Source organism: Triturus cristatus, chromosome 5_2 (genome assembly GCF_964204655.1).
Source record: "Triturus cristatus chromosome 5_2, aTriCri1.1, whole genome shotgun sequence".
In the NCBI taxonomy this organism is placed as follows: domain Eukaryota; kingdom Metazoa; phylum Chordata; class Amphibia; order Caudata; family Salamandridae; genus Triturus; species Triturus cristatus.
This window is the reverse complement of record NC_140588.1, coordinates 534,866,710-534,938,798: the sequence shown is the minus strand read 5'-3', so window position 1 is coordinate 534,938,798 and position 72,089 is coordinate 534,866,710.

Below are 72,089 nucleotides of genomic sequence, written 5' to 3'. Positions count from 1 at the left end.
TGGGGTGCTCAATAATCACCCTATAAGAATGTGGTTTTGTGGTGATGTGATGCTGGAAGAGATCAGCAAGATTACTGTGATGTCATCAGGAGTGTTGACAAGTATCATGCCCTGAGTGTTCTGTCAGTTGCAGTTACTACTTGTGCCTTGGCTGTGCCAGCTGGGACGGCTCTCTGTGCCCTTACAATAAATACTTCTTATGGAAATCTACTGCTGCGTCTACTCTACTCCATTTCAGTGGCGACAGAAAACGGGATGCCACTCTTCCAACTCCTGGCCACCTACTGTCCATTGCCTGCAACTCAACTGTCTGCAACTTCACTGTGAGTCAAGTACCCGTTGCCTGCAGCTCAACTGTGAGTAATTTTCTTTTTCTTCCCACTGCCTTCCAAGGCACACCTGTGTACAGGTACAGAGAGCCGTGCCCGTTGTTTTTTTTTTATTTAAACAAGTGATTGCACCGCTCTAAGCTCTAGCGGCCTGCTTTCTGCTCGTTTGTTTTTAAAAAAAAGGAAACTGAGACTTTGTGACTTTGCCAAGATTGTGCTCTGTTCCGTCTGCCTGTGCTGGTCCTGAACTTTCTGCCTGTGTGTTTTTGCAAAAACCGGGACTTTGGTTCACTGCGCAGAGCTAACGGCAAGGAACCTGTCAAGGCACGCATTCACCCGAGTTGACTTTGAAAGCCTGCCTCGCGCGCACCTTCACGAGCTGTCTTTGTTTTATCAACTCGGGCATCTACTCGTACACCCTCGGGCCCCAGTACAGGCCACCAGCATTCTGTTGCTTGGCAACCAACTCTCTTCACTGAGTCCTAAGTAACACTGACACGCACAGCACAGTACTTATATTTGCGTAAAATCGTCCTCCGGGCAAAAAAAAATAAAAAATACTACCTAAACTCCCATTCACCATATGCAAAGCATTCACTCTGTGTCACTCTCAGGGACCACTCACAATCAGTTGTGTATTGGCACAAGGATCTGTCGTAGATGGATTGATAGCTTGACTTTTATTAAAACGCTTTTTTAAAAAAAGAATATTTGTCTCAAAAACAATTAAATAAAAGACCTCTTAGTCAAGAGAGATCACAATACAACATTTCTATTACATTCAATATTTAAAAACAATATGTTACCAACATACCACAGTTTATACACGAGAGTTATTATATAGAACAAAAATAGATAATAAGATTTGTCATTGGTAGCCACAATCAAGACAAAAAGTTAGACCACCTCTATTGTGTATTTTTATAGGTCATCAATGTCTACTGTCATTTCATATACAAACACATTTGTGGCTATTTTGAGAGCGGCGATGCATTTCGAAGGACTAATCAAATAATGCCTTCTTTATCAAGACTGTGATTTTTTCAACTCCCGTTCTTTTGAATTTAAAGCGAGGGGACTTCCCTTCGACTAAAATAGTGTCTTCAATGCTGTAGGTCTCAGTGGTTTCGTTTTTAAACTGAGGATACCCAACTCTCAATTCTTGATGTATAGGACACCAACACCCGATCTCTACCGGCCACCTGGCCTTGGTAAAATCGCTCACGACTTATGTTTCACTCTTATTATTGAAAATAGAGTTCCTGTATTTCTTTGAGTTTACTTTAACTCTTTATCCTGTGCGTATTCTTTGGCTGCTGTCCTTGTATCCACTATTTATGACGAGCCACCATTGATTTGTTATTCCACTTTTAATTTAGAATGCGCAGTGTTCAAGCACTCTTTATTTTAAAACCAAAAGCCGACGGCGTCTCTGTGCGTCCGTCCCGGTCTCTTCCTTTCATCTTTTCCTTCCATCTACGACAGACCCTTGTGCAAATACACAACTGATTGTGAGTGGTCCCTGAGAGTGACACAGAGTGAATGCTTTGCATATGGTGAATGGGAGTTTAGGTAGTATTTTTTTTTTTTGCCCGGAGGACAATTTTATATAATTTTTGTGTACAAACTGTTGTAACGGAAGATACAGAGTCCATCTGTACATGTAAGTTACTTCTTTATTAGTAGCTAGGTTTCAGCATAGGTGGTCAGGATGGTAGGAGAAGATAGATAATACAAAGATAGCCCCACCAGGAGAAAGCTCCTTACAGCTCAGCCTGAGTAGACCAACTGACAATCTCACCCAGAGAGGCACCCAGGCATTCTATGATGTCATGCAACATTCTAACAGAGCAGTACAGTGGAGAATAGCTGACAAGTAATTTACTACACATCCTCTTTCCTTAGGGAACAACAGAAGTAAAAGTAAAGACAAATAAGATACCCCAATAAATCTTTAGCAAGAAGGTGCAACAATGAGGTGCACATATCCACAGGTGTATTACATGAGGTATCATGAATTCCACTGGCATGAACAGAAATGTGTTAAGATGTTAAACATTAAAATCACAAACAACATTACTACACGCCCCATCCCCCTCCCTTAGGGAAAACACAGCAGTTTAGATAAAAACACTGCAACAAAGAAGGGCGGTCACCCACACAACCTCCCCATTCTCGGGTACACCACAGGGTAGACACCCTGTTAAACAACAGTGGGTGTAAAACACAGACCCTTGGAAGAAAACAACATCCCCAACAAAGAGATACCATAGTGGCTAAACACTCTAGATAACAAGAAGAGTGCCACCACAACAACGAATATACTCCAGAGAGGAAACACTCTGTAAAGAAACACGAGGTCCCTTGGTAGAAGGCATGCTGACACTTAAAGAGGTCAAAACACTAACGAAAAAAACTTCCCACTCAAAGTTGTACAAGCGTGAAACCCTTGACCACGAATTCCACGCAGGTAGACTTCGACCGCAGCATGGTGTCCACATGAAAGGAAGACCCAAGATGACATTAGGAACCACCCAAAAACTTCACCAAAGAACATGACAGGGTACTAACCCATGAAAATAAAAAAAAAACTCCCCTAGATAGGGTACACCATAGGGTACACGCACCCAAGAAAACTGCAAACTACAATAGAGGCGTTGACTACCCCTACAACCTCCCCAAAGGGATGTGTACACTACGAGTTAAACACTTTACAAAACAACACGACTTCCCCTATGTAAGGTACTGACATGAGGCATTGACTAACCACAAACACAACTTCCCCTAACTAGTTTAAACCTATAAGGGTACACCACAGAGTACTAACCCTGGAAAAATAACACAACCTCCCCTAGGTTGGGTACACCAAAGGGTACACACCCTAGAAACAACACAACCTCCACTAGAAATAGAGAACAATGCAGGGTAATAACTCTGAAAAGAAAAAAAAAACACAACAAAAACTACCACCTCCCCTAAATAGGGCACACCATAGGGTACTAACCCTGGAAAACTGAAAATTAAATTGGAAGCATTGACAACCCCCACAACCTCCCATAAGCGGGTACACTATATGTACGAAGACTAAAAAGGGACACACACCGTCCAAAGGTACACTACACCTGTGAAGTGTACGTAATGCTCACTGTCTCACACCACACTGGGAAGAGAAAAAACAAACAAAACTGAATTGGAGCACAGACTGTTCTCTGAACCTCCCCATGGCTGGGTACAGCACCCCCAAAACCTCCCCATAAACGAGTACACACTGCACTAGTAAACGTTACAACTGTTAAGGATCCTAAAAACAAAAAAATGACAACAAACCCACACACTAATATAGGACATGCACTACGATGACTAGTAATGAAATGAAAGAGAAAGTCAAAAAAGTCTGGTGAGCGATCTCTCACCCGAAGTCCTCTCACGAAGATCGGTAGTTGTTCGCATCAAACACAGTGTAGCGCAGTGACTCTCTCATGGATAATGTTCAGTGACCTTCCCAAGACATAACGTCCAGTTGCTGTGGTTTGTGAAGTAAGAGTTACTTTCAGCGCAATCAGCACAACAAAACGAGATCGCAGGCAGAAAGAAGACCGCAAAGTACTGTGACGACGAACTCCAGCAATTCACAGGACTCGTAGTTACGACGATGAAGTGAGGCACAATGACGGAAGGGTAACCATGACAACCTTCAAGATGGCGGTGACAACGTAATCGCGTGAGGACGTGGATGACGCTCAAACATCTGACAACACGGAACAAGGAAGAACGTAGAACGCTGTATCTGCGAGGCTCCGCTGTCACCACCGAAAATTCGATGATGTCACCAGAGCAAGACGAGGGATCGCAGGCAACGGACCTCCTCACGAAATAACCGCCACTACCAGGGACTGCCTCAGGTACGCCGACGAGTTGCTCTCTTTTCATTTTTTCTGCGCGCTGGTTCGGCAGTTTGCTCCAACCTAATCCCTCTAGCACCACACTTGCGTGTGCGCACCCAAAATACATACACAGTCTCTGCCAGCAAATATGTCCAAGTGCTCACCAAAGGTGCCGTTCCTCAAGTCACCAATCGGCAGTTCCTCCAGAGAAGCTCCAAAGACGATTTAGTGAAGTCAGACTCCGCAAAAGTACTCAGAGCGAAACACACCCACACCCACAAAGAGTGTCGTCTGATGTAGCTCGCACATGAGTACACTGCCAACGTAACCGTTTGGAACCACATTCACCAGTCTTTGAAGCACGCTGTTTGAGCACACTGCAAGGCCCTGTTGGAAGCCAATTGTAGCTCAAAAATAAATCGGTGGTTCAGTGCTGTGCCTGTTGTGCCTCATAGAGAGTGGCTGAAGTCTTTCAGAAGACAGCAGTGAACTTTAGAAACTAACGCCCAGGCTGCAGGCTGTCCAGGTGGTACAGGACACTGGTGGGGCTGGCCAGGGCGTGACCTCTGAATTTCAATTGACGTCTTGAAAATTATTAAAGTCTTGATTTCCTCTTGCTTTAGTTCCTTGGTTCCTCAGTAGTCTTAACTCCTTGATGCACACATCAGTTTTTCAGATTGTCGCCAAAATTGTTGTAAAGGAGGATACAGAGTCCATCTGTTCATGTAAGTTACTTCTTTATTAGTAGCTAGGTTCCAGCATAGGTGGTCAGGATGGTAGGAGAAGATAGATGATACAAAGATAGCCCCACCAGGAGCAAGCTCCTTACAGCTCAGCCTGAGTAGACCAACTGACAATCTCACCCAGAGAGGCTCTCAGGCATTCTATGATGTCACGCAACATTCTAACATAGCAGTACAGTGGAGAATAGCTGACAAGTAATTTACTACACAAACCCTAGTCCTTGGGGTACCAAGGGTTCCTCTCTTTGTTTATATATTCTTATATTTGCGTCCCAGCTCCACATCGGTTGTTTTTGCGCCCGTTCCTGTGGTGGTCTACATCTAGCAGAGAGGACAGAGAGGGTGTTGCTCTGTGATTCCAGAGCGCACTTTATTCGGATGTCCCGCCTTCAAAATGTTTTGAAATAGACGGGAACAGCATTTGTCATAGCGTGACGGAGATCTTCAGACTCCTTTTGTCACGCTGACACGCACAGCAATAATCATTGCATGTCAGTGCCATTCAGCGTTACTTCAACAGTTCATGAAGTCAAGAAATTACGGATGTCCCGCCTCTTTCTGTTAATCTTGGATTGGCTGAACTGAACTGTCCAACAATAATTTAAACAAAACGGCAATTAAGCGATAGTCTAGTTTAGAGCTTTCCAAACTCTGTGTCGAGACACAGTACTGCGCCTGCCATGTGTGGGTGTGTCGTGCGATGATGCATAGCTGCCAAGATTTCAGATTGCCATGTGTGACGTTTTCATAATTTCAGGGTTATGATGAGTGGCATTTCAATGAGTATGAGAACTTTTCTCCCGAGGAAAATGAATATAAGGGATTCACTGTCTATAATTACTTGGACCTCGGCTCCGGCAGCAGAAAAATCCAGAGTTAGTCCGGAGCGGTGGTCGCTGGCTGAGGCAGCAACTCTGTTCTGCAAGGGCTGGCTGCGGCAGGCAATCTGAGCTCACGCAAGACCCGGCAAATCGGGTTCCAAATTCCGCCCAGCCCTCCACAGATGGTGATTAGACTCCTGTGAGTTTCCGTATCACGATCAGGTCTCCCCCTTCTGGAGTCAGTCGGCTCTCAGTCAGTTCGGGCTGAATAAGGCGCGGGCAGGGGTAAAATAGGCTGAGCTACAGCACTGTCTGCGACGGCACGAAGGGGGGGGGGGGGTTGGGGGGGGTGAAGAGCTGCCTGGGGCAGCGGGCGAGCGGTGCCATGATCATTGAATTTGCGGCGCTGTCCGCAAATCAAACCAACTCAGAGCCACGCCTTTTTCAAAACTCCCTGGTGTCCCCGCTCCAAAGCAGTATGTGACGTCCCCCACAGTGCCCGATCATAACGCCAGACTGCAAACTGTCAGCGGGATAAAATGCAGTTTATTTATTTAGTCTGTGACACACCAGATGGCAACAGTAAGCCATGTAACATGCGGCTATACATTTAATATATCACCTGTTAAGTTTAAAGATAGTTAGCTTGAAAATGTGCTTTTTAAATAGGGAAAAGTTTACTGAAAATTGTTAGTGAAATACTGCACTATGCCCTTTGGTTGCCTACAGCAAAATGAAGAGAACAAGATTTAAAATTTTAAGTTAAAGGTGTAGAATTAAAAAAAAAAAAAATACAGCTTTGCGTTATGGGAGCTATTGTTTATGATGCTGTCCTCAAGGCGCCGATAATAATTTTGAGGTTGTGTTAAACCCTCCACCCCCCTCACCCTCCCTAGGTGGTTCGGGCTCGCTCGCTACACTGCATTACCGTGTCGCGAAATAATACATGTCTACAAAGTGTGTCACCAACATGAAACGTTTGGAAAGCTGTGGTCTAGTTGATGTTTTTCCTTGCCTCAGTGTTAGCTTTGGCTGCCATCTAGTGGCCAAAGTCAAGAGTAACATTTCATGAAGAATTGCTCTTGTGTGTTATTTCTGTATTACACACACGCTTTTTTTTTACCGTTTATTCCAGACAAGGCATTTTGAAGAAGTAGTCTATTGGTACAAAACCGAGCATTAATGAACTTTGAATCATCTTTCCTCGGTTTCTTCTTGTGTGCCTCTAGTTCTTCTTCCTGTCTCTTCTTTTCTCACTCTTCTTTACCATTTTTTCTTTTTCTTTAACTACTTTTATTCCACAGGTACTCTTTTTTAAAACACATTTTATTGAGTTTTTAGAGTTTAACAATCCTTTAATTAATTAACAATATCGGTATTCCACAGGTACTCCAACGACATGCAAAGCGTCACTCCGCCAGCGCCTTTTCTACAAGTACCCGGCGGTCCACCATTAGAATGGAAATTATGGGTTAGATCATTTATGGCATACTTAGGCGCAATTGATGGCCAAAGGTACAGACCTGAGAGGAAAAAGAATCTCATGTATTATCATCTGGGGGTCGAAGGTCAAAATGTATTTGACCATTTACCTCCATATGATCCTCCTGATGGTGAAGATCCCGACGAGTTTGAAATAGCTGTGGCACTATTAGACAAGTACTTTACCAAAACAAAGAACATTGTAGTGCACAGATACAAGTTCTTCACAAGGATGCAGAAACACGATGAAAGTATAGATACTTTTATCACAGCTTTAAAAATTTAAAGATTTTAGCCTCAAAAGGTGAGTTTGAGAACTTCACATCTCAACTCGTGAGAGATCAACTTGTTGCACGATGCTACTGTAAAAAGATTCAAGAGAGACTACTTACCTGCAAAGATCCTACATTGGATAAAGCAATTGATGCTGCCAAGAGTATCGAAAGTTCGATGGAGGATGCAAAGCAACTTGAACTGCTCTATCCAATATTACCATTTCTGGTGCTGTCTCTGCCAAGCCTCCTACTGCCAAAACCCCTTTTGTCACACGTGAAAATATCAGAAGACCAAGCATGCCTAGAAGTGGAAGAAATTTCACACAAAGTCCAGTCCCAGAATCTACTGTTATAGGTGTGGCTCATCCTTACATGTCTCATCTTTTAAAAATTGTCCCGCCATTAACCAACAATTTGGCCAGTGCGGCAAAATGGGCCATTTTGCCAAAATCTGCATGAGTGGCAGAAGAAGAAATGTAAGATGTGTTATTAATGAAAGTGACAATTTCTACGATGAAGATGTCACTTGTCAGGAATATGTTGTAGTAGTTAGAAACTACAATGAAAAGCAAAATCTACTACATATTCTTGATCCTGAGGTTTATGTCACTATTGAAAAGAATCAAATTCAACTTCTAGTAGATACAGGAGCACGCATTACTATTGTGTCGTAAGATAAGTATCTTAGATTTTGGTCTGAAAAGAGCTTATTACCTCCGGATATTCTCACTGTAGCCTTTAAAGGTAGTAGAATTGAATTGTTGGGCTATATCTGGGCTGCTATTGGTATTCTAGGGGAAACCATCAAAGGTAAAGTGTATGTTGCAAGACGTGGGATCAATGTTCTTGGTCTTCTTCATCAAGCTGAATTTGGATTGACTATCAAACCTGGTCTAGCTAATCCTGTTTTCATTGATAGACAACCTAGTCAAATGTTTTTTGTTTTTTTTAAACCTTTATTATTTTTTTGCAAAATAAACATAAGACCCATGTCCATCGATATGGCAATTGCAATACCAAATGGTGATCAGAAATCATACAGCACAGTTCCAAAAAAGCAGCAGATAAGTTATATCCCGTGACATCTCGTTATCTGTCTGCACCACCCACCACTCCATAACCAACCCCACCACCTGGAACCGCTTGCAATAATGCCCCGGGGATACCAAACGGGCGCTCTCCTCATTGCCTCAGCCTGCAACTCCCATATCCTTTAACCACTACTAGGCTCATCCCTGAGTAGCTATACATCAGAGCTGGTTTCTCTCGATTTTTGGTACACAACTTCGGTGGATGTGTCGCCCCCATCTTTAGTCACTATATATGTTTTATACAGCGCTCAAAAGTTCTTAGGTCTACTACATGGAGGGAGAAGGTCACTATAATTTTCTGTTTGAGTGCTACAGTACAGCATGATGTTCGCCCACTGAACTATCATAGGGGTCGGCCCTCTCGACCAGCAAGTCGCCACCCTGCGTTTGGCTAGCAGCAATCCCATGTCAACCGACCTGCACACCCCCTTAGGTATTTGTTTAGAATAGCCCAACAAAGCCAGTGCAGGCTATCCCCGGGCAAGTCCATGCCAGGTGTAAGAAATCAGCCAGCTGTTCACTGCAACGTTCTCAACTCGCCCCATCTCTGAGGCCATATCTGCTCAATCTCTCTGGAGTATAGTAGACCCTATTTAGATATTTACAGTGGATCAGACAATGCCTACCGTTTAGGGAAATACGCTTCGTGCTGTTGCGGCAGTACATCCATATAGAGTCATCTATGTCTCTGTCTAAATCTCTCTGCCATGCTAAACAGGCTTTAGTGAAGTAGTTCTCCCTATAGGACATGGTCAAATTATATATTTTAGACACTATTCGTGTGGGCGAATCAGTTTTAATGACATAGGACAAGGCGACCATCTCCGGCGGTTCCATCAAGGCGCCCCCCAAGATATGTAACAACGCTTTTCGTGTTCTGTGGAATTGGAATTCAGTAAGAAGGGTGGTTGCGGCGTCCCCAAGTCCTCCCAGCTTCTTGCTGTGCCTCCTTCAAACAAGTTCCCTATGGCCCGGACTCCTATGGAGTTGAGCGCTCGCGTAACTCCCCCATCTTTACACGGGGGCAACCAGTGGCACCAGTCCAGCAGAGTAAGCGTGGAATACAAAATAGCTCCCACTTGTAACTTGATGGTGTAGAGCATGTGTTGTTGCATCGACTGAGTCTAATATCCCCGTTTTACGGTCCGCAGGTGCAAACAGCAAAGCAGGTAATGGGAGAGGAGAGGCCACAACTTTCTCTATACGTAAGTGGGGTGTATCCGGCGAGCCATGCATCCAGTGGTAAGAATGCACACTTTGTGCTGCCCTGTAATATAAGTCCAAATCAAGCGCCCCCAGCCCCCCCATATGGTACAGTAGTGTGAGTATTTGCCATCTGACCCGTGCCTGTTTGCCAGCCCAAGCCAATTTAACCATCAATGCGTTGAGCCGCCTAAAGAATGAGCTTGGAAGCACCAACTGGATATTAGAAAACAGGAACAAAAAAACGGGGCAGTATCATCATTTTCATAATAGAAACTCTGCCCATCAGGGACAGTGGTAGTCGGATCCAGCCTTCCACCTTATCTTCTAATTTGTTAATCGCTACTCCGTAGTTTACCCTGAATGCCACTTCAGAGTCCGTGTGAACCTGAGTACCTAGGTATCTCACCGATTCTGTTGACCACTGCAACGGGTAGTCTGGTTCGAACCGAGTCGTGGCCGGAGTAAGGGGAAATATGATAGACTTCGGCCAGTTTACACAGAGTCCAGACACAGCGCCAAAGCGCACCACTTCTCACAGAACAGGGGAGAGGTTACGCACCAGATCTCAGATGTATAGGAGCGTATCGTCAGCATAGGTAGAGACGATCAGTTCGTAACCCGGGAATCGTATATACCCTTATATTTATGGTATTCTCGTAGTGCACAGGCTAAAGGTTCTGCCACGATAGCATACAATATCGGAGACAGCGGGCAGCCCTGGCGTGTGCCTCTAGTAATATGTATAGCATCTGTCACTACATTACCGATTTTGATCCTGGCTGTGGGTGCACTGTACAATACTCCTATAAGCTGTAGAAAGACTTCCCCCAAGCCCATCCTTGTCAATACCTGTCGCATAAAGTGCCATTCGAAGGCTTTCTCCATGTCGAGAAATACAGCCACTGTTTGAATCTTCGGCTTAATGTGCTGCACTGCATCAAACACTGTTCGCAAATTATACGTTAGGTTTCGACCTGGAACAAAACCCGCCTGTTTCGGGGCAACCAGAATCGGGGTCAATGGGACTAACCTGTTTGCCTGAATTTTCGCAAACATTTTCGTGTCGACATTAAGCAGGGAAAGCGGACAATAGGATGCGCATTCATCAGGGGGCTTGCCCGGCTTCAAGATAGGGACAATAATCGCCTCTCTCATCGAGGGCGGCATAGTGCCTGTCACACACAACTCATCAAAGAGAGTGGCTAAATGCGGTAGCAGCAGGTCCAAGAACGCCGTGGAAAAAGTTACTGTTAGGCCATCTATTCCTGGTGCGCTACCCGATTTCATGCTCGATGATGCCATAGTAATTTCTTCTCTCTCCAGGGGTCGCCTCAGGAATTCACGATGTGTGTTTGTTAGCCATAGCAGTTTTATATGATTAAGTAGTCCAAGCTTTCTGTCTCGGTACCCCCGCTACGAGTAGAGTAGAGCTATGAATAATATTGTCGAAATCTCCTTGCAAAGGCGGCTTCTTCAGTTAGCATGTCCCCCTCTGCTGTCTTGATCTCTGCTACTACAGTTTTTTCCTGCTGTTTTTTGAGTAATTGAGCCAGTACCTCACCCGGTCGTTCACCCTCTCCGTAGGAGCGAGCGGTGGTGTGTTTACCTAGGTGCTTTATTTCGGCATCCACGGCGTCATGATATTCTTCTAACTGAGTTTTGAACTCCTGTACTACATCGTCGTCAGCACTAATCTGGAGACGGTCTTCTAGGTTAGCTAGTGTCTTCTCCAGATCCGTTGCCTACGTATCGCCGTAAGGACCCCAGAGTGCTTAGTCATGGTTACTCCGTGGATATAGACTTTGAACGCCTCCCAAACCATCTGAAAGCTGTCCACCGATCCCATGTTTGTGGCAAAGAACGTTTCTATCGCTTCTGCCAGTTCTTCTTTAAAAACCGCGTCCAGCAAAGAGTAAGGTGGGAACCTCCAAGTAAAGTGGGGGATAATCTTCCGGGTTGTGTCTAGTTCCAACAGTATTGGGGAATGGTCCGAGAGTGTACAGGGAAGCACCTCACAGGCCCAGGTTCGTTCATGTAACTGCCTGGTTGCTTGCCAATAGTCTATTCGGGTATGCAAATCATGATACGCTGAGTAATGTGTGTATCCCCCTTTTTCTTGGTACCTCTGACGCCATACATCGCACAAGTCTAACTGAACCATAGCATCCATCACAGTTCGGGCAGCCGTCGTGATGTGTCTCTCCGGCCCCCCGATCTATCCTTCTGTGGGTCCATGACTAAATTGAGGCCCCCACCCCAAAGCTGTTGCCCCTCCCCGCAAATACAGACCTTTTCTGTCAATGCATCGTAAAATTTGGGATTATCAAAATTTGGGCCGTATATATTAACTATAAGTAGGTCCATCCCCTTACTCCTACACCAAGATATCACAAATCGTCCGTCCTTGTCTGTGTCTAATGGTTCGAGTTTGAGAGTGGCCCTAGAGTTCACCGATGTAAGCACTCCCCGCGCATGTATGTTAAAATCTGCTGCATGTATGTTTCCTTGCAATCCCCTACTGCGAAGCATGGGGCTATTAAGGGGGAGGTGTGTCTCTTGCAGTAGTGCAATGTCAATGTCATGTCTCGTCAAGTAGGATAGGACCATAGGAAGCTTCCTGTGGTCATTAAGACCCCTCACATTCCATTTGAGTGCTCGAAGCCTACCATTAGTCTCAGAACTATTGGACCTACTGCGGGCTGTCATCTAGACGTGTGTTGTCTGTCTTGCTGTGCCTGCCGTTGGAACATACAAATTGTGCAATCACCATGCTTGAAAATGCACTGAACAGGAAAATAGTCATGCTTTCTGAGTCTCCATCCCCTCCCACCCCCCACCCACACCAACTGCGCCTCAGCAAAATACCATAAAACATTCCCCTTTGACCATCTGAAAGTTCAGCAATTTAAAACAACTTAACAGTAAACCAAGGGAACACCCCCTCCCCCTCTGCGTAATTCCCCAGGTGTGTGATTCACTCGTGGGCGGATGTAGCTCGCCTAGCAGGGTAGTGCGTCCAAACCCGACTAGGTATCCTCTCCGCTAACCATCAAACAAATTTAGTGCATCTGCAAAAAGAACATCCCTGCCCCCCACAACCGTATATCTATTAATTCAAAAAGCATCGTAACAGAACTCCCACCAAGAGCTGACCCCTCCGCGGCTAACACCATGGCACAATCAATCCCGTGAGGCTCTCCAATTGTCTGTATTACATTCAATCATGCTCATTCCACGCGACCCCATGAATTCTCATGTATGGCCCCCCCTGACCTCCCCATAAGCAGCATTCTTATCTGTAATTAGAATAGAAGAAAGTTCAGTCCTGTTCGTCTAGTCATCCGCCTTCCGCTCCCTCCAAGGAACCTCGCTCCGAGCTGCAACGCTTTTTTTTAGACCATTCCTTCAGGGCTTTCTGTAGGACATTTGGATCAGTGAAGATTCATGATTGGCCCTGCCGATTGACACGGAGTCTAGCCGGGTACAGCATGGCATAGTCTATGTTTTGATCTCGTAGTTGCCGCTTCAGTGGAGCAAGCTGTCTGCGCGCCTCTTGTACTCGTATCGTAAAGTCTGGGTATAAAGAGATATTGGATCCCTCATACTGTAAAGTCTGTTTTTGCCTGGCTACCTTCAACGCTGAATCTCTGTCACGATAATTCAGCAACTTCACAAGTATCGGCCTTGGGAGAGCACCAGGGACTGGGCGAGGGCCCAGGGAGTGGTGTGCTCTCTCTACCACGAATATGGGAAAAAACGTTTCACTTACAAGTAGAGTTACTAGTAATTTCTCAACAAATTTTTCCATGTTGCCGGTCTGGTTCGATTCTGGAAGGCCCGTGATCCTTAAGTTGTTGCGGCGGTAACGCGCTTGATGGTCCTCGGTCTTATCCTGTAAAACTTGCATCACCCTTCCCAGTTGCTTGTGGTCAGTGTCCATCGTTGTTTGTGCTTCCTCTACCTCTGCGACCTGGCGCTCCGTCATATCCAAACTTTCTGCATTATTGTCCATTCTCTCAGACAGTCTGTCCATCCGGTATGAGAGGGAGTCCATTTTAGTGCCCAAAACAGAGAGGCTGCTCTGCTAGCCTTTTTCCATTGCCGCCAGCATAGTGCGGATGTCACCATCTGCCTCCTCTTGGGGCAGTTCCTGCGCGTTATCCCCATCTTCAGTAGCATTATCCCCATCTTCAGTAGCATTATCCCGCGCCTTAGTTTTCCTTTGATCAAATGTAAGTTTAGGCTGCGTCTTATCCACTCTGCCCATCACGGCCGATCAACAGCAATAAGCTGGATCTAAATACACCAATCTCCCAGGCAGTTAGCCACTGTCACGCTAATCTCTCCTAGGTATAGTCGGTGTTTCCACTTATGGTTTCAGTACTGCCCAGTTACCAAAGCAAGACCGTAGTGTAGCGGATACGCAGATGTGCCCCCTCGCAGTGTTGCCGCTGCAGGTCACCAAGCCAAAGACATAATTCAAGTATCTTACTCCCTTCAGCCACACTAGTAACTAGACTAGTCTCCATATGCCTGGGGTAGAGCCTCTGCGAGTCTCTGCCGCTAGTGGCACCTTCCTGCAGCTTAATCGGGGGATACTGCTTCCCTCGGTCTCTTCTTGCACGGGGCACGCAGCAGGGAAAACAGCGCAGTTCATAGTGAATGACTCCTACCAGGAGGCACAACGAAATACGGCACCAGCCCGCAGTGCTCCACACAAGATGGCGCTGAAGCCTTTCGGGCTCTCCCTTAAACTCTGTTCAGGTAATGGGTCCCATCCAAATGATCACTCCCCTGCACTTGCCACTGTCGTCTGCAGGAGCAGGGCAATTCACAGTGCACCACGCTCTTCCAAGGCCCCTAGACAGAGATTGCTCTAGTTTGCCACAGGAACCACGCCACACGGCAGGGAGGCCCTCATACCTTCAGGTTTCAAGATGGTCGGCCCCTCCTGCCGCACCTTCACAATGTACGGAGGCCCGTCTTTCAACTCTCTGCATCCAGGAAACTCGCGCAGTTTTCACTCCCGAGCAGAGCGCCCAAGGGGAACGCAGCAGACGAGTTGCGCGTCACGTCCTTGCCCCCCGGGGTGCCTCCATCCACACCGGCTCCCGGTGGTAGCTCTTAGCCGCTCCGCCGCTCAGGGCACCAGGGCCTCCCATGCGCTTCCGGCACCACAAGCCACAGGCTGTCCCAGTCACTCAGCTACTCAGGGGGCAGGGCACACCGCAGTCGCCGCCAGCACCAGCCAAACACACGGCTTCCATTCTTACACCAGAATCGTCGGAGACAGTTCACCCGCAGGGTCTCGGGCCGCCTCACCCCCATCACGCCAGCCTGGGGATGGCAGCCGCATGCAGGGCCGTTACAGGCAGAGCCAGCCCACTCGATAGTCTAGCAGAGTTCGGGGACCGGAGTCAGCTGCTTTCACTCCCAAGCCCTTCCGAACCTAGGATCTGCTCCAGTCAAGTCATATCAATCGTGCAGATGCCGGATTCTTGAAGGATTATGTGAAGCCGACGCGGAGCTGTCTGTTCAAGCGGCCATCTTTGTTGCGAGCAAACTCCGCCCCCCCAGACAACCTAGTCAAAGTTCCACTCCCACACTTATGACACTAATTCTCTGTCCGCCATTCAAATGATCAGTAATTGGGAATGCAAGTTCAGCAAAATTTTTGAGGACCGTCTTGGTAAGATCACCAATTTTCAACACTCAATTAGAGTTAAGGAAAATGCTATCCCAGTCAAACATAGATTACGTAATGTTCCCTTAAGCATCAGAGGTGCTCTATCCAAACATTTACAAACATTGTGTGATCAAGGTATTATTGAAAAAGTTGAGTCTACTCTATGGCTTTCTCCCATTGTTTTGGCCAAGAAAAGGTCTGGGGATTTGAGGATGTGAGTCGACTTGAGAAGCCTCAATGAAGCCATCTGGGTCAATGGTTTTCCCCTCCCGCACATTGAGGAGCTCATCGCTAAAGTAGGGTCATCTTCATGGTTTACCAAGCTGGACCGTAAAGCAGCCTATCACCAAGTCGAGTTGCATCCTCAGTCCCGACACCTTACAGCTTTTAGTAACCCTGATGGTGTTTTTCAGTTTTGATGTCTCCCTTTTGGTCTGGCCTCTGCGGCCGCTGTTTTTCAGACTTATGACTGAAATGTTTAATCAAAACCCTCATGTAGTGGTCTTCCAAGTCTACATTCCTATTTTCACAAAAACTGAAGCGGAACATGATTCAGTGATTGATCATATCTTCAGTGTGTTAGAAAGCAGAGGAGTGACGCTACAGAAAAGCAACTGCACCTTCAAAGTAAAAGAGATTGAATACTTAGGTCATATCATCTTGGAACATGGTATAAAACCTAGACCAGGCTTAGTCAAGAGTATTGTTGAGGCGCCCGCTCCTCAAAACAAGGAACAACTCATGTCCTTCCTTGGTCTTCGGGAGTTTTATGCCAAGTTTATGAAGGATTTTGCCAAAACCACAGTATTGTATTCCGCTTTAGGTGTCCGTATATAGGTTTTCATGATACATGTCCTTATATAGGCACAATTCGCATTGCCCTTATATAGGCATAAGATACCAGTCCTTATTTAGGCATTAGCCATGCTATCCAAATATAGGCATGGTCACCTACATCCGTCCACCCCAACATCACAACGAGTTCTTAGAAACCAGACCCTTAAGCTCTTGGGAGTTCCCCTAGCACAGGATTATTGATTTCTCCAAGAACTCATTTATTATGCATGAACCGCTATTCCTTAAGGGCTCATTCTTAACGTCTTCCTCTGCCCGACTTTACATCAATGCTAACATTCCAAGGCACCTACCGGGTATAAATATACCTTCCCTTGCCCAAACAAGTCAGTGAAGACCTCGACTTTAGAGGAGCCCGTGTCCCGGCCTAACGCACTGACAAGAGACGCTGTCATCCCTGCTCGCAAAGAATCCAGCTTCCAGTGTTCTGACTCCCTTCGCGGGGTGTTAGAGTTCGAGACCCAGAAAGAGATTCCCACCTCTCTCATTCTCAAGGTATGGAGCTGACTAGAACCTAGAGGGACTCTTGGCATACCAGACCTGGCATACTAAACTTAGCATACCATACTATAGCATACCATACTATAGAACACATCACCTACTTCTTACCTTGTACTACACTTAGGTTAGGTACACTGGGGTAGAACTAGTTAGAGAAGCATCTTATGAGTACTCGCATTTTTAGCTCGTGTTATTTATATATTTGAATATATGTGTCGTATCTAAAAGATAATGCTAGCGCAGTATTATTTCTTTCTACTGCTTACGCTGTACATAATATATCTTGCATACTGTCTTGTGATTGTAACAGCTCATATCTCTTACATGAGAGACAAGACCGTTCAATAAATCCTTTTATTGAAACACCCGTCTATTCTTTCTGTGTAACTCTGAAGAAACTAAGCATGCAGGATTAGCTGAGTGAAACTGTTATCTGTTGTTTCCACGATTCTGAGAGTGTTCCGATTCTAAAGGGAAACAAAGTTGTCATGTTTATGCGGTTGCTAGAAACAAATCCCTTCTTGTTTACAAGGAGTTTCTAGTGGCCTCTGAGTTAGCTGGTACAAATTAATTAAGTTTAATATACTCGATAGGGGCATACTGACCTCAGCCCTATGCCAAATCTATAGGGTATATTATTCCAATGCGCAGAGCCTATTAAGGAAATAGGAACCACACTACATAAGAATGTTTCAGAACACTACTTAAGAAAGGGGCTACTTACAAATGGTCAGAGGAGTGTGAGAAAGGTTTTCAATCCATCAAAGACCATATTGTTAAAGCTCCAGCTCTACAAGCCTTTGTCAAAGGTAGGCAAACTGTTGTCACAGTTGATGCTTGTGAGTATGGTCTAGGAGCTGTGCTATCGCAATATGTTGAGGGAAAGGAGCACACAGTGGGATTTGCCTCCAGGACTCTTCGTCCTGTTGAACGGAAGTACTCCGTCATTGAAAAAAAGCTGCTGGCTTGTGTCTGGAGTATCGAGAAATTCAAGCCATACTTGTGGGGTAGATGTTTTATTCTCAAGACCGACCATCAACCCTTGGTTAACATTCTGTCTGGGAAAAATATTAAACGAACCACTGCTTGCTTCGCCAGGTTGTCTACCAAACTACTTGAGTACACTTTCAGTGTAGAATACATTTCTGGGGGAAGGAATAGCAGAGCAGATTGCCTATCCCCATTTCTGATACAGATGAGCAAGACTGGGAGACTAAAGTAGAAGAGTGTTTTGTGGCAAATGTTAATCAGGACTGCTTGTCTTTTGTAGAAGATGACTGGATAACTGAAGTTGATAAGGATGTTGTGCTCAGAGAAGTTGCTTTACTGATCAAGAAAGCTTGGCCCAGGGAGAAGTGTCCTTCCTCTGATCTTCAGATGTTTTGGAAAGTCAGTAATGAGCTTTCGGTTGAGGGTAGAAAAGTAGTCAGAGGTGACAAACTGTTGCCTACCATGTGCTACCGAGAGAAAATTATTTTAGCCGCTCATTCAGGTCACCTTGGTGCTACCATTACTAAAAGAAATGATAGGTCTGATTTTTGGTGGCCTATGATGGACACCCAGGTTTATGAGTTGGTCAAACAATGTGCACGATCCAATGCTAGTGACAAAGTTCTTGTCTTAGCGGGTATTGTTGAATCCCATGTACCTCCTCCTGGTAGAGCCTGGCAGAAGTTAGGCATGGACTTTCTTGGACCTTTCCATGTTCTTCCTGCTAATTCAAGATATTTGTTGGTTCTGATTGGTCATCTGTTTGGGTGGGTTGAGGTTGAACCTATCAGTGTCCCCAATTCCAAGAGTGTCATTGACTGTTTGAATAGGATTTTTCTCAGGGAAGGTTATCCTGAGGAAATTCTTACAGACAACGGTGTCCAATTTGTCTCGCACAAGATGAATTCCTTTCTACGAGCTTGCGGTATTAAACACACCAGAACCCCTCTTTATCACCCACAAAGCAACGGCAAAACTGAGAGATTCAACAGAGTTGTTGTGGAGTGTATTCAAGCAGCTTTCAGATCCAAGTTTTGTATTTTTCAAGCTGTGAAAGATCTGCTTTGGTCATACCGCACATCGCCTCCTGTTGCCACCATTTTCAGTCTATTCGAACTTATGAGAGGAAGAAAAGCTTCTTCACAGGTCTATCCCTTTTAGATGGTAAAGTCTTTCCATCATGGTGGTGACATGAGGAGCATGTGGGAGTCTGCCAACAAAAAATCATTTGAAACGTGTTAAAAACATTGAGCCTACTGTCCAGAAAGAAATCCACAAGATTCGTGTGGGAGATTGGGTTAGAGTAAAAAACCCTGTCTCAGTAAGAATAGGTCTTTCTAAATTTCTAGATTCTCAGCAAGTTGTAGATATTCACAAGAATGCTGTGAAATTGGCCAATGGAAATTGGTGGAGCACCTCACGTGTGGCTAAGGCCCCTTGTTTTTCTCCCAGAAATGTGAAGTCTGACAAAAATGTTTGGGGGGGAATGATGTCAGGAAGAGCTCAAGGGTCCATACCAGGCCAACCAATTTATGAGATTATGTATAAATTTTGATGTCTGTTAATTATATTAATCTTTGGTTTTCTTTCCCCTTTTTTCCTTCTTGTATCTTTTTCCCTTTCTCATGGTTTCAGTATCGTTTTGTTAAAAGGGGGAGGTGTGGTGATGTGATGCTGGAAGAGATCAGCAAGATTACTATGATGTCATCAAGTGTGTTGACAAGTATCATGCCCTGAGTGTTCTGTCTCCTTCAACCACACCACCGAACCACACTGGACCGACCACAGATGCGTCCACTTCACCTTCAGAAAACCCACCACACACCACCGCACCCAACAGCTACCACGCCGCTTCTGGGGCAAGGTCACCGAGGACCAACTGACTACCGCCCTCGTCCTGAGACCATCCACCGACCCCACCAACCCAGACACCGCCGCGACCAACCTCACACAGTGGATCAACGACTGCGCCAACACCCTCGCCCCCCTCAAGACCTCTACAACCAACCACACCAACAAGAAAGCCGCCTGGTTCACCGAGGACCTCCAGATCTCCAAGCACACCTGTCGGAAGCTGGAGAAGAAATGGCTCCACGACTGAACACCAGACAACCACACAGCCCTCAAGAGCGCCACCCGCAGACACCACCAACTCATCAGGACCGCCAAGAAGACCGCCTTCAAGGACCGCCTAGACAACAACGCACACAACACCAAAAAGCTCTTCAGCATCGTGAAAGAACTCTCCAACCCCAGCTCCAACACCAACGACATCCCGCCATCTCAAGACCTGTGCGACTCCCTGGCCACCTTCTTCCACCGCAAGATCACCGACATCCACAACAGCTTCAACTCCGACCCCCCCGCACCCACCACCGAGTCCACCACCCCTGCGACTACCACTCGCACCAGTCGCCTGACCGTCTGGTCCAGCGTCAGCGACGAAGACACAATCAAAACCATGAACTCCATCCACTCCGGATCCCCATCGGACCCCTGCCCTCACCACGTCTTCAACAAAGCCAGCGCAACCATAGCGCCCCACCTCCGGAAAACAATCAACTGTTTCGAGACAGCAACCTTCCCAGAAAGCTGGAAGCACGCCGAGATCAACGCCCTTCTGAAGAAGCCCAAGGCGGACCCCAAGGACCTCAAGAACTTCCAGCCCATCTCCCTGCTCCCTTTCCCGGCAAAAGTGACCGAGAAGATTGTCACCAAACGGCTGACCCGCTACCTCGAAGTTAACAACATTCTGGACCCTTCCCAATCCGGTTTTCGCAGCAACCACAGCACCGAGACTGCCCTCATCGCCGCCACTGACGACATCCGGACCCTGATGGACAAAGGAGAAACAGCCGCCCTCATCCTCCTGGACCTATCAGCAGCCTTTGACACGGTCTGCCACCGCACCCTATCAGCACGCCTCCATGACGCCGGTATTCAAGAGAAGGCCCTGGCCTGGACCACATCCTTCCTCTCCGGCAGAACCCAGAGCGTCCGCCTCCCACCCTTCTGCTCCAAAACTACCGAGATCATCTGCGGCGTCCCACAGGGATCCTCCCTCAGCCCGACGCTGTTCAATATCTACATGGCCCCCCTCGCCCACGTCGCACGACAACACAACCTCAACATCATCTCCTACGCCGACGACACCCAGCTGATCATATCCCTCACCGAAGATCCCCACACCGCCAAAGCTAACCTTCACAGAGGAATGAAGGCCGTAGCCGACTGGATGAAGGACAGCAGACTGAAGCTGAACTCAGACAAGACAGAGGTCCTCATTCTCGGACCCACCCCATCAGCCTGGGACGACTCTTGGTGGCCCACGTCACTAGGCACAGCCCCGGAACCCACGGACCACGCACGCAACCTGGGGGTCATCCTCGACTCCACTCTCTCCATGACCAGGCAAGTCAACGCCGTCCCCGCGTCCTGCTTCAACACCCTCCGTATGCTCTGCAGGATCTTCAAATGGATCCCCCTCGACACGAGAAAAAACGTTACCCAGGCCCTCATCACCAACAGACTCGACTACGGGAACGCCCTCTACTCAGGAACTACAAACAAGCTCCTGAGACGACACTAACGCATCCAGAACGCCTCGGCCCGACTCATCCTCGACATCCCCTGCTGCTGCCACATCACACTCCACCTGAGAGGCCTGCACTGGCTCCCCGTCAACAAAAGGATCACCTTCAAGCTCCTGATCCACGCACACAAAGCACTGCACAACACCGAACCCACCTACCTCAACAACCGACTCAGCTTCCACACCCCCACCCGAAGCCTCTGCTCAGCCAACCTCGCCCTCGCCACAGTCCCTCGCATCCGAAAAACCACCGCCGCCGGCAGATCCTTCTCCTACCTCGCCGCCAAGATCTGGAACACTCTCCCCACCATCCTACGACAGACCCAGGACCTGCTGGCCTTCAGAAGACTCCTCAAGACCTGGCTCTTCGACCAGTAGCACCCCCCCCCTCCCCAGCGCCTTGAGACGCTCTCGGGTATGTAGCGCGCTTTACAAATGCAGTGATTGATTGATTGACTGTCAGTGGCAGTTACTACTTGTGCCTTGGCTGTGCCAGCTGGGACGGCTCTCTGTGCCCTTACAATAAATACTTCTTATGGAAATCTACTGCTCCGTCTACTCAACTTCATTTTAGGTTTGCATTACAGGCATGCAGGAGAGAATTTGATGCAAAATGATATACTCCCTATTATGAAAGCCCTTCACAAGAGACAACCATGCCAGCATAGTCTTTAAAGAAAGTCCCATGATAAGCAAATGACCTTTTGAAAAGGGTCCAATAACATAGGTTCATATTTACGTACTAATTTAGTTTCCCAAGTATGAATTTTGCTAGATTTCCTGTGTCAATATTCAGGGTATGCTGAAGAACTATTTATATGAGAGAGAGAGAGAGAGAGAGAGAGAGAGAGAGCGAGAGAGAGAGAGAGAAAGAAAAGCTGCATTTCTTACCGTAAATAGCTATTGCTGTTTGCATACTGGTAGTGATAGTGATTAGGCTGACTGAGGCAACGAAGCATCTTATGTGGACCATGGTCAATTAAGTGATTCCTGTAGAAGACATTAATTGGAAGAAGTAAAATGTTGGGTTAAAATAAAGGAGCAGAACTTTCAATTAAACTTATCCCCACCTTGTTCATCTTCCTAGTCACAGTTCTCACAGATTGGGGTGAGCCCTCACCCTTGCGAGAAACATATCAGTTGTCACTTAAGAAATACCTTTTCTCTCAACATTACATAAAGTTGTTTTTATCTTGTTTGGTTTTTAACATACATTCCAGCTGTCACTAGATTTTACGGGCTGTAGGATTAATATAGAGGTCATGTTGTACCTTCTTCTGCTGATAGTAGGTATATTTTGTCCATTCTCTAGTTCTGATCAAATAAGAATAAATGTTTTGCTTGTCTGCAAACCAACATTCTTCTAAAGATGCAAATGTTAGTTCATGCTTAGCCTCAAGCGGGCATGTAGACGGTTAATACAGGGATTTTGCATCCCCCAGGTCAGGGTTTCAGCCAGTTTGGGCATATTCCATTGATTTTGGGATCACTGGTTTCAAAGAAATCCATCAACTGTTGTTTTTTCAAAGAAATACTATGCCAGCACCAGTGCTGATGGTGCGGTGCCGGTCGGCATCTGGGCTATGCGCATAAACAAAGGTTGTCCATATAGGGTCAAAGAGCCCATAGAGACACTGGTGGGCACTGACCCCTCGAAAAAATAGAGCACATGGTGTTCAGAATGCAGCTGGGTCTGAAGCCGGCGATGGGAACTCAGGGTAAGCTGACGTCAGAGCATGGTAGGTGGGTGGCGCTGGTCGAGACGGGGGCTGATCGGCGGGGGGGGTCCAGTGAAGTCACTGGAGCGGGGTCGCTCAGGGGGAGTTTCACCGGCTCCATGTCAATTAACTCCGGCTCCTACGGCAATTGTCCTGTGGGAGTTGGAGAGCGGCAAGGGGACTTACCTCTAGAGTGCTTCTTACTCCGCTTGTGTTTCTTTTTTGTACCACTGGAGGAAGAATATGGAGATTTCAAACAGTGCCTGGATCGCTTCTGGCACAAGCCAGGAAGACCTTTGCTTCCCACTCCTTAATGGCTTTGCGGTGCCTGCTATGACAAGAAGCACAGGCCCTGGAGCTATGGTCTGACCCTAGGCACCAGGGGCTCATGTTGTAGGGGTCTATGATGGAAATCTGTCCCTACAGGGTTTAAATCCTGACTTCTTGGGATGAGACACGGTACTTGCACAGTATTAGAAAATGTGTACATTTTTTAGAGGAAAAACTCCTCAAAGAGAGCGAGCTATGGATACGAGTTGAAGGTGCAGAAAAAAGGGAATTGACGTTGTGCTCGGGTGGGTGCTGTATGGCTTTGATGATGCCACCAGTTGCCACTTCTGTTCTACAGGTGAGCAATCTGCAGATGTAAATATGCATCACACATGTTGGGTTGAAAAGGAACAATGAGAAATTGCCACTGGTTAGACTATTTTCAAGCATTCATCCCGTCACATTTTAGGTGTCCGATTGCCAGTAGAATGTCTGGGAACCTTAGACTGGTACAGCATTCCAAGCCCATTACTGCTAAAGTTTGTGAATTCCAAAAAGTGGTAGATTTGCACCCATTCAAGGAGTACTTCTATGGGTGCATATTTACTACTTTTTGTAAAACTAGTAAAGTATATATTTATGTTTCCAAATAAAAAAATAAGTTCAGTTAAAATCTCTTCGTGAAAAGAAAAACAGACATAGCAGGCCCGAATCAGGACCCCACACCCAACTACCAAGACAGCCCCAAACACCCTCCCTGAACCTATGCCCTGCCCATTTCACCAGGTATGGTAGTCCTCCCAGGGAATTCATGACTTAAAACGAAATGGCCCATAGCACATGCCCTGGGATCACTTATTTAAAATGTGCTTTTACTGCATGCAATACTCTTCATCGCTGCTACACGTAGCCTTAATAGTCGAGTTGTCAAATTGGTACATGCAGGCAGCAAGGCAGGGTACCATATTTCCAGTCGTCCCATTTTATAAAGCATTTTATCAGGTGGCTGACGTCCCATGTACTAATCTTTAGTCACAAATTGAGGTGGATACGAAATCAAATTAATAGGGCGAGTCAAGCCAGAGGGAGCCCGAATGTGGAGCCGGTCGGAGTAGAGAACAGGAGCCAGGAAGCCAGCAAACGACACACGTGCAAAAGACCAGCAGTTCCTACGGACGCAAGGACGTTGCAACCCCCACTGCCATGACCCCAAAGGGCCGTGGCCCCAGGCAAGTTCCTTGGCTTCATGTTTGGTCACTGTGGAGCTGCTGGGGGCGGGTAAACAACCCCTGCCCCTAAACTCTCACAGAGCACCGACCACAAGAGCACAGGGTTACGAGTGTGGTGATGGGTTTGTTATAGCTTCTTTAAAAAAAATATTATAAGCCACTGACCCTGTGTATTATCTGTTTTGAGGTGCAGTCTTATCATCCTGACCAGACAAGCGGGGGAGACAGACCCAAGGAAGAACACGCCCTCAAGCCATCTCAAGGGAGGGAGAAGTGCCTTGGAGGATGTCAGAATTACAACCATTACTTTGGGTCTGCTAGAAAAATAGAGACACTGGGGCATATTTACAAGGACAGCGATAAATAAACGCAAAGCGCGCTTAGCGCTTTTTATTTATCGCCGTCTATCTCTGAAATATATTGCCCTGGTAGCGCGTTATTAACAACGCGTTTCTCCAGGGCGATAAAAATTCCTGCGATAGCGGGGAAATTGCAGTTTTGCAGGGAACATTGCTGGTTTTCCATCGATGTTCCCTGCAAAACAGCGATAACCTTGCTGATACGACCCTGTGGTCGTATCAGCATAATCCACCCCCAATGTTAGGGGTAGATAAGTCTGCATTTTAGCAGACGTTAGTTTTTGGTGAAAACAGCTGTTTTCTCCAAAAACTAACGTCTGCTTAAATGCTGGGGCAGCCTTGTAAATATCGCGATGTGCACATCAGCGATATTTGCAAGGTTTCTAAAGCAGCAAGGGAACAGCCAACCTTTACAAAAAATCCCCTGGTTTTGTGATGCACCTCCCTCTTGATATAATCTCCCCAAAAGTTTGAACCAGACACAGAGCTTTATGCTCACACTGTGTGCAACTCCACTGGCCCTGCCGTTCCTCTAGGGGCGGTTAGAATAACCAAAAATACACTTGTAACAACTGTAGGTTGCACCACCTTACAAAAGTGTCCATAGAGGAGTAAATATACGAATGTCCGTCCAGTGTTGAGAAAAATCAAAGTTTCTTTATTCTTCTTTACAATGTTGACAATTGCACAGCAAACAGCAAAACAGCCAACGCGTTTCGTTCTATACCAAGAACTTCATCAGGGCGAATCGATTAGATGTTTCCAAATTTTGACCAAAATATGCATACGTGGGCATCTAGTGTACTCCACTGGTCATTCACCGTGGCCTACCACTTTTCTTTAGAAATAGCTGCAGGCAAAGACTAACTAAGTCTAATTATGCCTATTGAGAGAACTACATCCGGCCCAAGTCCGACTCGGAAAGTAAAATCTATAAATGGCTAATGTGCCAGAAAATATCCGTTCTCACGCTACACGGCCGACAGGTTATTTGGAGTACGCGCGTACTCCAAATAACCTGTCGGCCTGTAGCTATTTTAATGTACTCGTAGTACTGTCTTACATGCAATACATTATGGGTAGGGTCGGTTTACCATATCTTCTGCTGGGTACAGTACCATATGTGACCAAAAGAGGTCCACAGTGCTCGTGCCTTGCTAACTAGAGATCTCTAGGAGCAGTTTGTGGTACTGCACGTAGACATGCAGTGCTGCTGCCTTGCGCACTAGGGACCTCTAGGAGACTCTTGCGGTACTGCACCTAGACATGCAGTGCTGGTCCCTTGCTCACTAGGGACCTCTAGGAGCAGCTTGCAATAATGCACCGAGACATGTAGTGCTAGAGCCTTGCTCACTAGGCACATCTAGGAGCAGCTTGTGGTACTGCACGGAGACATGCAGTGTTGGTGCCTTGCTCACTAGGGACCTCTAGGATACTCTTGCGGTACTGCACCTAGACATGCAGTGCTGGTGCCTTGCTCACTATGGACCTCTAGGAGCAGCTTGCGATAATGCACCGAGACATGCAGTGCTGGAGCCTTGCTCACTAGGGACCTCTGGGAGCAGCTTGTGGTACTGCACCGAGGTGTACAATGCTGGTGCCTTGCTCACTAGGGACCTCTAGGAGCATCCTGCGGTACTGCACTAAGACATACAATGCTGGTTCCTGGCTCATTACGCAAGCATTTGCAATGTACTAGGTCTCGCATTGCTGAAAATATGAGCTATTGGCGTTGCATTATTATTTGCAGCACCAGTACCTCAAACTAACAGTAATGCGAGACCTGTTGCATTGCAAATGCTTGTTTATATATGGGAACAATAATAGATTTAGTCCAACTATGCAGTGCATTTCTCATCCAGCTGCAGTGTTAAAAACATTTGCTAAAACCGGGCCAATAAATCCAAATCAGGGCCTGGGGCTTTAGAAGCAGCTGATTTTCCTATTGCGGCAGCCACCTCCTCCACTGTAATCTGTTTTAATGGAAATAGAGATGGACTGCTTATATAGTTCTTTGATATTGTAGAATGGGCCGTACAGGGATTAAAGATAACTTCAAACTGTTCCACCCAACTAGAAGGAGCAACTGTAACTTATATTTTGGGATCTGTGTTATCAGACAAAAAAGGTGAGTTTATGATTTTCCAAAATAAGCTACTGTCGCCTGTTAGCGCTGCCTGTTCTAAGCCTGCCTAGGTTTGTTCCTGCATCTCCATCTTGCATCACCCAGGGCCTGCTTGCAATTAAATTGTAGGAGTTTAATTTCATCTCTATCTCTGGGGAATTTATGAAGGGGGTGCTCAAGGTAAAAAGCATGACTTACTAACACAGCCCTCCCCCCCCCCCAACGAAAGGTGATGGGGAACTAACCTACACCCTGGTAGTACTCATCAGCTAAGTGGAAAAATCTGGAAAGTCCATCTGCATTGGCATGGGCAGTCCCAGGTCTGTGTTCCACTGTGACCTCCGTCCCTTGTAGAGAAATGGACCACCTCAAAATTTTGGGATTTTCCCCCTCATCTTCATGAGTGATTGAGAGGTATGTGGTCAGTTTGAACATGAGTTCCAAACAGGTATGGCCTCAACTTCTTCAGGGACCAAACCACAGCAAAGGCTTCCCTCTCAATGGCACTCCATCTTAGATGAAGTCACCTACCGATGAAGGCAACTGGCTGACCAAGTCCCTCTTTGTTTACTTGTGCCAATACTGCCCCGATCCCTTGTTCTTTAGCAGCTGTCTGAACCACACATTCCTTTATGTAGTTAGGGGCAAGTAGCACTTGACTGAACATAAAGCCTGTTTGTGAAAGGCCTTCTGGCACTCTGGGGTTGAAATTACTTTATTGGGCATCTTAGAGGTGAGTTCTGTCAAGGAATGCCCTCCACTGTGTCTGGGTTGTAGGAGCTACCCAATCAACAATAGTTTTTATCATGGGCTGGAGAGGTTGTACATCGCCTCCACCTACAAGGTGGCTCAGGTACACAACTGAACTGTGCTCTATTTGCCACTTACTGGCCTTAATAATCAGCCCTGCCTGCTGCAGGGCCTGAAGTACTTCCTTCAGGTGGAACTGTACACAGCTATTTTGCCCAGATAAGCCTCACTGAACTGCTCCAACCCAGACAGGACCCTGTTCACCAACCTCTGGAAGGTGACAGAGGCAGTCTTCAAGCCATAGGGCATTACTTTGAATTGGTAGTGTCCCTCTGGTGTGGAGAATGCTGACCTCCCCTTTGCTCCTTCTGTTAGGGCAATCAGCCAATAGCCTGAGGTCAGATCAAATGTAGTCAGATACTTAGCAGCCACTATCCTATCAATGAGCTCATCAGCTCCAGGTATAGAGTGAGCATTAGTCTTAATTACAACATTCAGTCCTCTGTAGTCCACACAGAACCTCAACTACTTATTTCCCTCCTGGGGATTAGGATTGGGCACCAGCACCACTGGACTGGTCCATGGACTGTCAGAGGGCCCAATTACTCCCAAATCCAGCATCTTAGCTTCCTCAGCCTTGATGCTGTCTCTGACATGGTCAGACCACCTGTACAGTTTGTTTTTTACAGGTAGGCTGTCACTAGTGTCAGGATGTAGCCTTACGGCTAGAGCGGTTGACCTCGAAGCTGGAGAACTGGGTTTGAGTCTCGGCAACGACGCTCAACATCCTGTGATTCTGGGCAAATCACTTAATCTCACCGTGCCTAACAAAACGAACAAAAAAAAAGGAATGTGTCCATCTGTAACGAAACTGGTGCTCATGTGAAGCGCTCTGATACCCGATGTCTCGGGTCTAGTTTGCGCTATATAAAACTCCCCCAAAAGAATAAATATGTTGTGGGTACACCAAGTGGTAATACCTGGGGTCAAAGAAAACAGATCAGAAAACTGCCCCAGCACCTACTTCCAGTCTGTGGGGTGCTGATCTGTCAATTTGAGAGAGTGTAAAACTTCCTTCACTGACCCATCTTGCACATTTTTGAAGAGGAGGTCTGGCACTGGTTCAGTCTTCTTCTCTCCTCCCTCATCTGTGACCATCAACATGGTCATCTCTGTCCTGTCTTGGTGGGGTTTCAATCTGTTGGCATGCATGACCTGTGAGGGTTCCTGGGGGTGTAAAGATCTACCAGGTAGGTAACCTCAACTTTCTTCTGTAGGGTTGGAGAGGACCCAGTCCACTTGCCCCAGAGGGCCCTAGGTGCTACAGGCTCCAACACCCACACCAACTGTCCTGGAGTGTACTCAGGTATGGCAGCCTTCTGGTCATACCAGTGCTTCATGAGCTCCTGGCTGGTCTCCAGTTTCCTGTTTGCTTTGGACATGTACTTTGCCATGCGAGAAGCTGAGGCCAAGTACATAATTCACCACATTGTCCTTGGCTTCCTTGATAGGCTTTTTTCAAGGCTCTTTCACCAGGCACAATGGCCCCCTTACAGAGTGCCCAAACAACATTTCAAAGAGGCTAAAGCAAACTCCTTTTTGTGGGACCTCCTTGTAGGCAAATAGTAGGCGTGGGAGGAGAGCCTCTATCTGTAACCACCTACTTTGTGCACCCAGTCTGGTGAGCAAACAAAGTAGGGCCCTAGCCATAGTATTTCGTGGCATGGTCCACTACCACCAATATATACTTGTTCCCTGATGCAGTTGGTGGCTCTAGGAGACTAACAATGTCCACCCCACCCTCTCAAAGGGAATCTCAATCATTGGTAGTGGTATCAAGGGAGCCTTTGGCTTGCACCCTGTCTTGCTACTGGCCTGACAGGTGGGACAGGAGCTACAGAACTCCTTCACCTTTTCATACATATGGGGCCAGTAGAAATGGTTTAACAAATGGTTTCAAAGATTACTCTGCCCCAAATGACCTACTAAGGGGATATCATGACTTAAGATCGGGGGAATTATCTGTACTTTTGTGGAACGACCAACCCCCTGGTGCCCCCTTCCTTGAGGTTTCTGGCTCAGTGTAGAGAACTCCATCCTCCCAGTAGACTCAGTGGAATCCACTGTCATCCCCCTCCTCTTGCTTTGAGTCTGTCTGCCTCAAGCTCTCAAGGGTGGGACACTCTCTCTGATCCTGACAAATCTCTCTGGTCGGTCCACCAGCTCTTGTCAACTCTGCCAAATCTGACAGACTTGCAGGAATGGAATCCCTTTCCCAGAGGCCAGATCCTCCCTCTCAGGGTCAGGTTACTGCTGTAGCTCTGAAGTTATCTGGGCTGGCTCACCAGACCTTTTGCCCGTTCCCTTGCCATTGGATGTTTGGCCCATTGTTCCAGGGTCAAAATATCTAGCATTTCCCTTCTGGATAGTCTGTGACTCGGTAACAGAATATACTCAGGGAGGTCCAGTATGCTTGCATGGACCTTTCTCTCCACCTCTGACCAGTGAGATGCTTCAAGATCATTTCCCAGTAGACAGTATACTGGAGGTGCAGGAGACATAACTACCTTCTTAGATCCTGTCCCACCTCCCGATTCCAAACTCACCATTGCTATGGGATGGAGTTTGGCTCTGCTGTCTGTGTAGGTTTCCTGGTGATACACACTAGGTACGACATGCCCTGGAGAAACCAGCTTCTCTGTGACCAGAGTCATCTGTATCTCTTAGGCCTCAACCTCAGTCCCATTGATTTTAGGCATCTACCTGTACCTCTCTATGCTTGGAGGCAAGGCCACCAGGATTGCAATATCCACTCCACCCAAGACCACTAAGGTTGCCTCTGTCAAACTCTGAGGCAATCTCAACCCCCACACCTACATCAGCAATCCCCTGGGACTGCCCCCCTCAGTGGGGGCCTTCTTTGTGTAGACCGCATCTCCTCTCGTGTGCCCTGGCGTTCCCTGTAACCACCTCCCATTGAAGTTGGATTGGCTCATCCCCTCCTTACACAGGTTTTTGTGTGTCTTGTGAAGACTCTTTCTGTTTCTGACCTTCTTTTCCCGGAGAGGGGGGTGGGACCTGTCCACCCCTCTGACTCTGATTGGAAACCCGGGTTCTCATCCACTCATCAGCTAACACCCCAGCTCTCTGGGGCTAGTCAGCTTAGAGTCCACTAGGTACTGGCATAACTTCTTTTGTACATAGTGAGTCAGGATGTGCTCTTTAAGAAGTAAATTATACAACCCCTTATAAGTACTCACTTTGTTATCTTCCATCCAGCCTTCTAGTGCCTTCACTGAGATGTCCACTGGGTGTCCCTGAACTGCACCATGTACTGTTCTGGGGTCAGACCAAACTTCTTAACTAAACATTTCCGTGTGTGGGAGTAAGATTTTGCCTCATCCCCCTGTAGGGTCAGGAGCCTATCCCTCCCAGCTACTGGGATCAGTTCTGACAAGAGTGAACCCCAATACTTTGAGTGGGCCCCTTTCATCTCAAGGACCCTTTCAAATGCAGTCGGCCATTTGTCAATGTCATCTCCCTCTGTGTACATGGGAACTATCCCCTTTGGAAGCCTGGGAGCAAACCCACCACCACTGGACATCTCAGTATCTTCTTCATTGGTGCTGCCACCATTTCTTCTTGCTTTCACCTCTTCCCACTTCTCTCTAGCTAGTTCTAACTTCTTCTCTTCCAGGGCTATGGAACCTAACGGAGCCTCAATTTCCCTCTCTCTGATGGACATCTGTAGGCCCTGTGCAGGGAAGCCTGCCCTTCCTCCATTAGCTGGAAGTATGAATCTGGTGCTAGAAGAAATTAAAAGGTTGTCATCATCCTTCTCCTCTAGGAGGTCTTTGAAGGGGTCACCCTCCCTTTCATTCTCTGGAGCCGTCTGTGCCCAGGCTTTAAGGGATCTAATCAACTCTGCCTTCCTAATCCTAGTAGCAGCAGGTAGCCTCTTAGCCTTACACTGTACCCAAAGCTCAGCCACTGGGATTTTGGTCGGGTTAGCCAGACCTAGCTCCATGGTATTACTAGTTTTGGGTCACAAAAACGTATCAAATCAGACAGAGAACATATTTAGAATTTTTTGTAAAAATGGATTAACAATCAGTTTAGTCCAAATGTAAAATATTCTAAAAATGTTTTTTTTTGTTCTCAGTCAATTTGGCGATTTTCAAAGATCTTAACTTAATTTACAGTATGGTGTAATTTAAACACAAGTACATATCCTCATGCTGAACACCAAATGTTGGAAACAGGATTATTGGTAGTGATAAGTAGTGACTTAACACTAGTAATAAGGCTACAAACATAATAAAAAGCTCAATTAGGATCTCAATAAATTAATTGCTTGCTCAACCCTTGGTAGCTGGCAATGAGCAGGCAGGCTTAATTTAGGAGACAGGTGTTTAAAGCATTTAAAAAAAAAAAACATACATTAAATGAGTCAGACATAATATACAATAAAAATCTAACTCCAATTTACAAAAATTGATTATATTTTTATGCACAAATAGACACCAAAATGACAAAAATTCAATCAAGGGAACCGGAGATATGAATTTTTAAAGAATAAACACTTTCTAGTGCTTAAATACCTATAGCGCCAAATTGGGACATCTGGTCGTGCTTGACCGAGATAAAGTCATCAGATACACTAAGCTGGATGCCTCAGTCAAAATTTTACCCACGCACAAAGAAACCATTCTTGGGAATTTTCTCTCGACGTCGAGCGAGGCTCCTCTTAAGACCGGATTCGAATCAACATAGTCATCTTAATTTTCTGAGCGGCCCCAGTCAAATCCTGGAAGTCTGGAGCTCCAGAGCTTTCAGCGGGACGAACTTGAAATCCAGGCCGGGTCGCGCTTGAGGGAAGTTGGCTTCACTCTCGTTGTCGAGTCGGTTAACTGATGGAGCTTTTTCCCAAAAGTTCACCAAACTTCTCCAAACATCTAGATCTTCTTCCAGAAGGTCTCCTTGTGAGTTCAAAGTGTCCACAACACCAATCTATGGGTCTAGAATGACTGAGATGGTCATTGGGATGGTGGGACTACCGTTTCCACAATGCACCTGGCCAAATCCTAAACAGTCTACTGGACGCACTTCAGAATGAGTACTTCTGGGTGAAGATGATGCAGGTAAGCTCAGTTAACCTGTAGCTTGCATGGAGTCCACTCCTTAATCCTTCTTGAACCAAGACCAAGTCCTTATGGTTGTAGTCCCAGAATGTGCAGCAGGTGCAGTCCTTCAGAGTGCAGACCTTTGGGGTGCAGATCAGGTTTCCATCAGGACAGTCGTCCTTCTCCTTGTAGTTTCAGGTAGCAGTTCTTAGTTGCTTGGCAACTCTTCCATGTTTATGCAGTGTTCCTAGGCGTCAAGAAGGGGGGCACTACTGACCAATTGGATGCAGGGTGCCACCCAAGTGTATGACCACTTCCTCCAAAGTGTGGCAAATCCGTGCCCCAGAAAGCACAATTCTTCAAAAATCCAACATGGAGAAAGTCTCTTCTTGAAGATTAGATCAGGCTAAGTCAACCCACAAGCACAGCTAAGATCCCTAACACTCCCCTTCCAGCCCTGTGACTAATCTAATTACAGATGATCCAGTGTGGCTGGGGTTGCAGGATGTGGGGGTGAGCCTGTGCCGTTCCAAAGTGTCATTGTCCCTTTGAAGATCAGTTTGATCATTCCCCCCCCTTCCTTCTTTCTGCTTCTGCAGTGTCAGTTCTCCTCCCACAGGAAAACTATTGTCTCACTCGCAGACTACTTCATACCTTATTAAGACAACTTGGCTCAGCCTGACAGAGGCTAGCCAATCAGGAGAAAGTAGCTGGAAGGCTGGATGTTGGCTTACAGAAAAAAAGTTTCATGACTTATTTTCTGTGATATTTATTATAACTCTGCAAGTAGCAAGTTGTTGGATTTATCATAACTATCATTTCAAGTCCTTGAATGTCATTTTTAGGGCGCCCCATAAATATTTATACTTAAATAACAAATTTCCAATTGTAGCCTATGGAACAAGTTATCTACAATGGGGAAAACACATTTGGCAGTTTTTCTCCTCACCAGGGCATATAAAACATCTCTTATAATGTCTCTCCTTATAGTTACATGGCACCCTACCCCCGGGGCACCTAGAGGAGATCTAAGGGGTGGCTTATATGTAAAAATAAGGTATATTACTACTTTGGAAGTACCTTTAATTCCAAAGTCGAATTTTCATATAATTAAATTTTAAAGAGTCTGCAAAGCAAGACTGCCTTTAAAATGACGGCAGGCTACACACTAGTGCACACTCTTGTGCAGGAAATCTACAGGGCCTCTGAACCTCCTTGCCCTATTATATACTAGGGACTTACAGGTTGTTTGAATCCCCCCGCCTTATTATATACTAGGGACTTACAGGGGTCTGTCAGTGTCAATTGTAATTATGCGTAACTACCATATACTATTAAAGCAGAGCACTGGCCCTGGGTCTGGTATCACGTGGCGATTCGTCAGGACGGGGACACTGCACTACCTACACAGTGGTTGTTACAGATGAGAAACATGTTGACCATACACATTTAGCCACCTCTGACCATTATATTAACAGTTACACTTCCTATGTTTTTAATTGAGACCAGTGGGCTCGGTGAATACATTTGTTTTGGAACACCACTGTTCCTCATTTTATCCTTCCACACATCACCCCATTACACTCTTTTCCCACACCTACACCACAAGGCCCCACACCCACAATTCACCTAATAGCTTGGGAAAAAGATCTCTGCCAAAGAGACCCTCATAGGGTGCCCGTCAGGCATTGCAGCAGCAGCCTGACAAAGACCAAGCCCTATGATGAAGCATGACACCCAACCGGGTATGTGAAGGCCCCACTTCCCAAATTGGGAGATACCCTGTCTCCACATTAGGGTAGGGGTGTTGACCAACCCAGCCCCCCGTCTCTCCTCCTCCCCCATAGGAACTACCTATTCCTCCTCCCATACACATCCCTGTGTGCCATGCATGCAACCCACTGCCTGTGGCCTAGGTAATGTACCCCTTTAGCAGGGTGCACTATGGCACAGGTGAGGGTACAGTTGCATGAGCACTATACCTCTACAGTGTCTAAGTCATACCGCTACAGTGTCTAAGTCATAATATGTATATGTCGGAAGATTGTTCTATAAAACATGCAAACATAAAAGACATGCCATTATTGCAATTACATAAATAGAAAAAAAAGCAAAAGGTTTTGTCAGTAAGATCAATCCATTATTAAAATCATTATGAAACATTTGTTAGAGCTCCCTAGTCTAAAAATCCATACAGTTTAGAACAAAGTACCTCTTCTACATGGGATGTATAGGATTCAGATATCATGGCTGATATACTTATTCTAATGTTGCAGTCGTGTTAAATGTACACTGCTAGTCTTAGTTCTGAGTTCCTGCAAGGCAAGGGCTTTCATGGCAAGTCACAGTTTTATCTAGTTTAAAAATGAGTTAAAAAGACCAACAACTTAAAGTGTAAGACCATTCCCTTTCCTTATAATAGCGACTGAAAATAGATAACTGCTTACTGCAAAACTGTATAAGTAGACGTGTTGCTCCTCAGAATTCTTAGCGCCCCTAGATACCTTTGTACACCAAGATATTTACATAGGGATCTTATCCACTTCCCTCGATTGTTTTTTTAAAAAATCAACTTTATTGATTTTAAGAGAACAAAAGGAAGCGAGCCTTAACAGCACAGCGCCCAGATCTGTGTATACAAGACATTGCCAACATGCAGAGAGTAACAGTACACAATATGCACAGCAATTGAGCACATCATTTGGTAAATCAGGCAGACCAGCAGAAGTAATGAGCTAATGGTATGAGTACAGAAAGAAGCGTGGGTGGTGCACTGCATAAGCTAGGTGAAAGGTATTTTCGTTCAATAAGGTCTGGGTGCGCAATCAGGGTGGTGTTATCCGTCCTAACACCATCAATGAACAGCTGAGTAGTGTCTTGCAGAAATCTGCAAGTACATCCCCTGGGTAGGCACTCCAATGGGTAATCAAACTAAGTTGATTCATACAAAAGTGAATCCTTTTAAGATGCGTGTTTTTAAATGCTTTTATTCAGCAAATTAGTTCAATTCGATATTGTTTGGCATATCAAATGTTCATTTGTAATCCATACTAGCAGATCTATGAATCTTGATCTCCTATGCATTTCGGGCTGGGACGCCCTTGGTCACGGAGCACTGTTGAGGAAGGGAGGGAGGGATGAGTCAGTGAGGGTATACCGCCTGGATTTACACGTGCTTAATGTGACTAAGTGCAACAATAACTAAAACGGGTGTGTTTGCTAACGTTTTAGTGACTGAGTGAAGCCGCATGGTCTTAATGACCGTATTGAGTATAGTTGTTACCTGTAATACTAATATGATGCATTGCTTATTATGTTACTGTTTATTCATGTAATACTACTTCTGTTTTTTGACATTGTCTCTCTGCATTCTCCCCAGTTTGCATTACCTGTACTCTATCTCCCCACATTCTAAGATGGCCGCCACCGTGCATACTTCCGAGTAGTCCTTTTTTTATGTTTACGTTTCTTCACGTCACATCACCGAGTGTTTAGACATAACGAGCACCCGCCCGTACCACACGCAGACCCCCCGACTAAGCAATGGACGGCACGCTTTGCCACCGGTATCTATGAAGTAAGTGTTCTTCGCTCACAGCGCTACAGAACCCAGCATGTCATTGCGCAGCGCGCATTCAACCAACACACGCAGTAATTTCCATTGCACTACCCAGTACCTTCACTCAGTCACTAAAACGTTAGCAAACACACCCGTTTTAGTTATTGTTGCACTTAGTCACATTAAGCACGTGTAAATCCAGGCGGTATACCCTCACTGACTCATCCCTCCCTCCCTTCCTCAACAGTGCTCCGTGACCAAGGGCGTCCCAGCCCGAAATGCATAGGAGATCAAGATTCATAGATCTGCTAGTATGGATTACAAATGAACATTTGATATGCCAAACAATATCGAATTGAACTAATTTGCTGAATAAAAGCATTTAAAAACACGCATCTTAAAAGGATTCACTTTTGTATGAATCAACTTAGTTTGATTACCCATTGGAGTGCCTACCCAGGGGATGTACTTGCAGATTTCTGCAAGACACTACTCAGCTGCTAATGGTATGAGTCCCATTATCCCATTTGACCCGTCCATTTACCCCATATCTTTTGGTATGTGGCCGGGCAGCCCCTGGCTTCAAACAAGGGTTTCTCTTGAGCGGCACACCAATCAACGCCTCTGTGCCATTTAGTAATTGTAGGGGGGTCAGGTCACGTCCAGACCATGATGATATTATGCTTGGCCACCATAATGGCCGTCCCCAAGAATACTTTGTCTGCTCGGGACCCGTCAAGTCCATCCATGACGCCCAGGAGGAGACGCAAGGGGTCATGAGGTACGTGCCAACCCAGGATGTGTGTGAGTTCAGATTCTATCTTGTCCCAGTATCTTAAAAGATGAGGGCAGGACCAAACCATGTGGTAGAAAGCTGCTGGTTGTTGCCCACAGTGGGCGCAATTGGGTGAGGCACGCAGCCCTGCTTTATGCATTTGTTCCGGGGTAAGATATGCGGTGTGAAGGTAGTAGATTTGGATAAGGCGAAGCCTGGCGGAGACCGTAACAGTCCTAGGAGCCATAAGAGTGTCCCGCCAATCCTCATCCTCCAGGGGACCCAGCCATCCCTCCCACCGGAGTTTAAGCAAGTCAAGTGTGGTGGGGCTGTTGTTAGTAAGGGTATGGTATACACGTGATATTGCTCCCTTTCCCAGATTTCCCATCATCCCTTGCGCTTCCAATGGACTGAACTCGGGGAGTACGGTGCCTGTGGATATGTGCGTGTTGAGGGCATGTCGCATCTGTAGGTATCGGTAGAATTGTGAGGTGTGTAGAGTAAAGCGTTTCTGCAAGTTTTGGAAGGTCCTTATGCGATTTCCCACCCATACTTCTCCCAGCTGGGAAATGCCAATGTGGTCCCATTGTTTAAAGCCTTGTAACGCCGCCACTTCAGCCAACCACACACCCTGCCACAGCGGCATTTTTTGGGTTAGTTTGGAGATCCATTGCGTGTGCTGCAGAGCCGAGCACCAGGCAAGGAAGACCGCCCGAGTCACCATCTGGAGTGTTTTAGGGATGAGGCATCCATACAGGATGTCCTGGATTCTGGGGAAGCCCATATCTCGCAGTTCAGTTTTGTAAGCTGGGTCGGACATCCACCGGTAAACTAGTTGTGAAGGACAAGTAGTCGGGGGGCTAAGTAATAGAGGTATAGGTCCATAATGCCCATTGCCGCCATCAAAGAGCGGAATACGGCACTGGGCGAGGGCCATGCGTGGCCTCCCACCTCCCCACAGGAACCGAGTAATCCCGGCATCTATCTCTTCAAGCCAGCTCCGGGGGTAGTGAAATAGGGTATTTTGGATGGTGTACAGGAATCGGGGGAGGACCATCATCTTAAATAGTGCAACCCTTCCAAGCGGATTAAGTGGTAGGGTTTGCCATCGTCGGAGGTCTTCCTTAGCCTTCTCAGCGAGCGGAGTAATGTTCAGTGCCCATTCTAATTCAGGGAGTAAAGCGACCCATATACCTAAGTATTTAAAGAATTGCCATCTAATGGGGATATTCGTCTGCCAGTCAAAGCATTCCCTAGAGAGATGGAAAGGTATGAGAGTCAATTTGGCCGGGTTAAGCCGGAGACCGGAGACCCTTTCAAAGGCCTGGAGAGACTGGAGACACCTGGGGCCGGAGCGGGCCGGGTCAGCCAGGAAAAGCAGAACATTGTCCACATATAGAGCAATTTTGTCAATGTGGTGACTCCCCCACGCCCAGCCCTGGATCAGGTCGTCTGCGCGGATAAGACACGCCAGGGGTGTCATTGCTAACGCGAACAGGAGTGGGGAGAGGGGGCAGCCCTGCCTCAGAGAGGATCCCATTGACAAGTACTGGGGGGTTAGAGTATAGGAAGTGGACTAATTGCCGAAACTGTTGACCCATACCCATCGTTAAGAGCACGTCCTCAAGGTAGATCCAGTCAACAGTGTCAAACGCCTTCTTGAAATCCACAAGGAGGAGTGCTAGGTATGGGGTAAGCGCCTGGCGGTTTGCAAGGGCTACGTGCCTGGTGCTGCGTGCCGGCATTAGGCAGCATTGGTCCAGGTGGACCAACTTGCTAAGGAGTGGACGCAATCGCTGGGCCAAGACCGTGGCATAGATTTTGACTTCGGTGTTAATTAGGGAGGTGGGCTGGTAGTCCACACAGGATGATGAGGGTGTCTGGGTCTTGGGAATGACCACAAGGGTCGCCATGTCTGTCTCAAGGGGGAACGCTCCAGTCACGGCCACATGTTGGAAGAGTGCGACGAGGTGGGGAATCAATAGCTCTCGATAGGAGGCGTTGTATTCCTGAGGGAGTCCATCTGGCCCCGGGGTTTTCCGGGACGCCAGTTGAGAGATTGCAGCACCTATCTCCTTTGGGGTAAAAGGAAGGTCTGGGCTAGCTGCCTCCATGTGATTCAAGCAGGGAGTATGGACCTTCACAGGGTCCAAAAGGTCTGGGAGGGAACCTTCTAATTCATGCGCTGAATATAAATAGGCGTAATAGTCTGCAAATGTCTGCGCAATTCCAGCTGAGGTATGCTGGGTGACTCCTGAGGAGTCTCAAATCTCCGGGATAATTCTATTTGCAAGGTGGTAGGAGGCCAGTCTAGGTAGCAGCTTCCCGTTCTTGTCTCCCCAGTCATATACCCAGGCGACTGACGAGTGCCAAAGGAGTTTGGCCGACTAGCGAGATTTGTTTGATCTCTTCGCACAGGATTGCCAGCTGCCTGACGTGGACCCGGTCAGGGGCTCCGGCAAGTTCAGTCTCCAGTCGGACCGTTTGCGCCTCGAGGAGGGTTAGGCCACTGTCTCGTGGTCATCGCTGAGTCTGAAGGTGGCTTTTGGCCACTCCGCAGATGGTGGCTTTGCTCACCTCCCAGAGGGTACTCGGTGAAGAGACAGTATTGCTGCAATTCCTCTCCAATAGGCTTTTGGAACTCTTTGTTTTGAAGAAACCAGGCGTTCAGTCGCCACATTGGGCACAGCCCAGCAGGGATGTCGCTTAGGTGTAGGAGTAATGCTGAGTGATTCGAGATTCCTCGGGGGAGGATGGACATGTCAGTCACGCGATGACAGTCGGGGGCAGGCATAAAGACCATGTCCATACGCGAGTGGGTATGGTGTGCTGTTGAGGTGTGTGGGTATTGGGAGATTTGAGGATTCCAGACCCTCTATACATCGCAGAGGCCCAATGTGGCTGCCCTTTCAACCAATTTCTTATCGTGGGTAACACTGGCGGGGGAGGGTGTGCCTGTGATGCAGCGCAAAACGTCAAATTCCCCCTTCGGCACAGACCAACTACCTAGGCATCCAATTCACTCAAATACATTCATTGGTGGGCCCATAACACCAATATACTTACACTCCGTTGATCTGTTTTCTGAGGGAAAATACTCTTCCAAACGCTGACATGAGAGTAATACCTTTACCTTACCCTTGAACACATTGCCCTCAGACTCCTAAGATATCCCTCTCATAAGGAGATGGATCATTTAGTTGTTATATTTGATTTTAATGAATAATGCTCGTCTATCTATACATTACTTCTTTACCACATTTCTCTTATTCAAATAATCGACACAACACATTTGTTAATTAATCAAATATTCTTTATCTAAATTATATTGCAAGAAAAGTTAGAAATCATCATCAGCATTTCAGAGCATCATATTTACCTATTCTGGCTAAAGTCGTCCTCTAAGTCAATCAGTCAAAGAAGAATTTATTCAGCAAAGTTAGGCCGCAATTCAGTCTTTCAAAGATTCAGGACAACAGCTGTCCAGCAGTGTCACCGTCCTCTCCGTCAGCATAACGTCAGGAAATCGAGTTCGTCAAAGAAGAGCAAGACCTAATAGTTCAATTCCCTACCTACTTTTATAATGAAAATAATATCAAAAAGTATCAAGATCGGGGTTTAGAGAGTCTGGATTGGTCAACTTGGGGTCGCGAGGTGAAGTTCTCACATAGTCCCCAATATGAAGTCATCGCACTTGCTGGTTCCGGTTTTTAAATCAAGCATTGTCTTTTGTCTTGGATGGGTTCCCGGAGCGTCCTTGGAGGGTACATGTTCTCCCGGGGTCAGGTCCAGGCCACTGTTGCTGGCGGTGACGCCTGCGCACTTCACCCAGAACCTCGTGTTGTCAGGGCAGTCACGTTTAACGTCTCGTTCAGCCGTCTTATATAGGCCGAAACGGTCAACTTAAGCAAAAGAAACACAAAGACGTAATTAAAACATAGAAATGACTAATAAAATGTTATCCCCTAGCTAAAGCAACACTCAGAGCGGTTTATACTCAATGAATAAAGCACAAATCACAAATACATCACCAAAGCAACATATAACACGCAGTATTCAAATTTTCTACTATTAATATGCGTACACAAGTTAATTCACAATTAATATAGCCACGCAAAGTGCAATTCCCACGTGTAATTCTTTTGTTAATATAGTTGGTGAGTTATCACTTCAAACAAATTAATAATATTACAATTAATTGATTATTCGGATTAATATAAACATGCAGAATGGGGGGGTATACAAAATGTTGTACTACCCGCTCCAGCACCTGTGGCATCAAGAGTAGGTTGCATGACCGTGGTAAAATCCCCTCCCAGAATTGTCTGTTCACAGGGAAGGGTAGAAATGACATGAGCAAGGGGTTGCAGCGCTGGGGTGAGCATCGCTGTTGGGATGTATACGGATATAAGGTTAAGGGTGTACCCTTCCCACGTCCCAGAGACAGTCACAAATCGCCCCTGTGGGTCCCTATTAATGTGAGTGGTGACAAATGGAAGGGTTCTTTGTAGTAGGATGGCCACCCCCATTAGCCTTTGTTAAACTCGGAACGCCATACCCTGTTGAAGCCATAACGTGCAATAAAAGAAGCAATGGGTACCTAAGAGGTGGGTCTCCTGACGCAGGAGGACATCGGGGGAGTGCTGTTGGGCATCTTTCAGGACTGCAGTACACTTGATGCGATCGAGCAGTCCATTGACGTTCCAGGACATGACCCAGAGGGAGTTACTAATCTGGTTTGCGTGCATCATGTGGAACGTGTAGCTCAATATGTGGGTCTGCTGTGCATGTGTGACTTCCTTGTGCTAAAGTGGCGTGTGTTGTTAGAAAAGGGTGGAATAGGGGTAGAATAACACAAAACAAACACCCCCTAAACTGTGGACAACGGTCCAGGTCTCCCCCTCCCAACTACCCCCCACCATATACTTACGCAACTGAAGCATCTGTCGCCCTACAAACTAGAAAAACAGGCTAAACTATAACGTTTAGCCGAGAAGTTGCGTGGTGGACTCCTCCTTCGATTTCGGATGTAAATGTAACATCGGCAGATTTCTCTGAATTCTGTGGTACAGTGCTGCAGGACTCGTGTCCCGGACTTCTGGGAATGATGCCCCTCCGATCCCGGTGTTGCCTCCTCAGGGGTTCTCAAATTGTCAGACTTCGGGAGAGATCCGAGTCCTTAGTCGCCAAGTCCAAAGTTCCGGGGGGGTTGTGGTCCAAGGGCGGGTCATCCGCAGACCTATCCCGTTGCTAAGGTCGGGTGCTTGGAGGACTGGTGGCATTACCGGGCAGATGGGTGGTTGATCCTGGTGATCTAGAGGCATCCTTATGGCCTCTTCGGCCCCTGCGTGATTGCGTGCACCTCCTGCATTGTCTGGGGGACAGCAGCCGCAGGCTATGGGGACCAGAATGTGAAGGTGAAGAGTTTGGATGGTCCTGGAGGGGCCGCTCCTCGGTCAACCAAGTCCAAGCTGCCTGTGGAGATTCGAAGAACTGCGCTTTGCCTTGGAAGACAAGACAGAGGCGGGCTGGGAAGAGAAGCCTGTATTGGAGGTCCAGGGTGCGTAGTTTCTGTTTAACCTCTGTTTAGGAGCGCCGCTGGGTCTGTACCTCTCTGGTATGGTCCGGGAAAACCATTATGGTGTGATTTTGAAATTTCAGGGTGCCCAGATCCCGTGCCTCCCGGCGGACCGCATCCCGGTTCTTGAAGTTGAGAATATGAGCTATGATAGGGCGGTGTGGGGCCCGGGTGGCGGCTTGGGTGCAAGAGGTCGGTGTGCCCTCTCAATGACAAACCATGCTGATAGTGTGACAATATCCATGTTTCGACGAAGGTGGCCATTTGGCCTTGCTCAGACCCCTTCGGAAATCCCACCAGGCGGAGGTTATTGCGGAGTGATCGGGTTTCGGCATCTTCAGCTTGCCTGTGTAGTTCCTTGGTGTGGTTCTGTAGGTGGGCCATCTGCTCCTTCAGCTGATGGATATCGTCCTCTACTGTGGGGAGTCGGGACTCTGCTTTCGAGATGCAGACAGTGGCGTCGCACAGGTCCTATCGGATAAGGGACATTTCGACTTGACATTCGCCTATTTTTCCCTCCACCGACACCTGGGACATGCTGATGGCCTGCAGGATTGCTGCTAGATCTTTACCAGGCAGGGACGGACCGCACGCAGCCCCCCCAGTGGGTCTTGTTCACTGTTGTGAATTGATCCATTTTCATTTGCATTCGAGTGGTAGAGGGTTTGGGGCCTCTGTCCTTCCCCACGACCAGCGGCGGGGGGGTCTCAGACAGGGTGAATATCAAGTAGTCGCTAGCCCCAGACCCAGTCAGTCAGTCAGGGACCCTCGGGCATCCCCGCCCTCACGTGGTATGGCCGGCCAGGGGAGTCTCTGGACTCAGGATGTAAGGCCCATGTACAGTGGAGTCTCGGGGGTCCGCAGATGGGCAGCTGATTGGGAATTCACACTGTTGGCTACCCAGGTTCAAGAACGACCCCTCCAAGGGTGGGTGAGTGTGCCTGGTGGCCCCAAGGAGAGGCAGAGTTCCAGTGCAAGTCTGCAGGTCAGGGACAATGCTCACAGCAGCGTGATTGAAATGTTGGACCCCTTCCACATCAGAATCTGGCCGGATGCGGGGGGTGAAGTTTCAGAGTTTCCGTATTGGTCACAGCTTCCGCAAGTGGGGGCGTGGTCTGCTACCTCTCCTCAGGACCAGCCGGTAGGGTCCCGCTCCCCCCAGGGTGCAGGGTACTACGTCGCGTTTCAGGCACTCACCTGACCTCGCTCTGATGGACCCGCCACCAAAGGGCAGGAGCGCGAATCCCAACGACTCGTCCGATGGGTGCGCAGGATTAGTTACACCGGGCATTCCAGCGGGGAAGTCTCAGTTCTTGGGCGCACCGTGGGTCAACACCGATCAGGGGCCGCAGGCCACTCCACTCAAGAAGGGACACTGATGGAATGCAGGCGGAGGCGAACCCCCACCAGACGGGACCCCGCTACCAGAGATAGGGGTGGGAGAGGGAAGGTGCCGCAGTCCGGGGCCGAAGCTCCCGCTCCCGGGCTGCTGTGTAGTGGGGTTGTGTGTCGCACGCCCAGGAAGCCCTGTGGGCCGGGTCTTTCGGGCCGCTCTCCCGGAGCTCCATTACGAAGCTCTGTCCCCCTCCATGGGTCGGAGATCCACTCCCGCCCTGAGGTAGCTACCAGGAGTCCGGAGGTGGAAGCAGGGAAAGAAAGGAGGCCGCAGCCCATGGCTGAGGCGATCACTCCCGGGCAGGTGTATAAGGCCCCTGCATCTCATAGGCCCAGGGTCGCTCTCCCGGGGCACAGTCAGTGCAATCTGGCCCCCCCCGCTGGTTTAGGGCACTATTCCTGCCACAGACAACCATCCAGGGTAGCAAGAAGGGGGGGAACTCACCGCCAGGCCAGCAAGCTGCAGAGTTGATCGCTCCGGTCCCATGTAGGCCTCCCAGGGTCATGCCATCACACACAGCTCACCAGCTCTGGATGTATACTGCGGGAATCCGCACCAGGCACGATCAACAGGCAGGTCGCTGTACGCCTACGGCCGCGCCCCGCCCCAGTCAACTTGGACGTCCGGCCTGTGCGGGCCCAGGGCACTATGTCGGACCGGAGAAAGGCTGAAGGCAGACCAGGGTGCCGACAGTCCCTCACAGGGAGGCCTGATGCCGAGCATCCTCTGAGGATCAGGGGGATCTGGTGGCAGGTCACACCTCTCCGGGATCTGGTGGGCCCCGGGTGGACGATCTCGGTTGTTTCAGAGCTCATCGGGGGTGGGCAGGGCCGCCATTTTGCCGAGACACGCTGCAGGCCATAGGCGGGTGTACTGGCTCCAGTCGGACTTCCGAGGTTTGGCAGCTGCCTCAGGACGAGGGTGCTGTATCAGAAGGAGGATCTGTAAGTTACCAGATGGAGGTGAGTCGCAGATGGCAGCGGATCATGGAGCGGATGACGGAGAGGGCTGGAGCACAACAGCAACAGCCATCTTGGCACTCCAAGCCATACCCCCCCTCTTGGTTTTTTATATGCTTGGCAGGAGAACATCACATGGTGTACTGTTCCATTCTATAGCTTGGAGCATAGGGTACATGTAGATGTACTACCAATCCTCCCACCAGCAACCCGCAAAGCCATAAACAATCCTAGTTCAAGTGCGTTATAGCTGAATTTTAAGTAAAGTGGTTTTGCTAGTTGCTTAAGTGGTAGGTCGAGAAAGACCTCATAGCTGGGTGTATCCTTGATGGAGAGCAATTGTTGTGTCAGCCTGCCATGAGTAGAGGATCTGTGGCGGTTTGCCTGGATGAACTCCCAGTAACGGACTTTCAGTTGTAGTTTGGATACGGCTACCAGCGCACCAGAGTCTTTCCAGAAGTGGCCGAGGTCCAACTTCTTAAGCCAATATCAGATATATTTAAACCAAGGGAATGTAAGGCATGTGTCTAGGGTCAACAGTTCCTCGACTGCCTTCCGATATGGGCACAGCTCCTCAGTCATCCAAAGTCTTACCCAATATAATAAGGGTCTCAGTCTAGCTAGGTCCTCCACTCTTTTTAAAGCAACGTCTAAAAACATAGGGATTAGAGGAGAGCTAGTAGGGAGGTGGAGGAGTGAGCATACAAACTTGTTTTCACTAGTTGTAAGAAGGTTTGATTTCATGTGTCCCCATATAGAGCAGCGGACTGCCCTTGTGGTTGTTCCCTAAGTCCATTCTTAGACATTGTAAGTGCAGTAAAGTCATAAAGAATATATGGTCTGAGAGTTGGTCATTACGAACTCCAGAGCTCCATAATGACTTTACTGAGAACTGGGAAGTTTGGTAGCAAACTTCTCTGCACATTAAGCCCACACTGATGTCAGTGTGGGATTTAATGTAAAATGCATACAGAGGGCATCTTAGAGATGCCCCCTGAAAAATGACCTGGCCAGGTGTGGTTCCTGAATGGCTGCCTGCCATTTGCCACCACCAGACAGGTATCTGGACCCCTGGGTGGAGAGCCTCTGCTCTCTGGGACCAGAATCAAAGCCCATTCTGGGCAGAGGTGTCATGCCTCCTTCCCCAGGATTGGCTGGGTCCACGAGCAGGGAAGCTTCAAAGGCCTGCCAACATTGTAACCTGTCCCTGCCTTTTGCTGCCCCCAGCAACTGGCTCCCACTGGTTCTGAGCCCCACTTTGGGCGTGAGAATCAGCGGGAAAACTGAGCTAGGAGGAGAGGTGTGCCCTCCGGTGGGGGAGACAAAGTGAAGCACACATCTCAGTCCCCTCCATCTTCGAGATGATGGGACCCAACCAATTTCTAAGTGGCTCATGCCCCCCCACCCACTGGAAGGTGGCATATTAGGGGGTGTCCTCACCCCAAGAAAGGGACCCATTGGTCCAGACCTGCACACCCCTGTAACTCCCCTAAATTCAATATTTAGGGCCAACTCCAAATCTTGCCTCCTCAGATTCGAGGAAGAAAGAAGAAGGACTGAAGAGCTGTGCTGACCCAGGAAGAAGACGACACCAACTGCTTCGGCCCCAGCCCTACTGGCCTGTCCAGACACTGACCTGCCTACAACTGACACTCCCCGACGTCTTCAGCAGCTAACATCCCCCCACAGCACGGAGGACCTGCCCTGCACTCACCTTACAGACTCTGTTTCCCGTGAGCACCAGATTTGCTCAACAAAGACTCCAAGACCAGAACCCGGATTCACGTGGCTCCGCGGTTCTGCACCACTCTGCACCTGATGCCCATGGCCCGAGTTTGAGTGGCACAACACCACGAGGAGGTCTGCACATAAATCCTGACCTGGGATCTAGTGATCCCCAACCTCCCTCAAGCGTCAAGGCGATGCCTGCAGTCTCAACCTGAAGGGTCCCCCCGACCTCGACCAGAGCTGGTAAGAAGACCCGACGCCAAAAAACAACCCTGCACCAGACACCCCACAGCCTTGGATGGGCCAACCGGCAGTGTCCAGACGTCCCCAAGAACCCAGCTTACCTCTCCAGCCAGTGGACCCCTTCAGGAAGCCTCCTTGGCCAAGCCTGCAGCATCTTTTCCGAACCAGAGATCTTCATTGAATTCCACAGAGTCCCTGACTTCTCCTTGGCACTCCTCACCCTGCCAACCCATTGCCGCTGGTGGTGCAGCTCTTGTATTGATTATCGGCCCCTGCAGTTCTGATCCTAATCCCAGGAGCTTTGCTCCTACAACCAAGTGGCCTGCTCGTAAGCAGCCCCTGACCGAAGGCCCCCTTAGCCCCATTGGCTAACATTGGGCCCCTGCACTCTGCACCCAGCCGCCCCAGTGCCACTGGTGGTGCAAATTGAGCGCTTCCCTGGACCTTGAGGAACTTGGTCCTAACCCCCAAAACTCCTACTCGTAAGTCGTTTACTTACCTGAGAACCGATAACACTCTTTTCCCCATAGGAATCAATGTTGAGATGTTTTGTTCCTAAAAATGTTTTGTGTCGAGTTGAACTTTTGTATGAAAGAAAAGTAACTATATTGCAAACCTGAAAAAGTCTTACTTACCTTTGTATTGTAGGATACAAGGTATGATATCTAGCCATATCACCCTGAGTAGTCAATGTAATCCAAAAGTAATGCAAATGCAATCAAAAGTAATTACTGTGTAATTTAAACAGTTTTAAAAGCATATACCAACCTGTAACAATTGCAAATCCATTCCCAATTGCATTACCTTGTAAAGTTTTACAATTGCAAGTACATTTTACTTACCTTTACCAAGTCCTGCTTGGTTCCAGAAATAAAACCTAAGTAACCCTTTTATTACTTACCCAATTGGTCTGGATTCTGTTTCTGAGTGAGTGGAATCAGTTTTTGATTGAGTGAATACAATAAATGTTTAACACACCCTCCTGATAAGCATAACTGCTCGCCCACACTACATCAAAGAGAGTTCTTAGTACTTATCTAATGTAGCCTCTGCTATACCTCTGGGGACTCCCTGGACTCTGTGCACACTATACCTTACTTTGGTATAGTATATACAGAACCAGCTTCCTACAGTGATGATATCACCAAATGCTTTACAGCCTTCACCAGGGCTTGTGGAAATGGAAAAGTGAAGGAGTCACACTGGGGAGCATTGCTTTGGGAACTGTTCACTGATAACTGCAAGGACAGACTCTTGACCCTTTCTGGGGCAGATGCTGAGTCCTATGACCTCATGAAGGGCATCCTGATTGAGGGCTTTGGACTCACAACTGAGCAGTATAGAATTAGATTTAGGGGGCTCACAAAACCTTGAGTCAACCCTGTGTTAACTTCATAGACTACTCAGTAAAAACACTAGATGGTTGGTTAACTGGAAGTATGTACGTAAATATGTTGGGCTTTATAATCTTTTTATGAAAGAACACATGTTAAGTAATTGCACTAATGAAAAGGTGCATCGGTATCTGGTAGACCTCAGTCTAGCCTCTCCCCGAGAATTGGGAAAGAAGACAGACCAGTGGGTCAAGACTAGGGTGACCAATACAACCACTGAGGGTGACCAAAAGAAAGGGGTTATAAAACCTTCACAGGGGAAAGGAGTGATACCCCCTAAAGATAAAAACCAAGAGTTTTCTAAAGGCCCCCAAAAAACTTGTCAGGAGGTGGGCCCCAGAAGTCTTCCCAGCCCATTGGTGGATACAAGGGTAAAACTTGTGATCCCCTGAAGGCCTGGTGTCACATCTGTAATAAGGCAGGACACCAAACTGGAGATTCTGCCTGTCCCAAAACGAATGCCTCTAGTCCACCTCCAGTTAGCACTGATGTGGTAAATCTCCAAATGATATCAACAGTGTGCCTTCACAGTGTTCACAGTGAAGCTGTTTTAGTCTCCGAGGGTGGGGGTAGGATTGGCCGCCTTAGGTGTCTGGCCCACTAACTTAAACAAGTACCAGCAGTTCCCCATGATTAATGGGACTAGAGTAGTTGCCCTGATGGATACAGGGGCAAGTGTCACCATGGTGAGAGATACACTGGTTTCCCCAGGACAATTGCTGACTGGAAAACCCTATCAAGTCGCTAACGCTGATAGTGTCACCACAGACCATCCCATGGCTATGGTAGCATTAGATTGGGGAAGGGATACTTGCCTGAAACAGGTAGTGGTCTCTCCAATGCTTCCAGTGGCCTGTCTGCTTGGAAATGATCTGGAGACCTCAGCATGGGTTGAGGTAGAGCAAAAAACCCATGCAGCCATGCTAGAAATCCATGAGAAAGTGTGTGTGAAAACAAGAGCACAAAGTGGAGTCCAGGGTGAAAAAGAAGTATTGGAGCCTAGGAAAATGGCACACACTTCCAAGAGGAAAGGTAAGAAGACTGGAGGGACCAGCTTCTTAACAGCAAAAAGCTCAGGACCCTTCTGCTGGAGGGAGAGGACTTGTCACCCCTAGAGGGAACTGAGCCCATGGAACTTGAACCGTTCCAGGTTGAGTTCCTGGGCTCAGGGAGACCCTATAGGGAACAGCTGTGTCTTGGACAGAATACTTGTCAAACTCTGGAGAGCCTGCAACAGCAAGCTGCTGCACAGCAAAAGGGAGATGTCAGTGGCTCCCACAGGACCTATTGGGAGGAAGGACTCTTTACACTGAGGCCAGAGACCACAAACCTGGTGCCTTTAGGAGAGTGGTAGTGCCTCAGGCATTTAGCGAATTCCTCCTCACATTGGCCCATGACATCCCCCTAGCTGCGCATCTTTTCCAGACCAAAACCTGGAGTAGGCTTGTCAGCCACTTCTATTGGCCAAACATGTCCCAGAAAGTAAAGGAGTTTGTCAGCTCCTGTGTCACCTGTCAAGCCAGTGGCAAAACAGGTAGACACCCAAAGGCCCCCTTAATACCACTACTAGAGGTTTGGGTTCCCTGTGAAATGGTAGGTGTGGACATAGTGGGTCCACTGTAACCTCCCACAGCATCAGGAAACAAATTCATACTGGTAGTAGTTGATCATGCTACCAGGTATCCTGAGGCAATTCCCCTTAGGACTACTACAGCCCCTGCAGTAGGCAAAGCCCTTATCGTTATCTTTACCAGGGTAGTGTTCCCTAAGGAGGTGGTATCAGACCGAGGTTCCATCTTCATGTCTGCATACCTGACACACATGTGGAATGAGTGCAGAATGAACTACAAGTTCCCTACACCTTATCATCCACAAACCAATGGTCTTGTTGTGTGATTCAACAAAACATTGAAAGGCATGATCAAGGAGCTCCCTGAAAAACTCAAAAGGAGATGGAATGTCCGTTTGCCATGCCTGCTTTTTGCCTATAGAGAGGTGCCTCATAAGGGAGTAGGGTTTTCAACCTTTAAACTTCTGTTTGGCCATCTTGTTAGGGTACCACTGTGTCTTGTGAAGGAAGGTTGGGAGAAGCCTCTCCAGGAGCCTAAGCAGTATATTGTGGACTATGTACTAGGCCTGTGTTCCAGAAAGGCAGAATACGTGGGGAAAGCATCCAAAAATCTGGAGGCCAGCCTAAAGCTCCAGAAGCTCTTGTGTGACCAAAAGGCGGCACTGGAGAAATTTCAACCAGGGTAGAAGGTGCAGGTTGTGGAGCCTGTGGCACCAAGGGCCCTCCAAGGCAAATGGAGTGGTCCTTACCCTATCCTAGAACAGAAAAGTGAGGTCACCGACCTGGTGGACCCGGACACTAGAAGACACACAAAAGGGTGATCCATGTGAACTTCCTTAAATGTTTCTGTGACGGGGCTGATGTACCCATGCTTGTGGTCACTGATGAGAAGACATGGAGTGAACCTCTCCCTGACCTCTTCTCTTACAGCCCAAAAGATAGGTCAGTTGATGGAATTATCTACTCAGAAACCCTCACTGCCCAACAGCAGGCGGACTGCAAGCATGTCCTGCAACTGTACAACAGCGCGAGGAGCAATACCGAGCTGCCAATAGCTGTATGATGAGCTGGAAATATACAAACCTAAACTAGGAAGTGGAGGCCAAATGAAGAGGAGCTGCTTGATGAGCTGCAAATAGCTGTTTGATGAGCTGCAAAGAGTCTCCCCCTTGCGGCAACAACGGCCCCTCCCACTCCCCAAAAAAGAACAAAGACAGGGGCTACCCACCGACACATTGGCACCTGAAATACTTTGGGTGAAAAAGAACAAAGACAGGGGCTACCCACCGACACATTGGCACCTGAAATTCTTTGCCAAGAAGCGCAGACTCAGAAACAAGAGAAACAGGTCATGGGACCTCGATGCCTGACCTCAAAATGGCGGACTCCAAACCACATTAAACACTCATTACTCCGATCAATGCCCTCTACCTCACTCACTACCTCCACTGCCCTCAACGTCCCTCTGATCATGTCAACAGCCAATCACAGACACGCGGACTCCTAAAAGCGGAAGGCACACCACACTCTATCCCCTCACACCACGTGATGCCTGTCCCCAAAATGGTGGCTCCCGACCTTATTTAACCTACACCATCTGAATTTGCTCCTGACTCCCCCACAGAAACGTAACTAACCTGTCCCAAAGGGAGCTATCCTCCCGTCCAACTAAGAAAAAATGCCATCAGCCATGCCAACCACCATCAGCCCCTCCATACCAAATTACCTAAAACCACATGGCCCAAACTCCTTCTCTATCAGTTTCCCCCCAATCTCTCACCAAAAGCAATAAGAAACTTCAAACACAGGCTCATTAGACAACACCCAGAAACACTATTCGCGGACATATATCACTGCTCCTCCAAAGGATAGATGAAAAAGGATCTCATTTTCCATACAGAAAAACCCGAAAATTGGAACTCCATTCTCAGATCACAGTTCCACATATCCAAAACAACTTACACTCCTTACAGCTGCAAACTGACGATCTCAGCCCCTAACCGCCCTATGCGGAGCGCCAACACCTCTGCGGCCATCTACTCCAAAGGCGCAGTCCTGATTCAAGCCAACAATGATAACCTAGATGCATTTGACTCCCTCTACCCCTAGCTACCATACGCCCCCTCTCACACACATCCCCCTCGCCCGACCTACTCCCTATCCCTGGACAGCCTAACCCACCAGGATAGCCCAGAAACCAATTCCACGCCCTATGCCAACTCTGCCAACCTTTCCCCCTAGACACCAATCGCACCTCCGTCCTCCCCGCACAAAAGACGCACAATACATTCCCCCTTTCTAATACAATCCGGAGGTACGTCCGTGAATAAGGCTCTCCAACCCCCTGCCGAACGTCACCCACACCCTACCCCCTCATATCACTACCTCCAACAAAGTATGAATGACCCCAACCCGCAGTCAACGACTCCCAACTTCCTCTTGCTACCCACACGCAAGGGGACGCTGAAATAACGACATGATCTGCCACACCCCATACCCACGGCCCCACACATAGAGTCAATACTGACAGCTCAAACACCAAAAGACAACATAGCAACGACAAGCTCTCTCCTTCTCGTGACGACCCTGCACAGAACACCCCGAACCCCACCTAGGAGGAGCCGACGCATCGTCTCGCCCTGCTGGAAAGCCAGCTAGAAACTATAATCCTGGGCCTTAATGAGATCTAACTGAACCTCGCCACACTCAGAAAGCCCAGCCAACGACCTCACCTGACTCCCACCTTTTCTAGAATCCATCCTCACCCATGACATAGACATCACGTTTGTCACTGAGACATGGCTAAATGAGCTCTCTTCCCCAATCATGGATATGCTGTGCCCCCAGGCTTTGTAATCATCACAACAAACAAATGATGGACGGAAGGCTGACAATGCAGACATTCTCCCCCAGTCAAGAGATCTGGGTTAAATCCATCGTTCTTTTGCCCACTACGCCACCCCAGTTCAGACATGGCCATAGGCAAATCAGTCTTGACCCTGTGCCTCATGGGAACAGTCCAGCCCGAACTGCCAAGCCATGTCTTCCCTGGACCGGAATCAAGCATCCTAGGACCGGTTTCTGGCTATCAGCCGTCATCAGCCAGGATAGCTTGACTCCAGTGGCGTAGTGAGCACAGGACCCACGTCTGGGCATACCCATCCCACTTAGGGCGAAAAGCGTTACAACAAACAAATGATGGACGGAAGGCTGACAATGCAGACATTCTCCCCCAGTCAAGAGATCTGGGTTAAATCCATCGTTCTTTTGCCCACTACGCCACCCCAGTTCAGACATGGCCATATGCAAATCAGTCTTGACCCTGTGCCTCATGGGAACAGTCCAGCCCGAACTGCCAAGCCATGTCTTCCCTGGACCGGAATCAAGCATCCTAGGACCGGTTTCTGGCTATCAGCCGTCATCAGCCAGGATAGCTTGACTCCAGTGGCGTAGTGAGCACGGGACCAAAACAAAGACAGAAAAGACCAACGAGGAGGGGGTATAGCAATCATACACAAGAACAACATCTCCGTGACAGAAACTGACACCTTCAATTACAACACTTTTGAATGCCTTACCACCAACGTTAAGACAAGTGACAACAAAACAACATTCTGCCATCTCCTCTACCATCCGCCAGGCAATACCACCACATTCGGTGAACACCTGTTTGACCTGATTACTCACTGCTCACTCCGAGACTCAAACAACTTAATTTTAGGTGACATCAACCTACACTGGAATGAAGAAAACAACTCTCTAATCCAAACCTTGAATGATCTTCTACACAACAACAACCTTACCCAATATTGCTCAGAAGAAACCCACAACAGAGGATCAATCCTAGATTCCATTATTGCCCAACGCTACACAGTCACGATCGACCACATCCTGCCCGTTGACTGGTCCGACCACCACACCATCCTAGTCCACATCAAACAAACCATCCTACACCAACCCCCCTCGCAAGACCCCCCCAAATGGGCAAGAAATCTAACTCACATTCTCCTGGCTGACTTGGAGGAAAGGGTAAGCTCTTTCCTTCCCATCTCCACAGATGATCTCTCCACAACAGAACTCACCTCTCACTACAACACAACTATGACATCCATTCTGGACCAATTAGCCCCCTTGAAACTAAAAAGAGTCAGGAACATTCCATCTAGATCCCAGTTCAACACAGACATAAACTCCGAAAAAAGACATCTGAGAGCTACAGAAAGACTCTGGCGGAACAACCCTTCCACAATCCTCCGCGATCAACTCAAAACATAGGAAGTACAAAAATCACATCAAGAACAAAAAAACGTAATTTTTCTGCAATACTCTACACTGCGCAACAAACAAGCCCAAACAACTCTTCAACCTCATTAGGCAACAAACTTCCAAGCCCCCTGCATCCTCAGTTCGGGTATCCAAAGACCTGTGCGCCAACTACACCAACTTCTTCAACGACAAAATCACCAGGATTGAGCTTTCACTGGACGACAACCACAGTCCCCCCAATAAGAGCCCAGCACCAGGGACAGAAGACATCACACCCAAGCACCCCACAAAACTCTGGAAATCCTTAAACCCCATCCCGGAAGCGGAGATAGTCAAACCGATCTCCACCTCCAAACCTTCATCTCACGTCCTAGATCCTATACCTGCACAACTGGCCAAAAAGCTTAAACTCTCCCTAGCCCCGCTCTGGAGCAAGATCATAAACAGCTCCCTGAGAACCGGAGACATTCCAGACTGCCTCAAAGTTGGACAAGTCACGCCATTACTGAAAAAACAAGGCTTGGAAACCAATGATCTGAACAACTTCAGACCCGTCTCCAATCTCCCTATCCTATCCAAAATCCTGGAAAGGTGCGTTCTCCTACAACTGACTCAACACATGGACAGCATCAACCTTCTAGACCCCCACCAATCGGGCTTCAGAAAAGTCTGCAGCACAAAGACAGTGATCCTTAACGTCATAGACGATATCCACAAGTCACTTGATACGGACCAATGCTGCCTACTCATTCTCCTGGGCTTATCAGAAGCCTTCGACACGGTTGACCATAATCTACTCATTAAGGTTCTTCAAGAAAGGGAAGGTGTAGATGAGGTGGTCTTACATTGGTTTTCCTCTTTCCTCCACAACCGCACTCAAAGAATGAAAATCTAAAACTTCTCGTCTGACCTACACACCGTCTGCAGGGGTGTCCCCCAAGGATCAGTGCTTTCCCCGCAACTCTTCAACATCTACATGGAACCCTTCACTATCATACTAAAAAAAGCCAACATCCAGGGGGGTGTGGATTGGGCAAGGGGGGCGTGGCTTGGGCAAGATGGCCAACCGGACCTAATCCGAATCAGCTCCCGTTCCACCCTGGTGTTTCCCCAGTTGCGGAGCTGTCCCAGGGCTCCCAGGCGGCCCTGCCATCCATCGGGTGCCATGGCTACAGATTGGGCGCACGTCGGCATGATCCGGGCTGGCTCCCTGGCTGTTTGAAGCTCCCACCGCTCGACAAGTACAACCGCGGCTGAGTCCCGCAAAATAGCGGCCCCCAGAGACGTGGCCGCAATGCCCGCCTGACGCTGCCGAACCGACGGGGAGTGGACCAAGACAGACGGCCCTGCCTCCCGCTGGGTACCTCCATTGCAGACCGGGCATAAGTCGACAAGATCCGGGCTGACCATCTGCCCGCCTGAGGCTCCCGCCGACTGTCGAGAAGCGACGCGGCCGAGATCCACAACATGGCAGCCCCCAGTGGCGCGGCCGCGCTGACGGCCTACCGGAGCAATATCGGCAAGGTGTAAAGTGGGGATCCCTGTCTGCTTGGCGTTGGTGCCACTGGAACGGCTGCAGGTGCGGAGCCCTCTTCACGTCAATATCTGAGACCCTGTCTGACGGGTCTGCCGGGGGTGATTGCCGGCCACCTGCGGGCCCCCGGGCGACCCCTGGACGGCTCCCCGGAGCGGTGGAGTGGCGGAGACGTCCCGGCCCAGTGGGTGAGTGAAGCGTCCTCCCCTAGAGAGTGGGGGGGCATCGTCTGGGCCCACACGGACTCCCCGCGCTGCGTGCCTTCCCCCGGGAGGATAACAGTGGCCATCGACGGGGGGGCGCGCGCTTCCGGGCCTTGGAGCGGAGGGGACCTGACTCCTCGGAAGGAGCGGCAGTTGAGCCCTGCGGAAGTGCTCTCCTCGCGGGACGCCCGGGGTGGCTCCGGGGACTGTGCAGTGGCGGACGAGGCTTCGGCGCAGGGGTCCGGCAGCGGGCGACCCTCAGCTACAGAGCGGCCGGGAGGCCTGGATGATGCTGGGGGCCCGTCGGTGAACGCCACACTCCCTGCGGCGGTGGCCCTATCTCCGCTGTGCCCGCCTCTAGCGTCCAGTGAGACACCATGCGACATTCGCGCTCCCGCCAGGGGGCCCCTTCTTTCACTGGGTGAGCGGGGTGCCCGGTCGGGGGAAGCCTTATGCCTGCTAAGAGGGGACAGGTCAAACGCAATGCCACGGTGACCACCTTCTTCACCCCAGCGGATAAGAGATCTTCCGGAGCGCCGGCCGATTCATCAGAGGCAATGGCGCTGACCAAAGAGGACCTCCTGTCCTCTCTGAGAGACTTCAAGGCCGAGCTACGGGCGGAGATCATCCGGGATGTACAGCATTCCATCGACCAGCTGCGCTCGGACCTTCAGGACAAACTGTCCGGCCTCCGGCAAGATGTCGACGCGGTGGGCACGCGGGTGATGGATCTGAAGACTCAGCAACAAGACCTGGGCGGCAGGTCCTCGGATCACTCGCGACAGATCCAGGCCCTCCAAGAACAACTCACACAGATGCAGCTCAAAGCAGAGGACCTGGAAAACCGCGCCCGACGCGATAACATCCGCGTGCGCCACCTGGAGGAACAGGCGGAGGGCCCCGATCTCGAGGCCTTCTTGGAGGGCCTTTTTGCAGAGGTAGTGACAGCCGGGGAGTGGGCCACGGTGGGTCGCTCTCCTCCCCGCTGATTCCATGAGGGGAGCCGCCCGGAGGAAGACTTCACTGCGGGGGGTGACCCTGTATGGATGGTGTAGACCCTAACGGCTCCACATGGCGGATACACTGCATGGGGTTGACACCGGTAATGAAGGAAGGGTCACTTTGAGTATCTGCTTACATGATCCAGCATCGTTTGGGACCTGGGTTCAGCACTTTTGGATGATTTCCTTTTTCTTTTTCTGTTTTAGATTTATGCAACCGGGGTGGGGGTGGGCGGGTTGTCACGGCCCTCCGAGTCTTCTGCTCCCAGATGGTATGTGAGTTGGGGGTTCCTTGGGTGTTTCTTTTTCTCTTTTCTTTATTTTCTATCTATCTTTCGCTCTTTTTGTCTAAGAGGGTGGGGGGATCTCCACGGGGGTGGGGCGGGATGGGGGACGAGGGGACCGGGCTTTGAGAATTGCTTACGCCAGAGAATTGCTACCCGTCCTGCGATTGCTTTGTCCATAGGTTCATGGAATGTGCAAGGGCTTAATTCTCCCCAGAAACGCCAGAGGGTGCTGAAATACATATCCGACCACCACCTGGATATCGTTGCACTCCAAGAAACACACCTCAGCAAGGGGGATGAACATAGGTTGCGACATAGGTCATACCCACTCATTTACAGCTCCTCAGCCACCACCAAGCATCAGGGAGTAGCGTTGATGTTCCATAGCGGGGTGCAGTTCCAACCCTTAGACGTGCGCTCGGACAGGGAGGGCAGATGGGTGACGGTGAAGAGGATTATCAGGGGTCAGAAATGTACTTTTACCTCAATCTACGCTCCAAACACAGGCCAGGCGGGGTTTCTGTCCACCATCTGCACAAAATTGGAGCAGTTTGCGCAGGGCTCAGTCGTCCTGTTGGGGGACTTTAATCTTGTATGGCAAACGGACCTTGACAGTTCTCACGCGCAGAGGGCGGAATCGGGTTCATTCTCCCCAGCCATCAAACAACGTTTTTCGGACCTTCGCCTCTGCGATGCTTGGCGCACACTACACTCCTCCACAAGAGACTACACCCACTTTTCGCATGTCCACCAATCCTTCTCCCGTCTTGATTACATTTTCATTAATCGCTTTTTGTCGGGATCTCTGAGAGACGCTCAGATTCTCCCCCTCTCCATCTTTGACCATAGTCTCGTCATGGTCACCCTCCATTGGGATGGCCCACGGGAGCGCCAACCTAAGTGGTACTTTCCCACCTCTCTCACTAGAGACATTGTGCTGCGCAAAGCGCTACGAGTGGCCATTGACGAATTCTTTGCCCTTAACGACACGAGGCGACCTCGGAGCTGACCCGGTGGGACGCCTTTAAGGCGGTACTTCGGGGGAAATGCGTTGCACTTAACTCTGCGCTCAACCGCCAGAGGGCAGCAGAGCGTGAACGACTGGAAGCGGAGCTGGTGGCTGCAGAGCAGGCCCATAAGGCCAAGCCCTCCCGCATTACCTTACGTCCCCTTACGGCTTTAAAGGGCAAACTGAAGGCGATATACACAAACAGGGCCGAACTCACCCTCTTGCGCCTGCGCCAAACCTCTTATGCCCAGGGGAATAAAATTGGGAGACATCTAGCCCGGCAGCTCCGCGTTAAAAGGGACAAAGATTATATAGAGGGGATACGAGACACTACAGATACGGTTATACACTCCGATAAAGGGAAGGCAGACTGTTTTCGATCCTTTTACAACAAGCTGTATACTTCTGACTCTCTTGAGGCCCAAGTACAGAATGAATATTTGCAGGGTCTGTCACTACCCAAGGTCGCCGCCTCTACCAATGCAGAGCTCTGTGCCCCTGTCTCGTTAGAAGAGGTCACCAAAGCCATTATGGCGCTTAAACTCAACAAAGCACCGGGGCCAGATGGCCTCACAGCCCTCTTTTATCGCACCTTTGCGCCAGACCTGGCCCCGCGCTTGCAGTCTCTTTTTAACGCCATAATCGCACAGGGTGCAGTTTCTCCTTCCATGGCGGAGGCAGTCATTACGGTCATCCCGAAGCCGGGGAAAAGTAAGGATCAATGTTCCTCCTATCGACCTATTGCTCTATTAAACTTGGACGCTAAATTGTACTCCGCTATCCTGGCCGCCAGGCTCAATCCCCTCATGGCAGCATTGATACACCCCGATCAATCGGGATTTATTCCAGGAAGGCAAACCCACGACAACACGCGCCGTATTGTACATCTGATAGAAAAAACCTCCAAAAGGTGTATGCCGGCTCTACTAGTCGGTCTGGATGCTGAAAAAGCATTCGATCGGGTGGACTGGGGATTCTTATTCTCCACCATGCGGCAGATGGGCTTTGCAGGTTTATTCATTGCAATGATTCAGGCCAACTATCGGAATCCCACCTCGCGCGTCCAAGTCAATGGGACGTGTTCGGCTACTTTTACCCTTTCTAGAGGCACGAGGCAGGGTTGCCCCCTTTCCCCCCTTCTGTTTTCCTTGAGCATAGAACCCCTGGCGCTGGCCATACGTCACAACCCGCAGATATCGGGCATACCATTTGCGGGGGAGGCACACAAGATATCCCTTATTGCGGATGATGTTCTCCTCTCCCTCACTCAACCTTCTACGTCACTCCCGACTCTCCATGCAGAGCTGCAGCGCTTCGAACGGGTGGCGGGGTTCAAGATAAATTTAGACAAATCCTATATTCTAAACCTCACAATACCCAAGGAGGAGCTCCCGAGGCTGCAACAGAGTACGACTTTCCAATGGGCGACTAAATCACTCCAATACCTGGGCGTTCGGCTTACTCCGTTAGTGGAGGATTTGTATAAGGCTAATTTCCCCCCCCTTCTTGCTCAAATTAAGGCGGATCTGGCGCGCTGGAAACCGCTATTTATCTCGTGGCTGGGGCGCATACACTCGCTTAAAATGACGGTCTTGCCGAAACTGCTCCATTTATTTCAGGCCCTCCCCATTGAGGTCGCCCTCTCCTTCTTCTTGACCATACGCTCTCTCTGTTCCGGTTATATCTGGCAGGGAGGGAGAGCCCGCCTGTCATATTCCCTGTTACGGAGACCCGCTCTGCGGGCGGAGCGGGCCTTCCCGACTTCCACCTCTATTACAAGGCGGCACAGCTGCGTGTGCTGGTTGAATGGTCTAAAAGAGAGTCCGATAAACATTGGTTACATATGGATAGGTCGATAGCGGGACGGACAATCTGGGACCTGGTATGGCGCTCCAAACAAGATAGGCCGGATAACACGTACATTAGTACGCCCACCAGAACGACGCTGCGGGTCTGGGATGCTATCTCCCAGGATGATAGATGGACCACTTTCCCTTCCCCTCACACCCCCATCCACAGGCATGCGGCCTTTCCACCGGCGCTCACCAGAGGGCCATTCACCGCCTGGGAGGAGGGGGGATGCTTAATGGTTGGACATTTACTTAGGGGTACTAGGATGATGACGTTCTCGGAATGCAGGTCTGACTTTCACCTCCCACAAGCTGAACACTACAGATATCTCCAATTGCGACACTGGCTCCAGTCGTCTGCAGTGCAGGTGGCGATCAGCAGGCACCAGACCCCGTTTGAAAAATTCATACGATCTACCACTACCATGAAGGGGGCAATTTCTTTCTTATACAGTCATCTTCTGGCCACTGCAGTCTCCCCGAACCCACGATTCAAGGTCAAATGGGAAGAGGTGGTGAATAGACCTATTGAGGAGCGGGAGTGGGAGGCCCTTTGGTCCAACATCACAAAACACAACCACTCGATAGAACTAAGGGAAGCACACACGAAAGTGATGGTGGATTGGTACCTATACCCAGCTAAACTGAGGCGCATCTTCCCGGGCTCCTCTGACCGCTGCTGGTGAGTGTGCGGGTTGCTGGGTGATTTTCAACATATCTGGTGGACCTGTCCGACTATTCGCCCATTCTGGGAGGAGATACTGGCACAAATCAAGACTATGCTGGGCTACCGATCCCCACCTCCATTGATGCCGCGCTCTTGGGCCTTCGAGCTCCCTCCCTGCGCTACCAAACCCGAGCAGATAAGGCCATTATGTGGCTTTGTCTAGGGGCGGCGAAAGTGGCTATCGCCGCCAACTGGAAGAAACAGGCGGCCCCCACGGCCTTGATGGGGCATTCTCGCCTCTGGAGGCTTCTGAGTTTGGAGAGAATGGCGGATATTTTTAGAGATGACTACGCTGCATTCGAGCTCAAATGGGGGCCGCTGGTGACATTCCTCTCTCAGGGACTGCCGGCGGCTGTTTGCCCGCCCCATATTAGGGGGTTGCGGCTGTTCCAACTGTAGCCCGCTGAGACCGCCACTGGTGGGTCTCCCTGGTAGTCCATCTCACAGTGACTATGCAGCCTGGATGAGGCGTTGCCCTGACCCCGCCTTCGATGGGTCCGTCTCCAGTCCTGGTCCTCCGGGTTTCCTCCCCGGGACTCTCTTCTCTTTCTCTCTCTCTATCGTTCTCGCTTTCCTTTCTGTTCTTTCTCTCTTTTTCCCAACTGGGTACATGGGGTGGGATTTTGGGGAGTTGGGTTTCTTATAAAACGAGTTTGATGTTCCATGGCGCGGAGGTTGCTTGAATGGACAATTCCTCTCTCCATAGACAGCGGACACCGGACTACTAGACTCTAGGTATTGCTCATTTGGGATCTCCAGGGCGTGGTTTTAGGGCTTGCTTCGCCTCCTCTTTCGCACTACTGTACCCCTACATTAGTGTATGTTATTATTGGTGAAGCTTGCCTCTTCCACTTCCGTGTCTGGTTTTGTATTATCATCAATTGCCAGTCCATTCCGTTGTATCGAAGATGTCATGGCTTGTTCTTTCTGTCTGTTGCTAATAAATACAAATTTTGACAAAAAAAAACCAACATCCCCTTCCACCTATATGCAGTCGACACCTAGATCTATCTTGAAACCTCCTCCATTGATGACATTCAGAGACTCAATGACACTCTAAGTGAAGTCCAACACTGGCTATCAATAAACCACCTGAAACTCAACCAAGACGAAACGGAAATCCTCCTCATTTCTAACAAAGAAGAGAACCCACAAATCATAGAATGGCTAAAAGCTATTGGTGCTCTCAACGGCAATCTCTCCCTAGCTGACTTTGTAAAATCGCTGGGAATCACCCTAGACCCAAAACTTGACATGGTCAAACACATCAAGAACTCCGCAAAGAGCGCCTTCCTCAACTTGAAGCTACTCAACAAGATACAACCCTTCATTCCACCCAAGGACCTCAAACAAGCTACTCAATCACTGGTGTTGTCTAGACTCGACTTCAGGAATGAAGCCCTCACAGGTACAGCAAAATCCCACCTAGCTCCCCTCAGAACAACTCTCAATGCAGCAGCCAGAATGATCACCGGAGTTAAGAAATATGAACACATCTCGCCCACACTCAGAGAACTAAAATGGCTCCCAGTCGATATGCGTGCCAGCTTCAGAACTGCCTGCCTTGTGCACAAAGCCCTACACACAGGGATACCCGACTACCTGGCCTCCAAACTTAAGAAGGCTGGTCAGACAAGGAACCTCAGGAGCTCCAACACTGTACTCATCATCCCTCTGACAACAAGCAAACAAAAAACCGCAGCCCGATCCTTAGCTGGAAATTCGCCCAAAATATGGAACTCCATTCCAGTCCATATCAGGACTACCCCCCTGTCGCGACGCAAACCCCCTAGCACACACTTCGATGATAGTGGTTTCCCTTCCCTAGTTCTTTCTCAGTTATATAATTGTTTTAAAAGGAAAAAAATAACAAAAAACGAGATCTAAGTCACCTTGTGTTGTCACCGCTACCCCCCCTCACGCGGCCGGCCCCTCATGGGGTTGTAGGCGGCTTGCTGTGTATTCTACCTCCCCCACATACCACCTAGCACTGGTACTTTGGCCCTGCCGGCCCGACGGGATTTAGGCAGTGGATGAGTTGTATGGCCTACAATAATAATAAAGATCTTGTTTGTTTAAAAAAAAAAAAATAAGGACTACCCCCTCAATTTTAAAACTCAAAAGGCTGCTGAAAGACCTCTTCCTCAATCGCTCTCTCTCGAACCGATAGCTGCTGCCGAAGCGCACAAGCCTGCACATTGCTGCACACTGATATTGTGACATTAAGACTTCTACCTCCTCCACCTCCACGACCCCTGCCTCTATCCCCCCTTCCTGAAGGAGGTTTGGCTCAAGTCAACGGGCACACAACTAGGATATTATATGACTTCCTTGCTTTAATGCTGTACAGCGCGCGGAGACTTCCAAAGCTCCATGAGCCAATATGTATACTACTGCTATATTGTGTGACTTCCTCGTTACGATTGTTGTAAAGCACTCCGATACATTCGGGTCTGGCCATCGCTGTATAAAACTCCTTAATAAGTAAATAATAAATAAATAAATAAACTGTATGCTGAGCTCTTCTCCTTAACCCCTGAACAGACACACTGGTCTACCCATGATGTGGACACTGGGGACAGCATGCCTGTCAAAACAAAGATCTGTCAGCAGTCTGACCAAGTTAATGAGAGCATCAAGGCAGAAGTAAGCAAGATGCTTGAGTTAGGGCTAATTGAACCCTCTGAGAGTCCCTGGGTCGGCCCAGTGGTCTTAGTCCCCAAAGCTCACCCACAGGGTGGAAAGAGAGAAATGAGGTTCGGTGTTGACTACAGAGGTCTCAATGCTGTCATTAAGACGGATGCTCACCCTATAGCCAGGGCTTATGAGCTGATAGACAACTTGGGAGCAGCCCAATTTCTCAGCACATTTAACTTAACTGCAGGGTATTGGCATAGTAGCATGGCCCCAGGAGCCAAAAAGAAAATATCTTTCTACATATCTGATGGGCATTATTGGTTTACTGTTATGCCCTTTGGTTTAAAGAATGGCCCTGCCACCTTCCAAAGGTTAGTGAATCAAGTCCTTGCTGGGTTGCAGAATTTTACTGCAGCAAATCTTGATGATATTGCTATCTTTAGCTCCTCCTGGCAGGATCACTTTGTCTACCTGGGGAAGGTTTTACACACCCTGTAATCTGCAGGCCTAACTATCAAGGCATCAAGTGCCAGATAGGGCATACTTGGGCCAAGTGTACTGCGGATACTTGTGCCACCTTGTAGGTAGAGGCCAAGTCCAACCCTTACAACCCAAGGACAATTCTGGACTGGGAAGCTTCAGCAACCCAGACCCAAGCTAGGGCATTCCTTTGCTTGACTACTTACCACAGGAGATTTGTGAAGGGGCATGGACCCATTGTGATACCTCGCACAGAACCTACCTCCAAGAAGATGCCCAAGAAAGTTAACTGGACAGTTAGTTGTCAAAAGGCTTTTAACATCCTGAAAGAGGCAATGTGCTCAGCACTAATTCTCCAAACTCTAGACTACAGCAGTTCATTGTGAAATCAGATGACTCTGAGCTGGGGATAGGAGCGGTCCTATCCCAGACCAATGATGATGGCCAAGACCAGCCTCTTGTTTTTATAAGCAGAAGGTTACTCCCCAGGGAACAGCGTTGGAGTGCCATTGAGAGGGAGGCCTTTGATGTGGTTTAGTCGCTGAAGAAGTTGAGACCATACCCGTTGGGTACTCACTTCCTAATTCATACTGACCATAGACCTCTGAGATGGTTATTCCAAATTTAAGGTGAGACCCCAAAACTTTTGAGGTGGTCCATCTCCCTTCAGGGAATGGATTTAACAGTGGACCGTAGACCTGGGACTGCTCATACCAATGCAGATAGACTTTCCAGGTTTTTCCACTTTGACAATGAAGACTCTCTTGGGAAAGGTTAGTCTCGTCCTCTTTTGTTTGGAGGGGGGTTATGTAGAAAAGTGCCCTTTTGTGCATGGTTACCCCCCACTTTTTACCTGATATCTAATTTACTTTGACTGAGTGTACCCTGGGTCCCTGCCAATCAGGTTCCAAGAGTCTGTGATCTTTCCCAAAACTGTACCTTTTTTTTCTCCACAATTGGCATACCTCTGGTACACATAAGTCCCTTGTAAAAGGTACCACTGGTACCAACAACCTTGTGACCAGGGCCTCTGAGGGCTGCAACATGTATTATGCCACCCCCAGAGACCCCTCACCTCAACACACACCGCCATTGCAGGGTGCGTGTTCTGGTGCAGACAAAACCAAAGTGGTGACATGGCACACATACCAATGTGCCATGCCCCCAACCCACCGCATGTGGCATTTGTAAGTCACCCCTCTAGCAGGCCTCACAGCCCTAAGGCAGGGTGCACTGTACCACAGGTGAGGGCATAGCTGCATGAGCAATACGCCTCTACAGTGTCGTGCCGTTCACAGACATTGTAAGTATAGTAGAGCCATATTGAATACTTGGGCTGGGAGTTTGTCATTACGAAGTCCACAGCTCCATGATGGCTTTACTGAAAGTTAGGAAGTTTGGTACCAAACGTCTCAGCTCAATAAACCCACACTGATGCCATTATTGGATTTATTGAAAAATGCACTCACGTGGCATCTTAGAGATGCACCCTGAAAAACAACCAACTCCCTCGTAGCCAGCTGTCTGGTCTGCACCAGCCTGCCACACACAGACACTGACCGCTTGAGGTGAGAGCCATCATGCACTCGGGGTCTGGAACAAAGCCTGCTTGGGGTGGAGGGACTATCATCTATCCCCAAGCAGGAACAGCAATCAGGGCGGTGAGCCTCAAAGGCTTCCTGTCCTGTGATATGCAAGCTAGGGCCTCTCCAGCTAGTGGAGATACATGCACCCTTGACCAAGCCCCACTTTTGGCCGCAAATAAGCAGGAAAATTAGTTTTCAGGAGTGGTGTGTCCCCTCTCTACCAGTACCACCCCTAAGGCGTCCTGGACTGAGGTCACCCCCCTCCTTAGGAAATCCTCTATCTTCAATGGAAGGAATTGACCCAATCAGGTTAGAAGGATGCACCCTCCCCAAAGGGAGGGGACATTCAAAGGGTGTAGTCACCCTAAAAGCAATTAGCCCATTAGCTACCATCGGCCAGTCCCTATAACAGCCCTAAATTCAGTATTAAGGGCAACCCTGAACATTGATCCTCAGATTCCTGCAACCTAAGAAGAAGACGGAAGAAGAGGACGCCATGCATCGAAACAAGAAGACGCCCACTGCCTTGGCCCCAGCCCTACCATCCTGTCTCCTGTTTCTCAAGCCTGCGAAGATGACGCCTGTCCTGTGTTCAGCGACTTAAAGAACTCCAGGAAGACTGCCACTCTTCAATAAAGCTATTAACAATAATGGGGTATCCCAGCATCTCACAGAACCTGGGGAATCTGACAGTATATACCAACAGTGGGTTCTGTCGAGAAATTTGCAATTTCTTGGAATATGTAGATGTATCCTGGTAAACTAGGAAAACCAATCAATGGAGCAAAATCAATAATGAAAACATTGAAAAAATGAGACTGACACTAAATAGTAGACTGCGCATGGTATATTAACATTCATATGTCATGCAGGAACACGCAACTCATGTACCGAAGACACAGGACTGTCATACCACATACATAATTACATAAATAAGTACGATATACAGGTGCATTAGAAAAGATATAATCTAATCAGCAAGACACAACGTTTACACAATAAACAGCATAGTGACTCAATTGGGCATCCATTCATCACTGGTGGATATGTTCAAACATATATCCTTATTTCTTAGGTGTATGTAAGACATTCTTATCATCGACGTTTCAAACCTTATGGGTCTTCTTTAGGACTAGGAACATTCAGAATAGCCTGATTTCAATAGTTATTGCATCTAACTTGGTGCAGGTAGGTATGGAACAAAATTTCCAGGATTATACAAAGCAGGGGATCATCACTCAGCTAGGCGACACATCCTGGACGCCAGAGTTTCCATCGCAAGCCATAGCTGACAGGATCTTCCGCAATGACACAACAGGACCTCGCACCGCAGCCTTGCCACATTTCAAAACCGGTGCATTGCTTCTGCTGCACGGAGCTTCTTTGAGGTGGATCCTCCCAACGCTCTGCAAACCAGAACTGAAGGTACTTTGTATAGCGGGCCTAACAGGGTCCCTGTAGCTGGCCCACTCTTCATCACGGTCAGCCTGAACTTGTGACTTTGTCCCGGTCTGGCGCAACCAGATAAATATCCATTGTTTTTTGTTTTTTTTATAACCTTTATTTTTGTTTTGCAATAATAACACAATGAGTGCACATTGACTAGCAAGGGGGCAGCGAGGGACCAAAAGTAGTTTACACTATAGAGAAAAAGACAAGGCAGCCAACTTCCAATCATACATAATTTCTGAACAAGAGGCCTGGGGACGATCCCCTCGGGGGTTGCCCCATTAATCCTGTTCCGTCCCACTGCTGGCCGCCTTGGAGTTATTCTGTTCATTCCACATACCCATAGTTGGCTCTTTATGTCTTTTGGCGCTATTTTTGCTGACATCTTTCAAATATAATATCTCCGGTTCTACTGATTGAAGTTTTATCGTTTAGGTCTTCTTTTATTTATTACAAATTACTCTATTTTTCAGAATCTGCCGTGAGCTCCTTTTTTGTTGTCACTGTGATACTGTTTGAAGTGTTGCACCGTTACTTTATATATTGCCTTAATCCTAACTGCTTTGTGCCAAGCTGCCTGAGGGTTGAACACAGGTTAATTTAGAGTTTGTTTGTGACTTCCTCCTGAAGAGAATTGTGGTTGCTACTTGAGAAGAGTTTCAGCCCCCTCAACCAGGAACCTAATTTCTTACAGTGAACTATGGGTTGAGCATTATTTTTGAGGCACATCATATGTACAAAGCCTTCACCAGCCCCAACGTTTTCTGAAACACAATGGGAAGCATATTAACCCTATCCAGATTGTCCACAATACATACGGAAAAATAGTCTTTCCTTAACAGCCCTTGTTAAGAAAAGTTGGTATCTAGAATTATCTGCAAATTTCGATCCACTCTAATGAGCAGGATTCATCTTTGGCCACATAAACTACACCTCTAGCAGTGCTGTCCTTAAACTTGAATGTAGCGTCAAATTCACCTAACACACTAATAGGTTTGCCATCATAACCCACTGGGGCAATAAAACTGCATTGCCCACACCTCTGCTATTAAGGTAAATGGTGATACTGAGCAACCATGACTTACAATGACATCATTGGTTTGTAGGGAGCAGAATGGGTATTTAACACCATTAGGAGCAGTGGCGGTTCCTCCATGGGAGCACAGGAGCGCCGCCCCCCTCCCCACACTGCAGCACAGAAAGCTGGAAAAAATAAAATGATAATAAAATAATTTTATGACTATTTTATTTTTCTGGCTTTTTGTCGAACATGGAGGGCAGGGCGGGGCCAATGCGTCATTGCTGCTGATTGGCAACAATGACGAGTGGCGTCTTCAGTGTGAATTGCGCATGTCGGTTTGGCCGGCTGCATTATAAGGGCCAAACAGATATGCACAATTCAACCTCTTCAAACCGACTGTGATAGACAGCGGGTTGGAGAGCAGGCAAAGGCCTTCAGAGCTCTTCGGAGCGCTGAGGCAGCCTGCTCCCGCCAATCCAAACACTTCTCTCATGCAGCATGAGAGCAGTGTCTGGATTGGATAAGGACCTGTGCGACGTCGCGATTGGAGGAGTCTGGAGCCAGGGCCGTAGAACACAAGCAACAGGCTAAGGTAAGTGAAAGGATTCTTTTTCATTTTTAAATGTTTATTTGCATGTTTATTTTTATTATATTGATGTCGTCGTTTTAATTGTATTGATGTCGACCCACCATTTTTGTGGGTCACCAAACCCTTGTCAGGAGACATCAACAGAACTGTTTAGTTCCCCTATGTGGCTGTTTTGTTTCTAATTATTAAAACCCCATCATCCTCATTAGAATTCTTCACACCACTAGGCAGAGGATCAACCTAGTGAACCTTTGTGGTAGTAACATTTGATCAAAAGTTGCATACTTTGGCAAAATGCCCTTTCTTTTGACATTTGGAGCACACACGATTGACAGCAGGGCAACACTGAGCATTGCCCAAATGTGACAAATTGTCACACCTATAACACTCTAAGGTTCTGCTTCTACTAGACATTTGTTTTTTGCTGACTCTCTGATTGTTACTTTTCCCTGGCAGTACTGACACAGATCCCTCCAATTTGCTTTTACCATCAACCATAGACATGTTGGGGGCGTGGCCAAACTAGCTGCGATGGCGGACACGTTTCCCTGAGACTCCAAACACGGCCAACAATCGTCTTGCATCCACATCGGAGGGACATGAAAAACGGACACAAAGGAACTCACAGGACACCTGGCCCAGTCCTGATTCAGCACAGCTGCCCTGGAGCAAAGAGAAAATATGGTATGGCCTAGAACAAAGGACAATGGACAACGGGAAGCCTGATTCCAACATTGCCACCCCTTGAACACAACGCAAATGCACAAGCGGTACATACCTCACCGTCACTGCTATCAGCCGGCAGAGACCCCCACATGGTACCAGAGGTCCTCCAGTTGGGGCGGAAGAAGTTACCGAAGCACCCCCCCGGGAGAAACCCCAGGGGGAGTGATCCAACACTGCCGATGCTAGCGACACCCTGTCACCAGGACAGAGAGGAGGAGGCCCTATCCCGAGGGAGAGACAAGCGGCTGCACCACGGGGTGACAGTAATCAGAAACCCCCCCAAAAAACCGACACCTCCACCTCCCACAACAGGAGAATTTGGGGGAAAGAGACAGCCACCAAGATACACCGCCCGGAATTTGCAGCGCAGTGATCCTCCGTGCGGCGAGGCCCGGGAGCGTCCAGCACCCAACGCAAAGGAATGCATTCAACTGGGGTGAAAGAAAAAGAACCCCTCAGAGGAAACGCCTGGGTAGAAAGAGTTCACACTACCGGCAATAACAGCACCCTGGTGCCAGGACAAAGGAGTGGAGACCCGACCCCGAGCAAGGTACAAGCAACCGCACTACCGGGGTCGTGGTGATGAGAAACCCCTCAAAAATCGACACCCCCACCCACCACAGCGAGTGGCCTCAGGGTGGGAGGCAGCCACCATAGATATACAGCCAGGGGCTCGCGGCACGGTGGTCCTTCGGGAGGGGGAAGCCCGAGGACGGTCAGGCAACCAACGTGAAGACATCAAGAAACCAGTGAACAAAACCTCGCCTCTCTCTCCCCCTGATGCCTCTGAAGATGGGGTCCAAGGTGTGGACTAGGCCTAGAGGAGGGAGCCCCTAATGGGAACATCCACGGTGTAGAAGAGAGGGAGGGGCCCCCCCTGTGAGAAGGGAACCTACATGGAGGGCACTACAGGGGGACTAGGAACGCTTCCCCCTCCCTCCCCCGGAGCATAACTGCATGGCTCCGAGACGTGGGCATAGTGCCAAGTGTAAGGCACAGAACCCATGGTGAGAGGACAGAGGACCACAGTACCAGCAACTCCCCATCCCTGCATCAAGAAGCCTGGTGGGACACCCAGTTGCTGGCACTGGCATGACGGGGGGACCAGAGGGTAACTTTACCTCCTCTTCCCCTCCCCCCAACGATACTGGGCTGCACAAGAAGGCACCACCCATACACATGTGGAGGGGGACCAACACCTATCGTCTCAGTAGAGAACCAATACAAACCTTCACCAGCACAAGGTGCGAGAGGAACCATATGCACTCTGCACTGTGTTAACTTGGGTGATTGCTCCCACGCCTGCAAGACATAGGGAAGCTACAGGCAAGCACAGGAGAGGTGGGAACCAGCCAAACCGAGTCACCACAAACTCCAAACCGAATAAGTCGCCACACGAGGACAGACCGACTCGGAACCAACATCCCCCTGACTCAACCCTCAGGAACCTCCTGTTCCTGACCTAGACACAAACATCAAGTGCAGACGCGAAACGTGAAAGACACCGGACACCTGTAATACCCCTTTGCAACCATGGGGAGATTGCGTCCCACTGGGGGACCTTAACCTCCGCACCCAACGCGAAATAGGTCCCCGAACACTGAGGGCCATTGTCCTACAGCAGAATCCTCTGTCACCGCCTCCATGTCGGACAAACTCAACAGTCTTAGCGGCCATTGAACACTCTCAGGTTACTATGGAGGACAGCTTCGGAGCACTTGCTACAGATCTTCACCTTTTGCGGGATGACCATCGAAAACTGGCAGACAAAGTTGCAGACGGAGAAAAGGCTCTCTCTACATTGCAACCTTTGGCAAAGGCACAAGAAGACACCTTGAGAGACCTCCAGACCCGACTCACACTACTAGAGGGGAAGGCAGACGACCTAGAAGGATGGTCCAGATGGAGCAATCTCTGGGTGCTGAACCTACCAGAAGAAGTGGAAGGAACTAACCCCGTCAATTACATAGAAACTTGGCTCAAATCGTTCACACTGCTCACTCAACTGACTACCTTCTTTTTAGTAGAAAGAGCGCACAGGGTGCCCGTGTGGCGGCGGCTGTCCCCGGGCTCTCCCCCGTGACCACTACTTGTTAAACTAATGTTACAATAAGCGGCTTCAAATACTCCAGTATGCGGACGACATCATAATAATGGACCACATGAGAACTGTCTTACAGTAGGACCTAAAAGCTTTGGACGGATATAACCAACAGAATAAACTCCTGGTGAATCAGGAGAAGACCAGGATACTTATATTCGGGAAGTACCCACGAAAGAAGACCACACATTGGCGACTTGGGGCCCTGCAAATCAAAACAAGTATGAGCTACAACTATTTAGGCTTCTGGCTATCGTAAGGGGCAAAACCTATAGCCCACCTGAAACATCTGAGAAGGAGAGCAGCAGGCATCATTTTTTCCTTAAAAAGCCTTAACCAGCGACTTCACAGTCCAACTGCTGAACCTATTTTGAAAGTTCTTAAGGCAAAAT